This window comes from Mytilus trossulus, chromosome 13 (assembly GCF_036588685.1).
Source record: "Mytilus trossulus isolate FHL-02 chromosome 13, PNRI_Mtr1.1.1.hap1, whole genome shotgun sequence".
NCBI lineage: Eukaryota > Metazoa > Mollusca > Bivalvia > Mytilida > Mytilidae > Mytilus > Mytilus trossulus.
The window spans coordinates 43881299-43953387 of record NC_086385.1 but is presented as its reverse complement, the minus strand read 5'-3'; the positions used below and the strand labels follow the sequence as shown (position 1 = coordinate 43953387).

Here is a 72089-nt window from a genome sequence, read left to right as displayed (position 1 = left end):
TAATTAAGCGTGTTATTCTTACTCTTAGTTGATATCGGATATGTTCCTTACGTCGTTACTACAATTCCCTGTCCTTTTCATGAATGTGACCTACCGAATTAGTCTAAGTAACGGAATTGTAATAACATGAGCAACAGGACGGGTGCCACATTTAAACAACTGTTTACCACTCCGGAGCACATGAGATCACCCAAAGTTTTCGGTAGGGTTCGTGTTGCTTAGTTTTTAGTTTCTGTGTTGTCATGTGTACTGGGGACACGAAATATGGGTACTTGGTCCTCTGCCGACCGGCAGTAAAACGCTTGCCAAAGTGGGGCGTCCGTTTGGCTGTGCGGGATGTATTACGTTCGCAGTCACGTCCGGTCAGAATGGGGACGTTAAATCCGATGTCTCGTGTAAAGAGAGTGTCACGCTCTTTGCACGTTAAGAACATTGCAACAACTTTTCGAGGGCCCGTAGGTGGCCTGTTGCAAGGCAAAATTTCTGTACCTATCCAATATACCCTTATTTTCCAGTGGCAGTCCAAATTTCCCCGACCATCATCCCAAATGTCCTCTATAATGACAAGACCTACCTATTGTATTTTTTGTGAATTTGTTCTCGTCCTGAATATGCATGAAATATTTGCCACTGGACGATAAGCAACCAACAATCAATAAATCATGTGTACTATTATTTGTCGGTTGTCTATTTTCATTTTTGCTATGGCGTTGTCACTTTATTTTTTAAGTTGGTTTCCCGTTAAAAGTATGACAAAAGCCTTGGACAACCTTAAATGAATTAGCTAAGCATATTTACGCAGTATGATCCATTAATAAATCCAAAGTGAAATAAAGGAGTAAAAAGTAAACTACAATCAGCTTATAATGTTCAAGGATTTGTCTCACTGTATCGTATACAAATACAGGTAGATGACATTTTAGCGAAACATTTTGAACTTCAAGGGGACATTATAGTGAAGACATTAAAACCATGTTAACGCTCGGTTAATTCGTTCAACTGTAGTTTTAATTTACCCGGTTGAATAATACCTATCATATTAAAACCACGAAAAGTAATGTATGTGACATCCAATCTCCTTTGTTGTACCATGGTTGATCTGAGCCGGGTCATCCCTTCAAGATCACATTTGAGTTTATTTGTTGATGAAGCGTAAATGTTTATTCAACTTATCTAGAAAAGCTGGGATGTAAAATAGTTATCCCATTCGGACTTGGTGTGTCAGTCCAAGATCACCCTCTGGCATCCAGTCATCGGGATGATCTTACACTGACACGTCACGTCCTCAGTGGATGACTATTATTGAACATATCAGACACATCAGTACAAGGGACATATACTTACACAATAAGTAATCTTATAATATTAGTTTGTAGCCACAAGGTTAACATAGTTAAAAGCAATGAGTTAAAGGTATGACCTTACAGATTGTGGTTCGAATCCATGTATTCCCTTTGTGGTCGTCCTTTTGTTTGTCGTCTCCATGACACATTCTTCATTTCCATTCTCAATTACATTAGAAATAGGTTCGAAAATGTCTTTTTTTCCAAAACCGATGATATTTAAATGCCTAATATTATACAGATCTATAAAAGCAGACGTATTGGATTATATCTCTATATGTTTATCTAAATAATTGTGATTTCAGATGTATTAATGCATAGTATGACAATATTTCACAGTGTACATGGTTATTTAAACGATCTTAATATACCTTCTAATAAAGAAAAGGCTTTGAATTTGAAAAGGAAAGTGGCATACAAATGTAAGTCATAGATAAAACAGATAAGCGTTGATTCATGAAAAATAAGCAATTTGACATCCGGGCTAAGGGTTTCTTTCTTTTTTAAATCAACTCTTATCTATTTTATCTATATAACTTTAAGCTCGCATACTGGTTTGCATTTGCAGTTTAATTAATCATAGATAGTACGTTATATAACGTTCATCAAATTGAAAACAACATTTATCAAAATAAGAAGTGTAGATCAATGTGCAAAATAAAGATTGCATGGGAACATTTCCTAATCAAATGTTATGAATAGTATTGTACAGTGACCTTCCGATGGTTAACCGGTTATTCGGTAAACGTTTACAACACAACTAGAAACTAAATACCAGTTAACTGAGTATGTACAATTACAACCTGCAGTCTGAAGACTCATCAGTGACACTCGAATAAAAAAATATTTAAAGGGCCAAATATAGTACGAAGTTGAAGAGCATTGAGGACAAAAAACTCCTAAAAGTTTTGCCAAATAGGTAAACTACTCAAAAAGACTGTTTATTATTATCTATATTTGCTATGGAAATAATAAGATATGACATAATTGCCAATGAAAAATTTCCATCGGATAAGTTGCCCTCAGCAATTACTGGTCACTGTACAACCATCAACAATGAACACTATCCATACCACATATCAATTTAAAAGAGGGCCTGACAAGAAAAATTTAAAACATTTCAAAATAGAAAGTAACAGGATTAGCAAACAACAAATTTCATTTACAGTTAGCCATTGAAATGACAAAATATAAGGATCTAACGTATAGGCACATTCAGAATGCCAGCTTGTCAGTGCTAAATCATCCAGTTGTGTGTCAGCACAACATCACATCAAATCATATATTTCTGTTAACAAAGTTTACTTCATTAGAATGACACAAAGCCTGTTGTTTGTCTTTTGGTAGTTTTAATTTGTTATCTTGTTTTTTCAGTTTGTTTTCGACTTATGAGTATTACCTTACCTTCTATGATATCCTCTGCCCTCGTTCATGTGCTAACATACTTTAAAAATTGTAAAGTTGGTGATATCTCACATATCAAGCACATATAATACAATATTGTCTTATAGCATGATTCGCATTTTCACTTTGGAATTAAATACAAAACAAATGTACTATTAATTTTTAATGTGGTTTTTTATGCGACCCGTTATTTCCTTGACAATAAACATGAATAAAACCCTAATTATAAACAAAGTTTCAGCAAATTTCCACTAATACCCTATTTTATTTTATAGTCAGAATGAATCAACTGATATGGACCATTCTTCTAACTACCGTGTCATTAACGTGGGTGGTCGATTGCCAGCTATCAGGTTTGTTAATTTCATTTGACACTCGTTTTTCCTTACACTATTATAAGTACACGTCTACATAACAATAACTATTGTAGTGAATTATGATAAAGAAATTGACAACGATTTGTTTGATCAATCATATCCATGATACCCATGACTAAATGGATATATACTGACGAACTTAAAAAACACAACTTACATATTTGAAGATGGTTTTAACCAAGGCATGATCGATTTTCAAATAACTACTTTTTATACTTCTTTTTGTTAAAAAGTTCAATATTTGACATACCTGATAATTGATACGCACCGATTTTGGTTTTAAGGTTTATTTCTTCTCAAACAATTCCTTCAAAAATTGCATATTGAATTGCAATCAAAACGGACAATAAAGCGTTGCCTTTCAAAATTCGGTCCGTATATATCAAGGGATTAATCCAATTTAATTATCTTCTGAATATTTTACAGATGAACATTTTCTGATATGTTTGTTTTGTTGTGTTTTTTCTTTGTGTATTTCAGAACATTTGTTTAAGTGATTTTTGTAATAAAAATGTTAAATCATGTTTCTATAATTTACATTTGTATTTAGTGTGTTTATTCATGACCTTATCTCACTTTTGGCCTAACTATCTTTAGGTGATTTACGTATACTTTCGACAAGTCAAACGAATAAAGGACGATTGGAAATCTATCATGAAGGTGAATGGGGAACAGTTTGTGATAATCAGTTTGAAAATGTTGATGCAGAGGTGGCTTGTAGACAGCTCGGATATTGGTGTGTATAACGTTTATAGCAGATACAAAATGTATAGATCAATTTGAATAAGTTCAATTTTCACAATCCATGAAGGGTCATCTAAGGTTTTAAATTCAAAATAAGAAATATAAGAAAAAGCTCATAAAGATATGAAAGCCGTCTATTATTCCACCATTCTTTTTATTTTGTTGTTCCATTCCTGTTCCATTGTCTCATCCTTCATTCGGCCAATCATTACGTTATGTATTAGTCTTCAATACCTCATTCTGATATTCCATCAATATGCCACTCCATTCTTATGTCATTATGTAATTCAGTTATTCTGATGGTTCGTCTTCCTATCATGTTAGAACAGAAATATGTATGCAGTCAAACGAAAAACTTTGCGTTTCGGAACGGTTATCGTCATTTTGCGAAATAAAAGTTCTTGGATATTATAAAATTTATAAACAAACAGCTGATATTCACCCAAAATACCATGACAAATGTAAGCCAACGTTCTGTCGTGCTTTTGAAAAAAAATGTTTAAAGCACGTTCATTTAAATACTGGTACAATAATATGTCAATAACCAGTATAACCTAAACCCTAAGACATTGTTTTTTTTTTGAACTGCATATTAACACTGCTAATTGTTTTTTTTCCTTATCAGTCCAAAAAATTATATTTCGGTACTCTTATCCCGGAATATATTATGAATGGAAAACTTGTGATGCAGCGACAAGCGTGCTGTAACTGCGATGCTTTCGGATGTCTTCACCTATTTTCAAAATATCATGCTTGTATGTATATATTCATATAGGTTGTACTTTAATAGATACTTATCTTTGAAAAAAATCGATTACAATATGTCGGTACCCTTATCCCGGAAATATGTAAAAAGATAAAATATGCACATGTATATGCTCCGGGTCTTTTTTAGTTTTTGCTCTGCGTTCAAGGCCCCACTGTGACTTTGAGATGATGCAAACTAAAATCTTACTCCTTTGCATTTTTGTTTTGCTTTGCACATGCTGATTTTGTGTCTTTGGAAGATATCACACATTCTTATACATTTATATCAGGATAGTATCTCCGATGTCTAAGTTGTTTTCTAATAATCATATTCTTTTCCAGGTGCTCAAATCATACATTTTTGAATATTTGTACGTTCTAAACGGACATTCGAGCAAACATAATATTTTATCATTTGCCTCAAACTGTGTTTGCAATATATAGTTAAACGAAGTAGCAACTAAACAGTGTTATTATACCTCAGTTCATTTTTTCTATAAAAAAAATAATTAAATAGTTGTGCTATTTCATTCCACAGACTATTTGCCAGTCAATAGTTTCAAAGACTATTACCCCGGTTAATAGTTTAATAATCATCGTTCCCGTACTTTTTCATGCTTATATTTCATTGGACAATAAGGATTTCATTGACTATTTTGCTTGGCAACGGCACACTCTAATATTGTAAACGGTAATATTTGTTTGTGTCGGTTTTACATGTAATTCCACTTACAAGAAGCAATTATATAAGAGAGAGAATCTTCGCGCGCATTTTTTAAGCGCGCATTTTTTAAAGATCTAAAATATAGTACCTTATTCATAACATGGGTTCGGTCGTGGTATTCTAAAAGTAAAGCGTTTGGCGTACTTTAGCTTAAATTTATCATATGCATGGAAAATTTGACACTGGTATTTCTAGCCTTGATTGCAATTTATGAAATATTTACAAATACAAGAAGAACTATAAAAAAAAAACACGTATAGTTCATCTTGTGCATGTCAAGTTGTGTGACATTTTTTTCTTTTCTTTCAGATGATATATATACATTTTTAGAAAATTTGTTTATTTGGTATACAACAACATTTAATGACTGTGTTGTTCAATATAATGAAACACCTAATGACTGGTTGTGGGGGTTATAGCAAGTTTATTGTCACTTCGCATACCAATTATTGCTCTCGGCTTTGCCTCGACCAATAGTTGGTATCTCAGGGACAACACACTTGCTATAACCCTCACACCCAGTCAATAGATGTATATTATTTTTCTTTAATTTTACCATTTTCCATATCAGTCTCAAAAATTTAGCCTGTAATTTTATATCATACTAGAACACACCCATGGTATCACGTGTTCGTGACTGAATTAAAGTATATAACTATGCGCAAGCCTTATTTTGGTATTATTATTGTCATCTGATAACGTCATGCCGATTATAAGATACACAGTTTTCTCTGCTTTCAAATCTTTCTGTTTGAACCCGTCGAACTGGAACTTATCAATTATTGGTAATATTTATTATTTGGAAAACAATAGGTCCTGGAATGGAGTTAACAGCATTGTCCTATATAAGTTATAAATAAAGTTGAATTCTTTGATTCGCTGTTTTAAGTCATGCCCACTAAAATATTGAAAACTGTACCTATACTACACCTTATTTTTAGTCAAGATTTTTAGTCCAGATTTTTAGTATTCGTATTGTTATCTTAGAAAGTCTTACTGATTAAAATACTACAATAGGTAACAATTTGACAATTTAGTAGTGCCAACCCTGTGATTATGACCCGTATATATAGCGGCATATTAATCCTGAATACACCGTTTGGTGGTGCGCCTGTCAGATGCGGAACGTACAGATAAGGGTGCAATCAACAGTTTTTTTCTATGACGTCACATTTTTAGGGACCATGCATAAGTGACCCTTAGTGGTGGACTGATTAATAAAGATACTTGTATAAAACTTGATATCACTGGAATCAGAATGTTCTCTAGTTTATAATGAAATAAAAATAATGTGTACTTTTAATATATTAAAAACATTCCATCCAATGAACATGGGGGATAAAAGCTCTAATTTTGACAGAAAAAAATTGAAACCAGGTCATGTGCACAGACATGAAGACATGATCCATGCACATTTTTCATAATCAAAACTGTATGAAATTTGTAGGTTTTTACCTGGCCTTTCAAAAAAATCTTGTTTCAGGGTACGGTTTCCTGCTCCGAAAAGAGCTACAGTGGCTGCAAATAAGTTTTCAATTTTCACTGCCAAAAAAACAGGATGTTTACAAAGTTGTCTCCCCTCAAAACATGTAAAGTTAATTTAATTTTTAAAAATATTTCAATCATTCAACCTGTTTTAATTGAAAGCTAATTAACTATTTTTTACAATCAAACACAAAAAACATGATACTTTTGCACCAATTGAGTTAATAAACAGGGGTTTCCCTCCATGGTTATTTTTAGTCAGGGAATAACCCCTAGTTTTTTATACGAAACTGTTTATAGCACCCTTAAGGCAAAACTTTATATTCAATATATTAACATTTCTTAGCTTTTCTGAATCTGTACACTATACCGATTAAAATGATGTCTTACTTTAAGGATTGTGACCACGAATAGTGATAATACAGCTCTTTTCTCATGTCGCGTAGTACTGACATATTGGCCAGTGGCAAACAGTTAAACCAGCTAATTCCAAACATTTCCTGTATCTCATTTTCATCAGTTTTACAAAGAAAATAATTCATAAAATAGGGTTTCTTTTGAATAAATAGAATAAAAACTATGAAATAAGCATGACTAAAGTTACTTGAAATATATTTTGTCCCTAGTATTATGTGAACTAAGTTATAGCTGAGTTGAGAAAAATATGGAAAAAGCTTTTTTCTTAGGAATGGCACATGTACCTTTAAGACTATAAAAAGTACCAAATATATAATATAATGAATTAAGATTTATGTCACACTGATCAGTAGTAAAGGTAAAAGTAGAAAATATCTACACTTTAAATGTGCAACCTATGGTTTCAAATATATGAGAGATTAAATAAAATATCATGACGTCGCAAAAAGATGCAAAAAACTTCAATATTCGCGCAGAGTCTGGTTTTCTTATTTCTGGTTGCTATGTACAAATCTGTAATATTTGCATTAAATATACCAAACTGATGCTTTTAAATTAAAGTATACATGCCGTACAATATTTTTCAGAATTATTTTACTCCATTCGCATGCACTTTTCTATGCTAAAACATCACTATAATATATATTTGTCCCTTTAAGGCAAAACTTTATATTCAATATATTAACATTTCTTAGCTTTTCTGAATCTGTACACTATACCGATTAAAATGATGTCTTACTTTAAGGATTGTGACCACGAATAGTGATAATACAGCTCTTTTCTCATGTCGCGTAGTACTGACATATTGGCCAGTGGCAAACAGTTAAACCAGCTAATTCCAAACATTTCCTGTATCTCATTTTCATCAGTTTTACAAAGAAAATAATTCATAAAATAGGGTTTCTTTTGAATAAATAGAATAAAAACTATGAAATAAGCATGACTAAAGTTACTTGAAATATATTTTGTCCCTAGTATTATGTGAACTAAGTTATAGCTGAGTTGAGAAAAATATGGAAAAAGCTTTTTTCTTAGGAATGGCACATGTACCTTTAAGACTATAAAAAGTACCAAATATATAATATAATGAATTAAGATTTATGTCACACTGATCAGTAGTAAAGGTAAAAGTAGAAAATATCTACACTTTAAATGTGCAACCTATGGTTTCAAATATATGAGAGATTAAATAAAATATCATGACGTCGCAAAAAGATGCAAAAAACTTCAATATTCGCGCAGAGTCTGGTTTTCTTATTTCTGGTTGCTATGTACAAATCTGTAATATTTGCATTAAATATACCAAACTGATGCTTTTAAATTAAAGTATACATGCCGTACAATATTTTTCAGAATTATTTTACTCCATTCGCATGCACTTTTCTATGCTAAAACATCACTATAATATATATTTGTCCCTTTAAGGGTGCAATCAACAGTTTTTTTCTATGACGTCACATTTTTAGGGACCATGCATAAGTGACCCTTAGTGGTGGACTGATTAATAAAGATACTTGTATAAAACTTGATATCACTGGAATCAGAATGTTCTCTAGTTTATAATGAAATAAAAATAATGTGTACTTTTAATATATTAAAAACATTCCATCCAATGAACATGGGGGATAAAAGCTCTAATTTTGACAGAAAAAAATTGAAACCAGGTCATGTGCACAGACATGAAGACATGATCCATGCACATTTTTCATAATCAAAACTGTATGAAATTTGTAGGTTTTTACCTGGCCTTTCAAAAAAATCTTGTTTCAGGGTACGGTTTCCTGCTCCGAAAAGAGCTACAGTGGCTGCAAATAAGTTTTCAATTTTCACTGCCAAAAAAACAGGATGTTTACAAAGTTGTCTCCCCTCAAAACATGTAAAGTTAATTTAATTTTTAAAAATATTTCAATCATTCAACCTGTTTTAATTGAAAGCTAATTAACTATTTTTTACAATCAAACACAAAAAACATGATACTTTTGCACCAATTGAGTTAATAAACAGGGGTTTCCCTCCATGGTTATTTTTAGTCAGGGAATAACCCCTAGTTTTTTATACGAAACTGTTTATAGCACCCTAAGGTAATACGTAACAGGTGAATATAATATTGGTATTGGTATCGGACTCGACCCGGAACTTCTTAATTATTGGCAATATTAATTACATGAAAAACAAAAGGGCCTGGAGTGGTGTAATTTTTAATCTACACCTCTGTACTATATTAGTTATATATAAAGTTGAATTCTGTGATTCGTCGTTTTTACGTGATGACGGCTGACAAATTGGACCTCGTAAGTTTAGTATTATAGATGTTGGAACTCTTATCCCGGAAATATGAACATGAAGGGAAATATGAAATACAGGGAAAAGTGACTAGTAACAGCAATGCTTTAATGTCATTGTAACATGTTTCCGGGATAAGAGTACTGACATATAATATAAAACTACGGGCTTAATTTCGCAAACAGTATATTTTCTATATAAAACTCATTTCACTTTCAAGTCATATATATAAAGCGACGATGTGTATACTTATATCTAAATAAAAATCATACAATTCTACATTTTTTTAAAAGATTATATCTATATAGAAAGGCATACATTTTACTATATATGTCGATACCCTTATCCCGGAAATATGTAAAAAAAAAGAATGTATTAATATACTCCTGCATACTATTCAAAACGTGCCTACTCTGTTTTGTTTATAGTTTCTCTCCTGAATAATTAGGTAGCACTCCACAGTTATAAAATTATATTAAAAATGAGCTACAAAATGTTTTATCATCTCTTATTCCTGGATTTTTAATACATTTACATAAATGATTTGTTTATGCGTACACATTTTTGCACCTCATGTTTGCGGAGCATCATCTTTTCGCAGGTTAATTTTTTTCTGTTTGGTAATACAGTAATAAAAAGCTCCATTTTGTTATACACCTTCTTTGTGATCTGTTTTTTTTTTTTTTGGCAATCGCCTAAATGGCAGTCAGTGCTGTTTTAGAAAAAACCGTTGTTCAACTTGCTAGTCAAATTCATTTTGTTAAAATATATTTTTTTTTATCTTTTGGAAAATGTTTGTGCTGTATTTAGACCACTCTACCAAGAAATTTGTTTTACATGCACACGTATAAAAATTGGGGTTTTTATCAAACGCAATCATAGGTTTGAACGTTGTCATCAATTTATACTGGTTTATATCGTTTATATTCCGACCGACAGTAAGACGCTTATCAAAGTTGGGCGTCCGTCTGGCTGTGTGGGATGTACAAGTTTGCAGTCACGTTCGGTCAGAAAGGGGACGTTATATTCAATGCCTAGTGTAAACGGAGTGCCACTCTCTTTGCACGTTAAGAACCGATGCAACAACTCTTTGACGATTCCGAAGGTGGTATGTTGTAAGGCAAAATTTCTGTCCCTATCCAATATATCTCCATATTTAGTGGCAGTCCAAATTCCCTTGTCAATCCTCCCGGGTGGCTTCTTTTACAAGATCTATCTATTGCACTTGTAGTTAACTTGTTCTCATCCTGAACACGCATGAAATATTTGCCACTGGACTTTATTTGTTAAAGCACTGTGTTACGAGGCTAGAAAAGTAAAAAACTGGCGAGGAAAGGTAACACCCGGCCATCAAAGCCGTATTATTATAGATCCTAGTTGGTAGAGTGGTTTAGCGCATCGGCCATAGTGCAAGGCGATTTAGTGCCACGATATTCCAGTAGCATGAGTTGGAATCGTGGGCAGGGAAAAACAAAGAATGCTACCACAAATTTACAGATCTAACATTATTGGGCTGATATTATGACAAATTATTTATATAATACAGATAATGGCTGTCGTAAAGTAAATTGGCTCATTTACAGAAATGCGTATTTAACACTGCGATGTCAATATAGTATTTAAGATTATATAAGTACACATAATTTAAACTTGACACCTGTTAGATTTTTTCATGAACGCATAGTGTACTTAGTTTTTTTCGTATGATAACCTTTTGAAGAAAGTTAAAATGTTTGAAACACGATACTAGATTACAAGGTCGTTAATGGCTCTCCATTCACTTTATTTATTTGAAGGCTACTTAGTAATGACTGGTTGTTGACAGATTTATTAATTTTGTAATGGTAGGTTCAGTTGCATATACTGCTTATTTCGATACATTAAAACAAACAAAGGGGGTTTAGAGCGATGGTACCTTTATAGTTTAGCTCAAATTTTTTTGTAAACACTGTTAGTGTATAAGATGTACTTTTAAATTACTTAATTTTATTCCGGGAAAATACGAAAGTCCATATAAATTCACATTTAAATGAGAAAACACGTTTTTAAGTTTAAGTAAAAAAAATCCGTCGTTTTTGTAAACTTAAATTGTTGAGTTATTGAGAAGGGAAGAAATAAATAATATACTAGTATGAGCTTACCAGGAGTTCATTTTTAAATACGAGCACGCTCAAACCAATCGATCTGCTATTTTTTTCTTTTATGCATGTTATGTATACACGGTGTACCCTCTAAATAATATTATAAAATCACAAAATAAAAATAAAAATAGTGATAATGTTTATGTTGCTGTACAGGATTTGAGGCTGTATTCTCCGATTGGTTAATTGCTACAACTGTTTAATCGCCGGCAAAATTGAAATATTGAGTTGAAAGTATTGTATCCATTCCTATTCTCTTATCCACAAAAAATAAAGTTTCAAGTTACACATATTTCATTGAATGGGTTATTAGGTTTAGAACACTTCCATATCTAAACCTAAGATAGTTTACCACTTTTTCTTCCTCGACAAACCATAAAGTTTTTTTCTTGGACCCTTACAATATATTTTTGGTATTTGAGAACATGTCAATATAATCAAATAGTATAAGTTGGGTAATGGTTGGAGCGTTATAAGTTACAAAAATGTATCTTGTTTATCTCTAATCATTTGGATTGAATTATTTTGACACGAGTGAATTTTATTTGTCAAAACGATTTCGGCATATTACTTGCACTATGATGATTAATAGATCTGAATTGTGTTTGCAAGGTTTTTATCAGAAGAAATAATCAAAAGTTAAACAGCATCAATATTGTTGAAAACTTCATCTTGATATTACAGAGTTCGGAAATAGCAAACTAAAGCTGGTTCCTATTTCAAGTTTTCTAAGGGGGCAACTGATACACGGGAGACATTATTTAAGATGTCGGCAGCTATGATTCCTATTTCGGTATTATTTAAATTAATTTGTAAAAATATTAATAGAAAATGCATAAAAAATACAATTCATCAGTATAACTAACGATCTCAAATAATAGAACCGCCTGTTGATACTTTAAGTATATTTATTTCAATAAAATGAAATTTCCAGAATAAGAGTATTTCGTAAGAGTAAATAATCGGGCTAAAAGTACCTCCTGGATAAGTGTATAACATAAAGATAACAAAATAATTATAATTGTAAACGTTATAATCACATGGTACTAAACATTACTAAAATCAATCTAATTGGTTCGAAAAGAAATATTCGTCACATAAATCATCTTTGCTAGCCAAGGGTTACAATCCGCTCTCCTGCTTTTCCCTTGTCCGATTGAGAAGGAATTATAGAGACTCGATGTAATGATTTTTACTGGTCGCAGTTGTAAAATGTATTTATCCAATCAGAAAGCGCATATAACATGATCACGTGTAAATGTAGAAATGTAGGTAAACAATTGCCACGTTCTGATTGTGCAACAAGTCTTTACCCCGAAAAACATACGACAATATTTAGTAGCAATTCAAATGATCTTAATCAACATGAATTACTATTAGAAGTTTCTGTGTATATTTCTTGCATAAATGTTGGAATGTCAACGTATATTTAAATTTCCTGCTTCAAAAAGTTTGTAGTCACTAGACGCTTCCGTGTTTTTATCTCCCATTTAAGAGAGTTAAAGTGCTTCCATTCGCCAAGAATAATGTATGCGTGATAGGAGTGACTTTAATCAAAAGGTTATCACAAATGTTGAAACAATCTGCCAAGGGCGAAGAACAGGGAAGTAGATCATGAACCTTAGCTAGCAAATAAGCAGATGAATATACAAAGTTTGAAATATACATTCAACTAATAAAGCATCTTCTTCTTATGATTGATTTTTTTGCAGGTCATTTGCGTTTTATAACGAGTTCTGTTGAAAATATAGGACGACTGGAAATTAATTATAAAGGTGAATGGGGAACAATATGTTCTACTGGGTTTCATCATGTCGATGCAGCAGTAGCTTGTAGACAGCTCGGATATTGGTGTGTATTACATTTAAAGCAGAATCACAAATGTATCAATGAATTAGTTTTGTAAATCAGTTGATTTATCCTATTATATTCCAAAGTCATGATATAGTTTCGATTGTTTACAATTCGATGTTCGTAATATATCCCATGATTAGTAGATTTGATTCGACAGCAAATTTTGAAATATGGACTTTTCATTAAATATGATACGAACAGTTTTGAAAACTAATATAAAAAGACATCAGTCAAATTTGAGTTTATGAATACTAGTATATTCATACCGCAGTAAAAATAGAAGCCATTAAATTGTTAAAGAAAAAATTCACAATAACTTTAGAAATATTAAAGAGCATAGTACTTAAAATTTAAAGTGCTTAACATAATTTGAATTTCGTAATGACAAGTAGTGAATAACAAATAACCCATGTATCTTTCATTTACTTATAGTTCCGGACAGATGATTCCCCATCAATATATAGATGATGGCAATGGAACCATTTGGTTAGATAGAATAGATTGCTCGGGTTCAGAACATAAATTGATCAATTGCACATACACAATCGATACTTCACAATGTATTCACTCGTACGATGCAGGCGTCAAATGTTATCTCAGCTGTCCAGCAGAAGAAGATGAAGGTAGGATGTGATTTAAATCAAAAGTTCGAATGAATCGTATTTATATGCACATGGTGGCTATTGTATATAAATAAAGAAAACACAGTATCGTTTATTCGGTATTTGAATTTACATCAATGATAATATAATTTTCAATGTTGCCTCTTATGTTCTGTCATTTGTATGTTTTCCCTGTGCTTTTTTGGCCATGGCGTTGTCAGCTTATTATAGATCTATGAGTGTGACTGTTCATTTTGTATCTTTCGTCCCTCCTTGCAACTAGTTGATTTCCATCGTATTAGATATTTTAAAAATATAGGTGCACTAGTGATTTCTATGTAATTTGGAGATGTTGTTTAACAACATTTATTCAAATTATACCATCATTGTGAAAAGTTATTGTATGAATTATCGAAAATTGAATACTATTGAACCAATTGAAATTTCATACAAGCATACAATCGAAATTGATAACAAGCTTAAGTAAACAAGTATCTAAAAAAAAAAATACGAAAACAGCAGTTTTGAATATTCAATTTGATTTTTTTTATATAATTTCGATATATTGCATCCGGATAACAGGATAATTATGATTGTCAACGTAATTATCATTTAGTGCTTCAGGAAAACCAACTTAACTTTAATTCACCTATCGTAAACAAGTATCTAAAAAAGTATACGAAAACAGCAGTTTTGAATATTTAATTTGATTTTTTTTTATATAATTTCGATATACTGCATCCGGATAACAGTACAATAATGATTGTCAACGTAATTATCATTTAGTGCTTCAGGAAAACCAACTTTACTTGAATTCCCCTATCAAAATACTAGTAGTTCAGAAAAGTAATTTGTGTCGTATGAATATAAAAAGTTTAATAAACCGTTGAAATTTATAACCCTCTGCTTTGATTAAATGTTCGTTGTAGGTCGTTTGCGTGTAATAGCAGGTTCCTCTCAGAATAGGGGACGACTGGAAATTAATTATAGAGGTGAATGGGGAACAATATGTCATACTGGTTTTGGTCATGATGATGCAGCAGTAGCATGTAGACAGCTCGGATATTGGTGTGTATTATGATCAAAGCAGAATCACAAACATGAAAATGTATACATGACATTAAATCGTTTAAATCAACCTATTTAAAACAAAACTGATTAGGGGTTAAACAGGTTTGATATAGTTCTTTGAAAATTAAAGACTGCTTTTGCTCGGAAAAAACAGATAACATTGGGATTGAGAACTGTTAATAATAAAATATTAAAATAGTTTGACCCGCTTTATTGATTATTAGAAGGGAATGCCACCGTTGATTAACGAATAATCGTATGTTTAAAAATTAATTTCTACATCACTTGAATTTTTACATCACCCGAAACCATTTTTATTAATAGCTTCAAGCATAAATAACTGCACATGTCCCTCCTATCGCAAAAATTGTCTTATTACAGAATCAAGTTTGCTTATTAGTTGAACATTTGATAGCTGTTTGGAATGAAACAAAATTTAAAGATAAGGTTAACATGATTGGAATACTAGGTTCTTAATGCACGAAGTGTTGGATGTTAGGGGCATTTAAATATACAAAAAAAATGTTTTTGTTTTATCTGACCGTTGTATTATAATTAGGTTCCTCGAGACTTATATGTACCCAGTTACACTGGCACACACAAATTGAACTATTTCATATTCATATTCTCTGATTTTCCCTCATAATGTTAATCTTGGTATTTTTATAGATATGGAATTACTTAACACTACACTGATGTAGTTTTGAATTGATTAACTTGAAATAAAAAAGTAACTCTCTAAATAGTTTTTTTTAAAGAACCATTATTAAACATTTCTTCAAGTATTCAACTGAAAAAAGAAAGAACTGAATAAAAAAAAAATATTGGAACCAAAACTATTTAACCCTTGTATCTTTCGTTTTTCATTAGTTCCGGAGAGGCAATTCCCAGAAATTTGGTGGATGATGGCAATGGAATTATTTGGTTAGATAGAATAGATTGCTCTGGTTCAGAACATAAATTAATCAATTGCACATACTCTATCGATACTTCACACTGTGGTCACTGGCACGATGTCGGCATCGATTGTTTAAACTGTGCAACAGAAGATGAAGGTATGGTTATATAAGAAACAAACGTTAAAAGCCATTTTGTTTTGAAAATTTACATAGCTTTTTTTATAAGCACAGTACAAAGTGACTTGGTCTACTTCGGTGCTGTACCTGTAACAACAACATTTATTTAAACTACTGTGATTATAAATTATTTTCGTGGGTACCAATTTTCGTAGATTGAGGAAAACTTGCACTTTCGTGAATACTTTAATTTGTGGTTTTCTAAATGTCTGCATATAATTAAACAAAATCATTGCAATTCGTTAAACATTACAATTCGTTGTTTGCCTTTGTAAGATATCAAATACAACAATCTTGTGGCGTTAGTATTGTTATTAGTTACTGGTAGTTTAAAAAAAACATTAAGCAGTCACACATGCCTGTTTTAATAATACCACATTGATATTGTTTGAACTTTATTGCGCACGATGTAGATAACATTATCACGATAATTGATACCTGAACAGAAAGATTATTCGATACTACTATCTGAATGTACTGAGGATTTTGAATATCTATTCAGACCGACTTTATGCCACAAATCTCACCGGAGTGTGTGTACCTTTACATGATTAACCTCGAAAGGTGATAGAGAATTCGTAACTTATTTCATTTGTAAAAATATTGATGAGTACTGAGTTTTTCAATGTTTGAAGTCTGTATTGTTTAAATAAATGTTAGCTGATAGCTGATATATTTATTTTTATCTGTAAGCTTCGTTTGATATTTTTCAATTTATTTTAAGACGGACCAACTTTGGATTGACGAAATCATCAGTCCCTAAAATCCATATATTTTTGTTGTGCGAAAATAAACCTTATTTGTAACACAATTTTTTTTTTTTACCACATTATTTGACAGCTGACATTGATAACGATGGATTCAATTAAGCATCATTATGCTGTAATAAAACCAATCCATATGAGTTAGCCTGAATAAAACGTGGGAATTGGGGTTATCGTATACAATAAGATGTTACGAAATAGCCGCTTTGATGAATCCTAAACCGTCACTTGAGTTGAAGTTACGCATGTGCAATATATTTTATATAGCAAAAGTGTTTTATTAGTCGCGAAATTTTATTATTCATTAAATGAAAATAAAAACCTTTATGAAAAAGGAAGTCAGTACAATGTATTTATGTATATTATAATTTGTCTAATACATTTTAATATTTTGACAATATGATTATGGATAATTTACCTAATTGCTAATGTATGCTTATACACTCCTTAAAAATGTATTTTGTATAGACTACATCTTGATAGAATGGAAAAATAGCATCTACTTGTGTTTCATATAATCATCATACACATTTAAATATCTAATTTGCTTTTCGTTGACTATGCTATCTTAACGCTCGCTTATTTTGTTAAATCGGTCTACGTTTATTATAGCATGCTTATTTTTTTTATGTTATAACAAATTTCAAATTGAGAGAGAGAGAGAGAGCGAGAGAGAGAAATTTTGTATTATGTTATTATTCTAGATGTTTTAATTTTAATCATATATTTTTTGTATGATCTTAGTAAGGTTTGAAAAAGCAGGTTCCTTGTCTTAAATTTGAGATTACAAGTAAAAGCTATCACTTTGTATAAAGCTATACATTTGGAAAAGAGAAAGAAAAAACATTTTTATTAAAACTGTTAAATACTTATACTCGACATAAAGAAATCTACAATTGAACTTTGATTTTTGCATGTCTCACAAAAAACGTATACATTATTTTTATTTTTCCTTCACAAAACCCTAAATAAATGATGCGGCATGAGTTTTGTTGTTCGGAATCTCGGAATCAGCAAAAGGCTTGCAGTACAATGGAACACTTTCTTCTGCTAATACTTGAAAGAGGAACCCACGCACCATCTTGACCGAATTTCTTGGTAGATGTTAAAAACTTTCCATCTGTGCACTGAAGAACATATCTACTTGGTGATATATGGTGACTATATCAGGTAATATAACATGTATAAGCAACACATCTGTGACAATCAGACCTGGGGTAAATAAAAATGTAATTGTAATTAGCTGTAATTAATTGCAATTTTGAAAGTAATTCAATGGTATGTGTAATTGAGCACATTTACATTGCCTTTTTTCGTGTACTTGTAAATTACTTTTCAATTACATTGAATTACATATTTGTTGAGAATTTTTAATTACTTTAAACATTTTTTGGCTTTCCTGATGCAACTTACAATATTTTTTTCTAAATTTAGTATACACTTGCTACTTCTATTTTGTCAAATACTGTTTAAACAGTCATCCTGACATTCTTTGCTATTTCATAAATAACTTTATTTGTATTTAATTCATCATTTTGTTTAACATGATTACATAAAAAATCCAATAAATTAAGAATGACAATATCAATTTATTTATTTACATACAATATGTGTTGTTTTAACAGTTAACAATAATCTTAGTCTCAGGTTATTCCTTTCACTAAACTAATTATGAAGTATAAGTTTGTCCCTTGATTAGTATGTCAAAGGCAATTTTTATTTTAAAACATCCTATTTATTTAGCAAAATATGTGCAGATGAATAATATCTGAATAAGAGTGGAGTCCAATATACTTGATAGTCTGGGCAATGCTACATGTACCATCAACGTTCTGTTATAAAAGGACGCTTTAAAGGTTTTTTTAAATTACACTTGTATACATCAGACAACCTTTTTATATCTAAATTATATTGTTTAGTAGAAATTTGCATTTATTTTTTTTAAATAAAATCAAGGTGGTTCAGGGGTAAAGAAAAAAATGGCAGAATTGTCTTATACTTTGCAAAAATAAAAATATCACTATGCTTTAAAAAATATACATATATATATATATATATATATATGTATATTTTTTAAAGCATAGTGATATTTTTATTTTTGCAAAGTAAAATATATATATATATAAAGTATGGGTCACCGCGCTATTCTTCAAGGAACGAGTCGATCAAAATAGCCAAAATTTGCAAAGACTGTTTATAAAAGAAAAAAAACATGTTTGTGCATACACAAAAATCTTTTGAGACAGAATCTTGAAATAAAATATGAGAAGAAAGGTTTTATAATATATTTTAATGAACTACATTAAAATTAAAAAATATTTACATACGGATATATAAACATATTATATAAATTTGTTCCCATCATAATAAGAACTTCAATAAAAAGAAACAACTGAAGGAAAATCCAACTTGTGTTATATGTAACAATGACGTTAAATATTGGAAAACTTAAACAAACCTTCTTCAAATTTTTAAATGTTAAAAAGGATATCTTTATAAAAGTTTTTTTTATATTCTATCCTTTTTTCATTTTAACGGTTTTAGGCAAAATGATGTCACTACAAAAAAAAAGTCTGAAATAGCATATAAATGTACTTGAATATACTGGTTTTAACTCGACCAGTCTGAATTGGTCTGAAATTTACTTAATAATACTAGACTTTTGTCTAAACCATACAGTCTGAACTTGTACTTGACCAGTACGAAACCATGTTATACGAATCTGAACTATCCTCGACCTAGTCTGAACCATATTTTACCTGGTCTGTACTATACTCGACCTAGAATGAAACATAATCGACCAACACTTAACCAACCTAGACATATTTTTTGTATCTTCCAACTGAATTTTATCAATTTAGATTTTTTTTAATGAAATTTAAACAACTTAAAATTAAAAATGTATTCAATATAATATTGAAATTAAAATTTCCCAATAATCAATGATCATAATATAACTTCTTCACAATATTCATCAACACTTTCATAATTATATACTTGTATATCAACTTAAAATTATAAATAAAACAAGCTGATCAAATAATCTCAAAAATGAATTGTGACTACTATTTTTAATGTTTTTCAAAGAATTTTGAATGTTTCTATGTATATATATATATATATATATATAAAATGACTGAATAAATAGTCAACGATCAATCTTACAGGACGATGGATCATGTAATATGATTCTGTACACTACAAAATATAATATCTGAATAGTCAAAAAGGGTACAACATCACCATTAAATAACTATAAATATACAAATATTAGATATTTCGGATATCAGAGATCCGAAGAAGGATATAAGGTAACACATGGCCAGCGAAAGCTCTTTTTTTAGAGCCCAGGTGGTCGTGTGGTCTAGCGGGACGGCTGCAGTGCAGGCGATTTAGTGTCACGATATCACAGTAGCATGGGTTCGAATCCCTGCGAGGAAAGAACCAAAAAATTGCCAAAGCAAAATTACAGATCTAACATTGTTGGGTTGATGTTTAGACGAGTTGTATAAACATTATGTACACAGCCATGTATCACCATCATTGATGGCGATCCGATGGATACATCTGTTGTAGGGTTGTCACTGACTCAGACGTACTTATGAATATAATTATTTTCTGTGACTGTATCTTACATTAATTTGTAGGATCCTTTACTATAGATAATTTAGCTGATCTGTAACAATAACATCTTCATGCCTTATATATCATGTACTTGTAGTACGCCGCTAGATTTAAACTGACGTGGAAAGGTAACATATGGCCACCGAAAGCTCTTTTTTTGAGAGCCCAGGTGGTGGTGTGGTCTAGTGGGACGGCTGCAGTGCAGGCGATTTGGTGTCACGATATCACAGTAGCATGGGTTCGAATCCCGGCGAGGGAAGAACCAAAAATTTGCGAAAGCAAATTTATAGATCTAACATTGTTGGGTTGATGTTTAGACGAGTTGTATAACATCGTAGCCACAAGTTAACAATTTTTTTTCTTTCTGTGACGTATTAAATTTATATTCAGATCCATTTTGTTACATCTTGTGATCAATTTTATTTGGCAATCGTCAATGGCAGTCAGCAGGGTTAAAGAACATCAGTTGTTCGACCTGTTAGTCAAATGCGTTTTGTTGAAATATACTTTTTCACTTTTTTGGTCTTTTGGAAAATGTTGTTTGTGCTGTTTTTAGACCCTTCTACAACGAAATTTGTTTGACATGCACACGTATAAAAATTGCGGTTTTTATCCAACGCAATCATAGGTTTGAACGTAGTTTTCAATTTAGACTCGTTTATATATATATATATTTTATAAAGAAAATATTTCCCGATCCGATGAAAACATTTAAAGATGGCAGAATATTTCATGTGAACGCCAATATGACTTGTAAGACAACAAACCTTATTTATTGCGTCACATGTCCTGGTTGTCATGAAAATTATATTGGACAGACCGGTAATAGCCTCTGTGAACGGGTACGAGTTCATAAAGAACAAATAAAACACCCACAATACAGAAACTCGCCAATTAGCGCCCATCTAGACACTTGTGGTAAGAAACGTTTTCAAATAATACCCATTTCTAAATATAGATGGGATGAAGCCTATCGAAAGGAGATGGAACGTTATTTTATCGCAACGTTCCGATCAAATTAAATCCAGAAAACTTTTAATAACGAACAATGACGGAACGTCACAAACCTCCTTAACGACGTCGCCCATAACGACGCCATATCAGTTATCCTGAAGAGTCCCAATGGAAGGATGAAATCGATTGAATGGAACTGTTAACTTTTTAACTTATTTTTCTATTTTATTTAATGAATATATACATCTGCACATGTGAAATTTATTTTTACGCCTATATATATATATATATATATATATATATACAACTCGTCTAAAAATCAACCTAATAATATTAGATCTGTAAATTTTTTGTTCTTCCCTCGCCGGGATTCGAACCCATGCTACTGCAATATCGTGACACTAAATCACTTGCACTGCAGCCCTCCTGCTAGACCACACAACCACCTGGGCTCTGTATATATATAGAAGAGTATAGAAAGCAACTTAATTAATTTTAAATGTTCCAAAGAAACAGTAGAACGTTATTTCAATTAAATTTAAGTATTTATGTCAAATAAAAGACATGGCATACAAAATGCACTATACTATGGTTCAATTACCTCAGCACATGTGTGTTTTACAGGTAAAAATAAAGCAGGTTGTTGCAATTTTAAGATAAATACTTATTTGACTCTGGTCAGGTGTCATCTTATTAATGAGTTTACCCCCAAGCAGAGGTAATAATCTATACGTCTCTACTAATCAGAAGAACAATTTTATTAATTTCTTTAATTTTATTCCTTTTTATGAATTATATATAATAATATAAAAAATTGCCCCAAATTATAATAGTGCATGTAGATATATTTGTAAAATAAGGTTAAAATGGGGACTAACTGTGCACCACTTATTGCGGACATGTTTTTGTATTGCTATGGGTTACAATTTATGACAAAAATAAGCAAAGACCCATCGAAACAACATCTGATAAACAAATTCAATAATACTTTTAGATATTTGGATGATATTATGGTTCTCAATAATGACGATTTCAGCATGTATCTAAAAGAAATTTATCCTGTTGAACTTATATAATAAAGCTAATACTAACAATAACCACTGTCCTTTCCTCGATCTTGTTATCTATATCACGAACAGAAAGTTGACTACTAAAATTTATGATAAAAGAGATGATTTTCATTTCCTATCGTTAATTATCCATTTTTAGATGGTGATGTTCCCTTGTCACCATCTTACGGTGTTTATATATCCCAACTTGTACGATTCGCTCGTGTATGTAATAATGTTTTAGATTTTGACGAGACAAATTTATGTATTACTGAAAAATTATTACCCCAGGGTTTTCGATATCACAAACTAGTCAAAACATTTACTAAATTGTATCATCGGTATAAGGACATCATTCGTAAATATAAGTCAACATGCATACTTCTTATACGTTCAGGTATTTCACATCCATTTTTATGGAAATATTCTTTATAAAGCACAAAGGTGTCAGTATTCATCTCATAAACTAGCAAAACCTTTGAATAGACTTATTAAGAAAGGATATATTTTGCGATACTGTTGTTAGGTCATTAAAGATTGCATATTTTGGCGTTAATATTGATTCACTTATAGGGTCTTTGCATCGGAATTAAACACATGTATTCAAAAACCAGTTGTTTGCATGACACGGGTAATGTTCTTCTCATACATGTTATGATGGTATGATACTAAACCCCTAACGGGAAGGATTGTGACTGATGTTCTTATGATGAAATCATAATCTTTCAATCAGTTTAATTGGAGTCTGGAGCTGGCATGTCAGTTAACTGCTAGTAGTCTGTTGTTATTTATGTATTATTGTCATTTTGTTTATTTTATTTATTTACATCTTCTGAAATCAGACTCGGACTTCTCTTGAACTGAATTTCAATGTGCGTATTGTTATGCGTTTACTTTTCTACATTGGCTAGAGGTATAGGGGGAGGGTTGACATCTCACAAACATGTTTAACCTCGCCGCATTAATATATATTTGTGCGCCTGTCCCAAGTCAGGAGCCTCTGGCCTTGGTTAGTCTTGTATTATTTTAATTTTGGTTTCTTGTGTACATTTGGTAAATTAGTATAGCGTTCATTAGCACTGAACTAGTATATATTTGTTTCGGGGCCAGCTGAAGAACGCATCCGGGTGCGGGAATTTCTCGCTACATTGAAGACCTGTTGGTGACTTTCTGCTGTTGTTTTTTTCTATTGTCGGGTTGTTGTCTCTTTGACATATTCCCCATTTCCGTTCTCAATATTATTTAACAATTCATGGATTTTATTGACTGTTGTTCTATGTCAGTTAAAAAGAAATTATTTTAACAGTTAAAAAAAGTAGAGGTTATTTGGTCCAGTGTGGTTCAGACTGGTCGAGTATTGTTCAGACTTTTGGTTAAATATGGTTTACACTGGAATAATACGTCGACTACAGATCCATAATGGGTTAAGACTGTGTCAGACTGGTCGAGTTATAGTTCTGACTATTTGCAATGGTAAAGATAAGGGTCAAGTACAATTCAGTACAGTCGAGTATGGTTCTGACTGGGGTCGAGTTATGTCAAGTAAAAGTCAGACTAATTCAGACTGGTCGAGTAAAAATCAATGAAGTCGAGTTCAGTTATAGGCCATTTCAGACATTTACTGGTTTCAAGCGTATAGCTCTTACATGCATTTGGACAAAAGTAGTTGAGATGCAATTAATAACATTGGCACTGTAATTGTAATGTAATTATTTACATTTAAAAATGGATGACATTTTGATGGAATGAATTATATTCAAAAATCAATGTAATTGAAATGTAATTAATTACTTTTGCATGTAATTGACCCTAGGTCTTGTGACAGTACTATTATTTGTAATCCCAATGCACTTAGAAGGAAACTAAAAATTTAATTACAATAAAGAATTTACACTCTCTATTTTTCTAAAGATTTGTTAATTCTTCTAAAAACTTAGATGCATAGAAGCATTAAACCATTTTTCTTTCAAATAATTGTTTGCCTATTGTTATTAATTCAAGATATCTGACAGAAGAGTGTTCTTACAGAAAGCTTGATGTGTTAAATGTAATATGCAAAAGGATTGCATGACCATACGTAAACAATTATATTTGTATAGTGAATGAGCAATAGTTTGGAACATGATTAACATACATGAACTATTATACACATATCATTAATAATAGGCATTCCCCATTTTCATTCTCAATTTTACTATAACGCTCAATGCACATAAACTTAAATTATGCTTCAAATTGAAAATTTAACTTTTGATTATCTTTCTTTGTTTCAGGTTGCAGTGTACTAGACTATCAACAATGTTGCTGGTAGCAGTCCCCACGATTGGTCTTCTGGAATGGCTATCATCAAATGGTACATAGTAAGGGCTAATGAACGAAAGGTACATTTGTAAATGCATAAACTGTTTGTGAGCAAACATCTGGATGGATTTAAGTACCCCAGTAAATCCTGTCTGAGATGAACTCAAAGTCTTGGTAAAATAAAAATGTTCGATACTTTTAATTATACAATACATAATAAACTAAAACCATACGGTTGCAGTATAGTAGTATTTTAAATGGGCTAATTCCTTGGTTTATAGTAGAAGTAGTATCTGTGACTAATATCAGCGAAACATCTTTTGATTTGAAATTCAGAGTCTAACAGTGTTTGTAACATAAAAATCATCAAATGAAAACAATTTAACAAAGCTTTGCCAAAGTAAGTTACAAAATGAAATCCGTTAAAAAATAAACAATTACTCTAAAACATGCCATGTATACTAGAGTAATAAAACTGTTCCAAGTGACTTTAATTTTGAATAAGTTGTGTGTATAAAAAAAGAACTTGTGGTATGATTTCCAATGAGACAACTCTCCACAAGAGACCAAAATGCCACAGAAATTAACAAATGTAGGTCACCGTACGGCCTTCAACAATGAGCAACGCCCATACCGCATCGTCACTATGAAATACCCCGAAAAGACAATGTTAAATAATTAAAACGAGAAAACGGCCGAATTTATGTACAAAAAAATGAACGAAAAACAAATATGTAACACATAAACAAATTAAAACCACTGAATTACAGGCTCCTGACTTGGGACAAATACATTCATACATAATTTAGCGGTGTTAAACATGTCAACGGGAAACAACCCTCCCTCTAATTTGGGACAGTTGTATAACAGTAGTATATTGGTTTAAATGAAGCAACCTTCTATAGAATGTTTTATGATAGTATTAAATTCAAGACTATTGACCTGTGCTAGATAAAAGTGGTATTAACAGTGATTCTCTCTTAACTAGACCCAAAACACAGACAAACTATTACGGTTTTCATGTAAGATACAAAGCCAGTGTAAAATAAACACATTTCGGCACGTCATGTTTATGTTAGCATAACAACAAAATAGTCTAAACAAAATACAAAATAAAAAAGCTACATTGTCAATGGAAGATTTGATATAATTTCCAACACAGAACTTCAAACCATAGATAAAACAAAATGTGAACATTGTCAACTTTTGGTCGCCTTACGCCTTCAATTATGAGCAAAAATGATACGTAAAGTAAGATATACAAAGCATGACAAAATACTAAACAAATCAAAAGAGAAAACTTATAGCCGGATTAATGAACAAACCAATCGCTGAAAAACGTATTTGACGGATGGAAACTTACGACAACCACTTAATTGCACTTCCTAACTTTGGATAGGCACATTCAGATTGTGGCTTGTATAAACATTTTTGCGAGCCACCAACGATTCCTTTACCTTTAACCTTAGTTTGACAGCGCACAAAATAAATACACTTTTAAAATATACATTCATTTATATATCGCTGGTCTATTTGGTTGTCATGATTCAATGTAGTATACTATTGTATGATATCTTGTATTTCATCATCGTAAATCTTCGTAACACTCGCAGTTGTTACGATTTTAGCTATTCTAACCTGTTTTTTTTTAGTCCTAACGATTAGGGCACTACATACAATAAATTTGAATAGAATTATTAGGTCTATTTTTTTTTTCTTCCGCCTAATTTTGTTCTTGCGATAAACATTTGTTTCGCAATATGTCGCTTAGATATTTGGTATATGATATCGAACAGTTTATGCGCTTTTGAAATTTACCCTGCGTAAACGAATACTTTTCTTTGTAGGAGTTATCTCCCCAAACACTGTTTTCCTTGTTATCGCATCTCCTTCGCAACCGTTAAAGATTATGACAAATTAATTTTACAAAATTGCTCGTTATATCCTTCGCATGATTTGTCCTATTTTGACCGAAGCGATATGACCGCTCCATATGAGAGTTTTTTCCCCTTATGCATCTGATATAAGTGATATGAATTTCTATCTTATAAACCATAAGTGATAGAGACCTAGGATCTTTTGATTTGAGGTCCTTGGTCCCAAAAATTGAAAATTAGGTCAAGGTCAAAGGTGAAGGTCATATTCTAATATTTGAATTTGGCTTATTTTTTTACTTATATCCAAAGACTGTTTAAGATATCAACAAATTATTTTTACAAAATTGTTAGTTGCGACATGTCGTAAGATGTAAATTTTGATTGCAAGCGTACGTTGAATGTAAAAGGGAGTTTTCTCCCCTCTTGTATTTAAAGATACGCGTTTGGTGATATAACTCATTAACTAAATATAATTAAGACCTATGATCTTTTGATTTGAGGTCCTTGGTTTATGACCTTGAAATTGGTCTCAAGGTCATAGCTCAATTTGACGTTCTAGATTTTGACCTTTGCTTTTATTCTATATGTATACATGATAAAGATATACAACTTTTAGAAAAAGGTATCAAACCATTTAACCTTGAAAAAAACAACCGGAAGTGACTTTTTGTAAACCGGAAGTAGCTATTTTTTGTAATTTATTTATATAAAAGTATATAGAACCAGATATTTTTGGAATCAGTGTCAAGTAAATATTCAAATGTAATCGGAAGTAACATTTTCAAACCGGAAGTAACAAATTACCTCCCTTATTTAAATAAAAATGTATGGAAACAATATATTTTTGGAATCAGCTTACTAGAAGCTATCATTTGACGATTGAAATGACATTTTAAACTTAGTTTCACAACTTTTCATATCAAAATACATTGTTTTGATGGAAAGACCTTCAATTGTTCTCTGAACAATTGGTTTTTAATTTGTAAAGTGTTATGTTCTTTCTGCATACTATAAAAATGTAGGCAATGTATATTCAGTTCTTCTAAAACTAGCAATCATTAAACAGTATACGAAAGTATTGCTTCTTTTTTACTATAATATGTTCCAATTCATTGTAAAGCTAATACTATTCAATGTTCCTGTTATTGCAATTTTGACGCAAGAAATAAGTTGTCAACAATCTCTGTAAACACCAACTCTGTCTAATATATGTTTATATAATTCTGATGTATACATTTGTAATATTTCAAAAAGAATATAATTATGTTTTTTCGTTAATTGCGAGTATATTACCTCAAATGAACGTTGTCTTTGATATTGCATGCTTTGTTTGTATGCATTGCATAATCATATAATTACATTAGATGTATGTTTCATTATAATACGTTATTCTGATTGGCTAATTGCACATCACATGTTATTCCGTAAGCAGTTGCATGAGACAATAACATTTCATTCGTGATGACACGAGGTCCCACAATAAAGTGCACAGGTGAATTTAAAAATTTAACTTCATGAAAATCGTGTTTTTATAATCCTAGCTAAAAAATGTAATTATAAGTATTGAATGCTTCTTTTTGTAACTTTATAGGGTTGTAAAAGCGTTGACCGTGCGAACATTTTTAGAATGAAGCGCTTCCGCGCTTCATACAAAATGTACTTCGGTCAACGCTTTTACACCCCAATAAATTTACAAAAAGAAGCATTCAATTCTTAAATATTTACACGTTTACCATTGTTTTTTTTAGATTGTTTTACCTATTGTCATATGTAAAGTATTGCAAAGTTTGATAATTCTACCTTAAACAAAACGGTGGTTCCAATTTGCACTCACGAAAAGTGCAGACTAATCCGTGGACATGTTAATTATATATGTCATATCCTTTTTAAGAATTGTCTGTACGTCCGTTTGTGTTTTTATCCAATGCTGACCTCGCTATTCTTAGAAACTGTAAATCAGAGCTTCCTGATATTTGAATAAAGCTTCGTGTGAGAATGATTTTTCGTTAGACAAAAATTAGAGAAACACATTTGATCACAAACATGCAGGCGTAGTTGAAATTACAGAAGGTAGAAATTTTGCCCAACTCCCTGTAAAATGTGTATTAAAAAAATTGACTCCAAAGATTATTACACGAACACTTTTCTCTCGATTCTTGAAATAATACTTGGGTATTTCAAATACAAAATGTCAATTATGTAACTAGTTAAGTCGAGTCTTAGACAAAGGTGAATACCGTGGTAACACACCATCATCTGATGTATGACTTATTACAAGATGACTTTCACCATGGTCATAGGAAATCTTAATAACACTAGAACACATCCGCGATATCTCGGGTCCGTGACTGAATTAAAGTATATAACTGTGTGTATGCCTTATTTTAGTATTGGTATTGTCATCTTATAAAGTCATGCCGATTAAAAGATGCACAGTTTTCTCTGCTTTGAAAATCTTTCTGTTGGATCTTTCTAGCATTGATAATAGTCCTATGTGTATGCAACAGTAAACGTTCAAAAAATAAATCATTAACCGATGATGATTAGACAGGTCAGAATATAATAGAACTATCAAATTAACTGAGATGTTATTTGCAGCTGGTAAAAATTTGAATTTCAGGTAATCGGTGTTTTTCTCAAAGATTCCAACCAATAATTATTTAGTCCAAATCATCATATTGTGTAAAACAGGTTACCATTTTAATCATATGCAGATATTTATAAACTCTTCACAGATACCAGGACTAAATTAGGTATATACGTCAGACGCGCGTTTCGTCTACAAAAGACTCATTAGTGACGCTAAAATACAAAAAAAGTTAAAAAGGTATACAGAGTAAACAATAGCTAAACTTATCAAAGCTAACACCTTTTAGTGAATATTAATTAGAATCATTTTATGTAACTTTTATATTCTGTTTATTTAAGAATTGTATTGGAAATTATGCTGATTAAAATAATAAGAAAGTAATTGATGTATAACATATTTGAAAAAAAAATCAGCAGGTTCATGCACATTGTGATACCCAGGGTACTTCAATTTAAATTAATTCTCTGAACTGTATTTTTTAATAGGATTTAAGTAAATTAAAATGCCAAGTTTTTTAAGGAAGCAAATATATTTTAAACCTTCGTCGGTTTGATCTCCAAATTGTACAGTTAATAGTTTCAATACTTGCCTGTCTCCAATAAATTAGTCATTTGAACATATTTTAATATGCATATTTCATCTATTTTTTATCAGAACAATGCCAGCTCATGAGGGATTTTTTGCTGGTACTATGCCTGGTCGATTCAACAGCTGGAATTGCCCTAGAAGTAGTGCATTCTATGGTTATGGGAATGATTGGTCTGTAGAGTCAGAAAGAGGAGCATATGATAATGAGATGTTTCGTGGAAAAGATCTGTATGGGTCTTCATCGTATAAAGAGGCCAGAAACAGATACAAAAACTAACCGATTTTTTTCGGTAAGTTTTTTTTATTTATAAAGACTTAAGTCATTAATAATCCAATCATATTTGAAAGGCAAAATTTGGTTGTAAATTGAAAATGTGAAATTAAGAATGGAAGTAGGGAATATGCAAAAGAGACATCAACCCGACCAAGAGAAGACAACAGCCGAAGGCCATCAATAGGTATTCCACACAGCAAACAATTCTCCGCCCTGACATGGTCCTAAATAACTTGTGTACTAGTTGAACTTACATTTACTAAGTGAAAAGTAAAATCACAAAAATACTGAACCCAGAGGAAAATCTAATCGGAAAGATCACAATCACACGGCAAAATAAAATAACAAATCACATCAAAACGAAATGATGACATTCCCGACTTGGTACAGGCAGGTGTAAATAATGGTGGATTAAACCTGGTTTTATGGCGCTAACTTTTTCACTTTGATAACGGTCTCACCAAATTCCGTGATATTTACAATGATGCGTGAACTAAACAGCCATAATAAATAAAATAGTCAAAATATGGGTACAGCAGTCATCGACGTGAAACAATTTTAAAGGGAACAATTTAGCGGAACACAAAAACATCTATCTATTAACACATTTACTGATTCGCGTGTCTGACGTCTGAAAATTTTATACACATATATTTGTCGTTTATTGTACATGATGTATATACAAACAATTTTTAAAATTTCACATATGCAATGTTAGCATCCAGGGTTAAAGAATCAAAAGTATGTAGAAATTGTAAGAAATAATTTTATAAATAGAGCGAGATTTAAAATAGTCCAAAAATTATATAGAATTTATAAGAATCTACAAATAGTTCATTCCACTACGCGATAGAATTATTTTGACGTTTGCGGTTTAACGTATTTTGTAATGCATAATAGAAATATACTATAATGACATAGAATAGAATAATATCATACTGATGGGATCTTTTAAAGTACATAGTCACGTTACAAGAATAAAAGAAATACAAAAAGTCGCATATACAAAACACACAAGCTAAAAATGAAAATGAACGTCACACTTAACTCCAAATATATAAATGAACTTAAATTAAAAAAAAACAAATACAAGACTTAAATAGGCCAGAGACTCATGGGACAAGTGCACAAATGCAGCGGGGTTAAACATCTTTTGTTAGATATGAACCCTCTCTCTATGCATATTAGTTCATGTCTGAATATGCAAATGTTACTTAATTGATACTTAAAATCGATTTTATGTTAGAATTATAAACGACAGTTAAATTATGTTCAAATGTTACACATTGATTAAAAGAATTCAAAATCCAGGCAACAAAAGAAAAACCTTAGGGAATAGTTTCTCCCACTATGAATACATCAACAGTCAAAACAAAAATCTCCACGGCGTTCCAGCTCCGATCCGCATACAGGTCCGCATATTACTCCACACTGATGGAGTAAAGGAGAATAGTTCTGGAATGGGGGGTGGGGGGGGAGTAAAAACACAAAAAATACTGAACTCTGAGGAAAATTCAAAAGCAAAGTCTCTAATCAAATCGCAAATTCAAAGGTTCAAACACATCAAACGAATGGATAGCAACTGTCATATTCCTGACTTGGTACAGGCATTTTACAGAAACATTGGTACAGAAACGATCACTGTACGGAGTTTGTCATAACAACTCAAATTCAGTCTAGATGTGACAACGGGGAATATGCTTTATTTGGTCAAAACAGATCAAAGCCCAAAAAACTTTTAATTAGTAACTTGTAACTCAGAAAGATATAAGTCAACCATGTAATTTATGATCATGGTGATAGTTAAAATTTTGGAAGCATTTTTTTTGGTAAAAGTAGCAAATCCCTGTTAATAAATTGTGTATCTTGTGATCATGCATAAGTGCAATTTGCCAATTAAGATATATAAATACCATCAAAATAAGGCATATTGTATTGTCCTGCTAACAGATTGGAAGTTGACGATTGGAAAACTAGAAGAACAATAAATAAAAATCCAGCCTGCAAGTATTTCTGACATGGAACAATAATAATTGCATAACGTCTGGAACTATTATAAATGATGATATTTTTTTGCAGTTTCAAGGAAAATTTTGTTATTATCAATAATACATTATTTGGTGAGCTGATATATACATGTTTGATTGACTAAATGAATAAATTTTCACTGAAGACGTGTTGTATTTTGTTCTTGTGTATGATAGTTTGCCAATAAATGTAATTCATTTAATGAAATAAATCTCGAAAAGATGCAGAACAATAAAATGTTGCTTTAAAGTTTATTTGCTTTATTTTGTATATTTTTATTTCAGAATATAGTTGGATGTCCAACAACTAATGCATACTAGATGATTTTGGATAGTTATAGTGTTCATATAAGAGGCCTTTCGTCTGATCATGTGACAATTTTAAAGATATTCTTCATATGATGGAATAGAGACATAAACACATTGACATTATAAATTATGTATCTATCATATTGTAAATATATATTCCGATGTCAAAATTATGTTAAAAGTGATTTGTGAAAAAAAAATGAATGTCATATAGTTAGAAATAATAATCTTTATACTTGACTACCGCTCAATTATAATTATTTTACACTTATTTTATAATATCATAATATTAAAACTGCTGTCTTATAAAAAAAATATAATGGAAAAATGAAAATGTTATCACACAGCAACATGAGCAATACCGGTGTATTCTGATGAACAGAAACAACGCAGCCATGTTGATGAAAATTAATTTGCGCATATTTATCCAGGGTTTTATAATATAAAACTGTAGGTATGATATATGGAAAATATGAATAGATATTATATCAGACTGATTCCTTTAAATTGCAATTCATGTATTAAAGAATAAATGTGATTTTGAGAAATAGGGAATTTGTTTTTTTTCACTGTTTTAACTTATTCATCACACATGATATCATCATTCTTAGTGTTACATCACATATTGATCATAATTTTAAGTCTGTTTTTTATGATATACATTTGACGTGACCCTGTACTAATATCCCGTCATACTTTGAACCACACAATTATTTAACTTATTATTATTACTTAAACTGTTAATGCTTTTATTTGTTATATCTACTTAACGTGACTCTGCATTTATGTATGCCGTCATACTTTGAACGACAAAATTATTTTATGTCTACCTGTGCGAATTTCCAACGCGCAATTTTTCACCAGTACTGAACACCTTCCATCCTTTACGGGTAGACTTTACATAGATAAATAATATCGTATAAGAAAAGCAAAATGAGGATGTAAAATTTGATGTATGTCATTTTGTGCTTCGTCGTTACATTTGTTGTTTTTATAGTGATTAAGATGTTAACAAAATGTTGACTGCTGTACCCCTATTTTTGCAATTTTTGCTCTTTGAGTATGTTTGTTTTGTTCACGCATCGTTGTCAATGTGATGGAATTTGATGCGACTGTCATATAAGTGAGAGGTTTAGCTATCTTTAAAACTAGGTTCAATCCACTATTTTCTACATTACAAAATGCATGTACCAAGTCAGGAATATGACAGTTGATCCATTCGTTTGATGTGTTTGGACTTTTGATTTTGCCTTTCGATTTTTGATTTTCCTTTTTGAATTTTCCTCGGAGTTCAGTATTTTTGTGTTTTTACTTTTAAGCAGGTTTTTTTCTGACTTTTTCTCATTTTATGAGAAATATCATTACCTTCCATTGAATATTTAGTGTAATCACTTTAAAAGATTTTTTTTTATTTTAAATTGGAAACAAACAATACTTCTTTTGCAGTAATGGCCAAAACACGTTTATATATACAGAAATTGATGTTTTCATACTTATTTATTGAACATTGCATTAAAAATACTCTAAAGTGTGATTGTTTTAAACGGCCAGTTTGGGGTTTTAAATCAAAATTAACATTATGAATTGTCATTGCAGAATCTTGTTATTGATATGATGTTTTTTCTTCAATATTGCAATTGTCAAAGAATATTTCCAATTTTGAAGATATTTGTTGGATATATGAACCTGGTGTGTCATATAGTTACATTAAACATCAAATTTTCTTCCCTGATACTTCAAAAAAGTGTTTTTAATTTTGTTCATTACGGAATCTATATGTTTACTCATTCCAGCTGTTAAAAGAAGTCAGTTTGAAAACAAATAAATATGTGAAAAATATAAAACAAAAATCATACGTATAGGACATGTAGAAACAGTGATGAGTCTGATGACACTCACCTTTTATAATTCTTTATAAGCTTTACTTTTAATCATTGAATCAACTGCAGTTCTTATTGAAAGTCAACACTTATTTAATCATATATGGAATAGTTATTTAGTTATTTAATGGGGTATAGTTGTCTCTCGCTAACCGAGAACCTAAGGTATAGATTTTCCTTAAAATTAGCACAATTTAATAAGAAAAGTAGATTATTAATCTGACTTATCATTTAAATGAATACATTTTTTATGTTTAACTTATAAATATAAATATTTTTACAACCGTAGATTATGTTTGCTTGAATTGTTTTTATGTTATGATATTACCATTTTCAGGGGAGATAATTTCGAAGAAGTGCATTTCTGAAGGAATCAACATTAATATATCCTATTTCATACTTAAGCCGGAAAAAAAACGCATGCTAACGCTATATTTTCTTTTGTTCTTATGATATTCTCAAAGCATTCACTACAAGCTATCTTCTCGTATTTAATTTTAATATTACATCATTTAGTTAAGCTTCTAATCACATTATGATATTTTTTCAGTAAAATCAATAAAATGTAGACCCCTTATGTTATGATTACTATCAAATACATATCAATTTACTTGTTCATCCTCATATACTGTAAAGTAACTTTGTGATGATATTTTTGTTTTTCGTTGAAATCGCCTTTTTACTTGTCCTTAGACATATAAGATGTGATTGTCATTTACTTAAAAGGAAATTGTATTTTTTTATATAAAACACTGTATTATATCCTTTTTTTCAAATATGGTAGAATAATAAATAGCTGACAATTTGAAATAAAAAATAATGGAAAACAACACGTTTTATAATATATTGCGTCCGAAGCGCTTTTCTGGATTTACCTTCATCAGGAACGCTCAAAGCCAAACATTTGAAATCCGAAGATGTATAAGTAGCGAAAATCGTTGAAGAGCTATATGTCCAAAATACCAAAAATAAATAGCCAAATTAGTCTAAAGTCTAAAGAAATAAATGTAAGCAGTTTATTACGCCATAGTTAATTTATTATCTTTTATTTATTTTCTTATGTATATGAAGTTAGATATGTCCCATAATTACCTGTTTTGTCTTTGAATAGTATTATTATTAATCAACTTTATCTTATGCTATATAAATCAAAATTTATTTATACATATACTTTCAAATATAAAAATAAAAATATGTGTATAATAGGGTGTTTTGTTGTCTTAATACTAACCTCGTGTAATGTTCAGGTATATGACTTATTGATTGACATTTTATATGATTACTCTGTCTTAAATGCTTTACAAAGAAGAAGAAAATAAAAAAAATATGTGACCATTTAAAATCATTGTAAAACAAATAACATCTTGTACAAAGTATGAAAGCTGGTATCTTATGAACTTGTATTTGTATACTGGTACTTTAAAAAAAATGCAGAATTGTTAAAAGCCTCTTCAAAAACTATGATTGTTATGTTATGATTAAACGGTTCTTACAGTCATTCGAATATACTTCATCAGAGTTTAGAATGCTGAAAAAAAACAAGATGTAATAGCACGTCTGAATAAAATATTGAACATTCTCAAAACGGAAGAGACACAATTTATCCCTAAAACAAAGTCTATAATTCATTTACACTTTCTTGACATATTTGATTCAAGGGCAACGATTTCAGGGAATTATAAGGCTGAGACAACGGTGCAACAGCACAACATAAAAACAAACCATATTGCAACATCACAACATAAGAATAATATATATTGCAATAGCAAAACATAAAAACAAACTGGATTACAAGATCACAACAATAAGCACAAACTATATTGCAATAGAAAAACATAAGACCAAACTGTATTGCAACATCACAACATGAGAACAAACTATATTGCAATATTACAACATAGAACAAACTATATTGCAACAGCATAACATAAGAACAAATTACATAAATCAGTTGAAAAGACTGAACTAATCGAATCGATACAAAGGGATAAAACACAGACTCTACGTGCTAGTGTATTTATCAATCCCTCATGCCTAACAACTATATACAATGTATACACTAAGTACAGATCAGAGCGCATTCGCAGTTTCTGTCATCTAGTGTTTATTCAATAGCTACAAATAAAAAAATCATGCATCTAAAATATGAATCAATACACACCTAACAAACAATAAATTTAGTGTTTAGACGTCATTAACAGTCAGTGTAAACATGATCTCAAAATAAGTGTAGTACTATGAAATAACATAATATGTGTATGGGCATGATATTTATTAATTTACTGATAACACAACCAATATGTATACCAAAAAAAAAATATTCAACGATTTAGTTCAGTGTTAAATTGGTAACCTTACAGAATAGGTTTATATGGATATTATCTCAATTTCAGGGCTCTTTTAACACATGATATAAATAAAGGCAACAGTAGAATACTGGTGTTCAAAAGTTATAAATCGATATAGAAAAAACAAATCCTGGTTAAAAACCAAAACCGAGGGAATAAATCAATTATAAGAGAAAAACAAAGAATCAATAGCTACACCAAAGTGCAATTCATTTTAAGATACAGCGAAACCTGTCGAAACTGAAAACCTGTCTAAACCGAAAACCCCTCTAAAATGAAAAAAATATCTTAACTGAAAACCATAAAACATACGTCCAGTCATATCAAATTTAATCTTTTGGGAGAATAAATTAACCTTATAAAAAATAACCAAAGCACAAAATTGTATTTGTAAAAGAAACTTACAATACAGCTGCATATCAAATATTATTGACTTAACATAAGCGATTTCTCTTAAACGGATATTATCACAATTTAAACATGTCAACTATGCAAATCATTTAAAATCAGTATATCATGACTGTGTGAGCAGAGTCAATTATTTTCCTTGAAAATTAGCTGTACCAATGCTAATTCATCTACAAACCTAACATATTTGACCTTTCACATGTGGTTCAACTTGAACTATCAGGAACTAATACATCTATTAAATGTAAGCAAAAGTTTCAAAGTCAGAGATAATGATTAAGGATGCAGGGTTGAATTATCTGTTACAGAATTGAAAGATGTTACTGTTGATGCAACTGCATACTAAATAGCATTGACATTCTAAGAGTTGTTCTCAATAAACTGGCCTGCCACGGTGTAGTGGCAAGCGCAGCGGACTACAAACCAAAAAATTCCTAGTTTGAATTCAGGAACTAAATTTTTGACTCTTCCTTTACACCATTTGCAAGTATGGTCTTGAGAAACGTTGATAGTCAGTCGGAAGGAAACGATAAATGACCAGTGTTAAGAGAGAGCAATACCATTTGCACGTTTTAGACTCCCTTGTAGTTGTCGACATAGAGCAGGCTAATGTCATTACAAGGCAGCACTCGCACCCGCAAAGTGGAGAGGGATTAATAGAAGTTATAGCAATTTCTTTCCAGTAAATATGTTTAAACTAAAAACTGACCTTATAAAAAAATAATATATCGACGTTTCCGACGCCGCTGACGCCATCGTCATTTGAGATTCCATAAGGGCGAGATAAAAAAAAATCTATATATCATAATCTTCAGTCTATATAATCTTTACTCTATCTAAACAAGGAAAAATATATTTCTAATCTTAACTTTACACTTCTTATTGTGGATTTTACAATTTACATAGCAATAATTTAGTGAGTTCTTAAAATCACTTAAAATTTCAGGGAATTTTCAAAATCACTAATCATTAGTGTATTTGTAATTATAAGACTTTTGTAAAAAATAAAAATATACATCTATATATCATTATCTTCATTCTGTATAATCTTTTGTCTGTCTATATAAGGAAAAACACATTTATAATATTAAACTTGTAATTATGGATTTTACAAATTCTATAGCAATATTTTGGTAAATTAATAAAATTAATTGAAATTTCAGGGACTTTTTGTGAAATCTCATAATTACAAATACACTCATACATAAAATGAATGTTATAAAACTTTATTAATATAGCAATACACGACTTAATCTTTCTTCCATGTGAACTCAATAAACCAGGAGTTTCATGTGTATCACAGCAACAAACATTAGTTAAGTGTAACATGACTTTTTAAAGCTACATTCATGCATACGCGTTGATTTCCTGACAAAAAAAACATCAGTCCTGGTGTAAATGTAAACAGGCCGACAACACGCAATAATTTAAGTCGTTCTTATTGAATCCAATTCACTAACAATATGTATTTCCTTTTTTAGGCTTTTTAGTGAAAATGTATAAAAGGTGCTTGCTCTTATTTCCAAATTGCACTACCCGCAACAGGATTTAATGAGCCTGAATTAAACGAGTTGTACAGTAAACATTGCCATCCGTTGAATACAAACACAGCACAGACATGGTCCGTTAAACAATGGTCTGCGCAACGAATTTTGCTTTGGCTTATTGTCACGTGGTATGGTTGTTTTTGAGGTTCAACATCTAAGCCATTTAATAGAAAATTTCTCTGAGTTATGTCCCCTGAAAAAAATTAAATTAACATATATAATGAGGACGAGGTTATCAATTACAGCAGAAAAATAATAAATCTATTTATAGGTGCAATTTATGGCGAAGAAAAAAAAATAAAGTTAACCTTTTTAAATTATTTGCTGTTATGCAATATATAGTTGACATAAGCGGTCGTGGTGTAAACTTTAAGTTTATGAATTATCAGAACTTTGTTTTCATTTTTGCATTATTTAATTACCGAAAAATGTCATGGAAATAATAAGGAAGTCATTTTTTTTTTATCCTAGGTAACATCAGCTTCAGATTTTTTTGTATACGCCTTTGGCAAATCAAGTAACCCGAATCCGATTTTTTACGAAAATATATTTATTTTGAACATGAACGCTGCAGTGGGATATAGTTACGACAATTGAATAATTAGAAAACTAGGGTAACCATTATCCAAACAAAACCCGGAGGCTTTCGGGTGCTCCGAATAAGATTCATATATGCACTGAACTAGTACGTATATTTTTTTAGGGGCCAGCTGAAGGACGCCTACAGGTGCGGGAATTTGTCGCTGCAATGAAGACCGGTTGGCGATCCATTGTTGTTGTCTGTTCTATGGTCGGGTTGTTGTTTCTTTGACACATTCCCCATTTCCATTCTCAATTTTATCTCTGTTCCTAGTGACACCAAACCATTATCATCACCATTATAAAGAAAAAACAGTGTTTCAAAATTTCATGACAAAGATTGCAATGGTCAAACGTCACACATATATTGAATCGTCATGAATTTTGTGATCGTAACTTTCTAATGTTAGTTGTTATACCTACGTTAACACGCGATGTCGATATAGGTGGATAGGTTGCACTAATTGTAGTTGATGTATCTGGATAAGTTGCACCAATACTTGTCGTTGTGCTGTCACCAATCTGATCAATATCGTTTGAAATCGGGAATCTATTGTTTGTTGGATCTATTAAAAGAATTATCGGAATCATATCGAAAGTTGCTGTCATAGTTTAAGAAAAAAAAATAAAGAGTAAAATCGCAACATTCTTGCAAATTACGCAAAATTTTGTAGTTTATTTGAGTCGCATCAAAATATTTGTATTTTCAGATGACTTAATATTTGAGTTGATCTTTAATGGCGTATCGACTACCAATTTGACAAAAAAAAACACGATGACATGAATAAACTCAACGAAGTACATTTGTAAAACCAATAGAAAAAGGTTCTTCCATTTGTAAATGCTATATAAATAATAAAAAAAATGTAATTTATCTATAGCAAGATAGTGATTTGATTTGTTTTATTTTTGCTTTTATGGAGTTTTGCTTTCTTAAAGTATAAGAATAAAAACAGACTATATAATGTATGGACTTCTTTATACTGTGAAAGACTGTATTTCTATTTAACATTTTTGGTTGCTGTCACATTTAGCGTATAATTCACATCGTCTTTTATTAAAATGCACACGTTTGTAATGTATTGCGAAACTCCGAAACAGTGGTGACGTTGCTTCGCTATCAACGTAGCGTCTGCCACTACTCGGCCGATTTCGTACCGTAGAATGAGAGTAGCGGATACACCAGAGGATTGCCGATTCCGTAGCAAGGAGAACCTAACCACTGTTTCGGAGTTTGATTTAATGCACGTGATATCTTACATTGACAGATAACATTTTCGTCTGTAGTGCAGTTTGCACTGTTCCATTTGAACTCTTTTCCGACTATAATTACACACTGCGCTATGTCCAATCTATCTGGTTCATTTAGACTCCAGTCCGTAAACAGTGCTGGTGTTCCATCGCTCCAGGTATAATTGGTTCCGTTCAGTGTTAATCCGATCCAAAACGTTTCTGACACAGTGCTTCAAGATACATGTACGTTAAAAACATCAGTTAATGTTTGTGTTGTGTAACACAAATTACGTATTATTTGTTTGATTTGATTCGGTAACATATGTTTTAATAAAATTGATAAACTATTTACACACATGTATCGCCCTTTTTTAATTTTAAAGTAAAATAAAAATGTTAAAATTAAGATTCTTGAACGTGAAATATAAGCATTTGAAGTAAAACATCAATCATGCATGGTATTACCATGATTACTTACTTTTGTGTATTAAGCGCATTTTTTACGATAATGGCTTCCTCTTGAGTTCTCAAAAGAGCCGGAAGTAATGCATACTTTAAACACTCAGCTTCTGCGTCTGCGTATGGCATACCTAACATTATTGGCAGATAGTTTACTTAAAAAAAAAGAAATTAAAGTTAATATTTTGGGCAACGAACATGCATCTTCAGGAGGGGTATGCAATTTTGAAAACATTGTTGGGTTCTTACTTGAAAGAAACAAAATAATTCAAAATAAGATGAAGCGTTGTCTCCATCGAAAAAAGGTAAATACAAATTATATGAAAACGATACGATCTTAAAAAAAATACTTTGTATATTGTTTTTTTTTCAAGTGTTGATAAACGTTGAAAAGATATGTAACCTCTAGATTTCTCCTGGAGATTCGGATCCCTTCGCAATATTTCGGATCTGCATATCATTTATTTTGTTATCTTTTGTCGGGTTGTTATGTCTTTGCTTTTCCATTCTCATTTTTATATAATATATAATTGCATAAGGTTCAACCATAACTATAATAGCAAACCTTGACATAAAGCATGGCCTGTTCGATCTGTCATCTGTCGTCCTCGTCATGTTAAGTTTGATTGAGTCATTACAACTGCTACCCCAGTATAAGTTTGCGGTACAACTGCAGTCCCATTATCAGTTTGTGGTGCAGTGGTATTCCAGTTGGCGTAAGACACTTCTTCAGCCATGTTTTGCCAGACAAAGTTGGTTCCGTTACCATATAATCCAATCCATATGTCGTTTGTTATAGTCCTAATATATAATGAAAATGATCGATTTACTAAGTTTATTTACCTCGAGTTGTTTTTGGTCGTCAACTCATATGCAATAATCGTATTCAGCGATAATTTAGAAGCAATGATTCCTAATATGTACATTTTGTTAGGGAACTTTCATTTGATTTATAGGGAAGAGGGGTCGCTTGAATGTAAAAAACAAGTATTCTGCATTGTTTTTAAGTTGTTATCTCTGTGATATCTTTTTTATTTTTACTATATTCAATCCAGCATTATTTCTTTTAGTCTATCCTGATTTTATTTTTTTATAAACTGTCATCCTGCCTTTTTTTGACAACGTATCCCATCCTGCCTTTTTTTTTACTTCAAAACTCCTGTCCTACCTTTTTCTAAATTCATGATCCTAGCCACTCCCATTAAAATTAAATTGTAGCCCCTAAGACAACTGAATAAGGTCAAAAGTTGGGAAGCCTGTCCCAAGTCCGGATATTATGACCATTGTTAGTCTTATATGTTTTTAATTACGGTTAATGAGTTTGTTTGAAGTCAACTGTAGCCCCGTTGGGTTAAGGGGAACAACCATTTAACTTCAAATAAGGTGAGGGGGCTATGTTTTGTTTCGCTTCAAAAATATTCTAATTCCCAAATTGATAAAAAAAAAACAATTCTGTTCAGGTGGAGAACAAAAATAATATTCGGAATCGAGAATTTGATTGATAGCGTTGAAAAACTAAATAAAATACCATAACCCCCAGCCCCTTGAAATTAAATGGTTTGTCCCTTAGAGCAAAACACAAACGGTGTAAATTGTAGCTGTGTTATAATGCATACAACATCTGTACTCTTTTTATATTATGTATTAATTAAGGAACAAGAAATTTTGGCCTGAATTTATGTTCGTCAAATATTTTGTCTTGTCGAGATCAAACTGTATTAATAAAAAAAAAAATGATAATTCTTGTTCAGCCATAAAGTAACAAAAAATTAGTTCTCTACACTCTTTACTAGGATTATATATGTGTTGAACTAAAATAATTCGCCAAAGGTTGTGTATGTCGGAGTCAAACATTAGTGTAAAGACCGATCGAAATGCAACAGACGTACAGAGAAATTTGATTTATTACGTCAGTTACACGCAAGGGGAGCGCTGAGTAATCGCCGGTCGCGCGTTGCATAAGTTTGAAATTCGTCGAAATATACGGGTGTACGGTCGATGAAAACTGAAATTCCAAGAAATTCATATGCATCATAAACATTTTTATTTAGCTCTAGCGTTTATCTAGCGTGTACCTGTTTGCTACACGCACGTAATACATACGTTACGAGCGCGTTGAAAAATAATACAGATAAGTTTAAGACACGTTTCGGGCACGTTGAATACCCCTCAAGATCGTTCGACTTTTACTTGGGTATTTACTTGGATGTAAGAGGGTGTGTTTGTAGCATACGCCTTAGGTAGTTTCAGCGCTCCGTGAACGTATAAAACGCTCCCGTGGCGTATCAAAACCGTATGTTTACATTCATATATAGCAACCTGCTCCGAAATTTATAGTGGCATATGTCCGTATATTTACAAGGGCAGGAGAATCTATAAGTTATACAAACTCCCCATAATTACATGTTCAAGACACGCTGCAAGCACGGATACTCGTCCTAGTTACAAAAATGTACAACCGGGTGGCGTCTCAAAAACATCCAAGGGACGTGTTTCCTTTGTAGTGTGCATTCCATCTACGTCGGACAAACGCCAGACAAAAAGCCAACATACGATACTAAAATACTTGAATGCCAGATAAACGCTGATGTACTTTTCTCGTATGCCCTGAACCCGCCTAATGAGTAGTTGATACGATATACAGATATGATTTACAAAATGAATGTGCTCAAAACTAGCATATTGGCAGCGTAGATGTTTCTTTTTGGGCCACACAGGGCGTACGTTTGTGCTATACGTTGATGTGTAACGCCACTATTACTTTGCAATATTTAGCACCAGAAAGAAGTAAAAAAATCTGTTGATATATATATATATATATATACTATAATTATCATCACTTACATGTCATAAAGCTCACCCATAATACGGTTCATTGCCACAGGATTGTTTAACACTGCTAGTTGTCCTCCTATGGCCTGACATTCTCTTGAGGCTTCATAGAAGTTGTATAATCCGGGGAGAAGGCTAAATGAAGGCTGAGCGGGAGCTATAAAACAAGACTTTACCATACATATTAATGATACAAATAATTTAGTTCGGTCGTTGTCGTTTGTTAAAGGGGTTCATAAATAACAATGGTCCTTTGTGGAACTCTTTATAGCTTTGCTGTTCGGTGTTAACCAAGGCTCCCTGTTGAGGACCTTGCAATTGCTTTGACCTATAGTGGTTTACTAGTACTTTCACAAAATTGTGACTTTAATGGAGAGTTGTATCATTGGCAGTAATATATTACCACATCTTTTTTTATCTTAGTAATATTCGTCAAATAACTCTAATATCTGACCAAATCTTCCATAATAATATTTTCATCTGTCGGCAACTGTCCATTAAATAGTTCATCAAACCATGGTTTACTAATCATATGCCCATTTTTCCTCACATTCCCTCGGCATTTAGAAAAACTTGATATTTACGTATCATTTTGAGATAGTTACGACATGAAATATATAACTTTACCACTATTCACATCCTGTTTTTTCTGTCTCCAAATGAACCAAACATGTCAATTTAAAAAAATAATGCTAGTACTCCTCTGGTCTGATATCTTGTAGTTGTTCAAACGACCAGCTATGAAAAAGTACTTATATCTATATTAACCCCGAGGGCATGAAACTAACCTTGACTTCCGGCTAGTATTGGCCAAATGCATGCAAAAACGAACATATAAGTGCAAAATGTATGATAAGTATAGTTTATACCATGCCCTTTTACAATTGGTAATGATGTCATCCCCGAGACTCCCACATCGGCCCCTAGGCGTTATACTGTGTGAAAATATAATGTATTACCTATGCATAACGAAATGTAGTTATCTAAGCACTTTCTTGTTCGCCAAGTAAAGGCAGATGATTCGTCGATTACAACACATTCATATATCGGTTCATAAGCGTCTACCCAATTTGTCCAATCAAGTATTTCGCCATTACCCCATTCGCATGGAAGAACTTTACATGTTAATGACATCCATACTTTTTCAGTTATTTGCCTGAAAGATTTCATGTAAAAATACAAGACATGTTTACATTGACATGACAATGGACACCACTGTCCCAGGTAAGGGGATTGTTGGGATCCCTCTAAAATGTTTAGCCCCGCCAAATTTCGTATTTATGTGTCTGCCCAAGTCAAGAGCCTGTTATTCAGTAGTTGTCGTTTGTTGATGTGTTACATATTTGTTTTTCGTTAATTTTTTGTACTTAAATAAGGCCTTTAATTTTCTCGTTTTGAATTGATTAACATTGTCGTTTCAGGGCATTTTATAGCTTACTATATGTGGTATGGGCTTTGTTCATTGTTAAAGGCCGTACGGTGACCTATAGTTTTTAATGTATGTGTCATTTGGTATCGTGTGAAGAGGTTTTTTTTTATAGACAATCATACCACATCTTCTTTTTTATATTCATTTACAATATAATGCTTTTAAAATATTTTGCACAAGAAAAATAATAAAATGCTTTCCAAACACCCGAACGGAATATGACTTTATATATTTAAAACTTTTGCAAGAATTTGGTCTTCAAACAGTTTACACTCTCAGGAGCACATGTGTGCCTTTTAGGGTTGATTATGTACTGGCTTTGAAAGGTTGACCGAACTATAAAGTCGCAGTTTGAGTTTAAATTCCTGTATGCTAAACAATCTTCAATTATCATTACATTGCTGCTGCATATAGTTAAATTATATTCTATTTGATTTTGTCAATTCAATTCAATTCAAATCTTTATTGCCATTACACTACATATTTCTAGCACAACAACACAACCAAATGAAAATGAACTATAATAACAAGATCAATAATATACATTATAAAGTAAATATTTCAAGAGTCCCCTGTCCTCAGTTCAATGGACTGTTTTAAAAAGGATCTTAGCTTATTTACCTCAATGTGTAATCTTGGGTTGAGTATTCTGTATAATTATGCAATTTTATCTGTGTAGTGTAAATTTCTAAAGTGTATTTTATCTTTTATCAAATAATCAAAATAACATTGTTCTAATAAACTTATTACTATTACTATTGCAATATAAAAAGAAATGAGTTTCATCTTCAATTTGTTTGCAGTTTTTCTATAATCTTTCTTCTCTTGGCATTTTAAGATATCTTCCCCTTTCTATTGTATCAAAGAGCAGTTAACGAACACACATCTTTCAAGAACGATAGCATTTTTCATTTTTCTTCGGGACAAACATTTATTTTTTATTTCAAATCAACTTCAATAATATATCTGAAGATCTTTTGTTTTTAATTAATCGGATACTGTTTATAAATAAGGTCAATAAAAACAAACTTATTATCCACTGCATTTTTTTAACAAGCTAATTATTTAAAGAAATTTAAATAAACACCCATTTTTAAACATATATTTTTTTAATTTGAAATCCATTGACACCTTTAATTGTACAATGTGTAACACGAGATCAATAAAAGAATATTAATATTGAAAAAAGATTATGTTTTAACTGTACTGATGACGTTGAAGATGAAAAACATGTTTTTTCAAAGTGTCCTGTATATTCAGATATTCGTAATGCTATTTTTAACCATGCTAGTATTGTTGATGAGAACTTTTTACATATGTCTGATAATGAGAAAGTTATATTTCTTTTTACAAATGAAAATGTGGTATTTTATACTGCCAAAATCTGCTATGACATTTTAAAAAAAGCGTAAATATATTTTATATTCATGATAGTTGACTTAAGTTGTAATTATATTATAATTTAAGAAAAATTGTTTTATAGTCTCTTATACTCTTTATAGAGTGGCTCTTTTTGTTAATTTGAATTATAAAAAGCTGTATGTTTTATGTGTAACAAGTGGTGAGACTTTAATAAAGTATTTGTCTTGTCCTGTCTTGTCTATGAGTAATTTAACCTAATATGTATATATAATATTATAAACAAGACATAGAAAAACATAGTTTTTTGGGCGACAAATAACTTGAATAAATGTAGCTAGTAAGAACAAAAAAAACATATGTTTGTAGAAAATATTGATTCTGACTGTTTACTCAAGTGAAATGATAAAAGAATATTTGTAACATCAATACTATAACTCATATAGATGTTGGTTTTTAATATTTGTATTTAGCTAATAGTCATCAAAATAGAATATAAAGACATCCTTTGTAATTCAAAAGACTCAATTGACTTTTTATTAGATATGTTTATTATCTTTTTGTTAAATGTCTTTTCAAAGAGAATTTTTAGAAATTAGCAAACTTTCATTTGTTAGGAATTACATACTAATAACTGATGCATTTATTCAAACATCAACACTGATCAATACATACGTATATTTAGAACACCTCCCCTAGATATAAAGAAGTCACATTGTCGGTGCTTTTGAACTAGTTATGAATTATAAGATACATTTATATTTTCAAAACAATTATTATTTCAGGTAAACCTGAACTTTAAATCTATTTTTGCACGATATGTTTCTTTCTAAAAAAATTTTCACTTCGCATGACCATTGGTATCTTACTGTCTTAAGGAATAGTAGTTATGCTGGCTAGTTTTTAACTCATGTATGCAGGTATGAACGTTTCAACATCTAAGATAATTCATCCTTGCCGATTCATCACCCTATGAAGATATATTTCGACGATGAACTGTTTTCACTACGGCATAACAAACTTGTTTTAAAAAATAAGTTCCACTACATATGTGTTTTGTTTTTATTTACTGAAAAAAAAATCTTCAGGTACATGTACATGCAATATTGTATATTCCTTCTGTTTTCATTATTTCCTCGAAAATGACCTTACAATATTATTGATGTTCATAAGGATCATTGAAACGTCGAATCGACTGCACTTCAAATCGCACATATGTTTAGAGAGGAATATACTGTTATGTTAAGTGTTCAATAGAATAAGAAGTTGTGGTATGAGTGTTAATGAGACAACACTCCATCCAAGTAATAATTCATAAAAGTAAACCATTTAAGGTAAAAGTACGGTCGTCAACACGGAGCCTTGGCTCACACCGAACAACAAGCTATAAAGGGCCTCAAAGTTTACTAGACAATGTGAAACCATTCAAACGTGAAAACCAACGGTCTCATCTATAAAAAAAAATCAGAAAAAACGAGAACCACTTATGAACCACATCAACAAACGGCAACCACTGAACATCAAGTTCCTGACTTAAGACATGTGCAAACAAATGCAGCGAGTTTAAACGTTTTAATATGTACCAACCTTCACCCTTACCTAAAACAATAGTGTTACAGCATAGAACATAGAAAGAATGTCTACTTACAAATATCCTCAACAAGCACACCAACATATTGAGTTCAAGATTTACTGGATGATGAGATATTGTTCCGCGGATTTTCATAACGTCACAATAGTAAAAAGCAAGACCATTTGACGTTATAATCGAATTTTGACCAAAGAAAAACTGATATCATTTTTAAAATACTTACTGGCTGATGAGATATTGTTCTGCTGAATTTTGCAGTCCTATATTATCTATCTTAGCCAATTCCATACCAATACTTTTACAATAGTCAGTCGCACCATCATAATTCATCCTTACGTAATTGATATGAAAATATGCTCCAAATCCTAAAACATATACGGATTATAAACGCTTACTTCATTAAAGATATTTTTGATAATTATATATAACCCACAAAAAAAAGGAAAATAAAAAAAAGTCAGATCCGTTAAGTTATATCAATTACGTCAATAAAACATACAGTTTCGCTGACATTTTACACTGTCCACTCAAAATTAAAAATGCTTGATTTTACCCTAAATATTTCATTTAGAACAGTTATAAGAGTTGCAGTACATAAATAATAACCATACACTGTCTCAAGATATACATTTTATCTGTAATCGGCTTGCAACAGGTAGAAATGCTCGTTAGAGCCTCGTTTTCTTCATGTTTCTAAGTCTCGTATGAATAACATTTATATTTCGAGACGTATGGTTATTCTATATATAAATCGGAAGATAAGATATGACTTCCATTGAGGTAACTCCCCATCCATATCACAATGTTTAAAAAGTACGACATTCATTACGGAGCCTTGGCTCACACAGAACAGCAAGATATAAATGCTCAAAATGTCAAGTGCTAAACGTGATTAATACTTTAAACAAACAAAAAACAACGATCTCATCTTTATGCAAACGAGGAACGAGAAATATATGATCTTAACCAAAAGAACGACAACCACTGAACAACAGGCTACTGAATATGTATGAAATTATGTGTGCAGTTTATTTTATTAGAATAACGTCCAAGTATCATTATAACCATGCCTGTACCACATATACAGGTTGAACTTGGCGCAATAGCTTTGCATCAAATTGATCTGAAGATCAATTATTTGGTGAGCTCGCTATTTAGGTACTATATTAGTATGTGTTGGGCACTTTATAGCTTGCTGTTCGATGAGAGACATGACTCCTGGTCCATGTCGTTGAGGACCATACTTCAGCTATAATAGTTTACTTTTAGTAATTGTGACTTGGATGGAGAGCTGCCATTGGCATTCATACCATATCTTCCTCATTTATAACACATTATTTGATTGAAAATTTCTAGAGAAAACAAACATTAAATATGATTCCTTTCAAAATCAGGGATACACAAATTTCTTGTTCTTGTTAGTAATTGTAAAAGTAGTTTTTTGAACATTAAGATCGCAAAAATATAATGTTTGTTCTCCCTCTACCATGCCGTTTCACCACTATTCTCTCACTCACTGGAGACGAATTTTCGGTGCCATAAGTCATGCTTGCCTGATGTTCTGGGCAAACGTCAACCTCTCGTCAGAGTTTAATTCTATGAAATTCACTTACCATTTATCATGACAATCGGCATCAACAAAATCCATATTCTCAATAGTTTTATTGCATCCATTACTGGAATTGAAAGTTTTTAGTTTGAAATGGACACAAAATACATATGTGGCGAGAATTATTTAAAAACAATGCAAACACTGCACAAATGTTAGACAGCAAGGGTCATTAGCGTTGATTTAATACGTCTTTACGTCTGTTGAAAGCGATACTATAATGTCAATATTTATTTCTGTAATTGTCTTTTTTTTTATCAAACTATTTTAAATTTATTGTAATAAGATTTGTGACAAATTTGTTCTACGTGTAATAATATAGAATTTTCTTTAGGGCTCATGTTTACAGAAAATAAATGTATTCATTTATTTGATGTTTTTGAGCTTTTGATTTTGTCATTTGATAAGGAACTTTCCTTTTTGAATTTTCCCAACAGATCAGTAATTTTGTATTTTTACTTATCATAGTGTTTCATTATCCAACCTTCTTCATAATTTTCTCTGTTTTTTTTTTTATTTGTTTTTGTAATTTCAACCAATGTTAGCCTAGCCGTTCAATTCTTGAATTCTTTTGAAATACGAAAGAAAATGTATCTCATTTTCCATTGTATTACAGTACTTAATTTAAACACTTTTTCACAATCCATTTGTAAAGACTTTATATTTGATTGAAATAAAATTGAATTCTAATAAACATACATTAAATTATTCAACTAGTTTTGAAGGTGCGGTGCGTCAAGAGGGTCAGATCAATATCAATATACTCTGTTATAACATATCAAAAAGTGAAACAATAAACCAAACACCAATAAAGGGGGAGGCCATAAAACTGACAAAACCAAATGAACTTATTGAAGCAATGCAATAGGTTAAAAACACGATCATAGTGGAATGCATAGATACCCTGTCACTTCAAAATTCATACGAATAAAATAATCATAATAACACGAAAAAAAACTAAAAGAAGACTGTACAGTAAATAAAAAGATAAACACCTTTAGCATTGAATATAACACAAGGTCTCATGTTTATGTAATTCAAATATCACGAACACCGCAATTTGTTAAGACAAACTAAGAAAAAACGCACCTACAGCTGACAGCTTTTGATACCTCGTGTTATACAATAAACAATTGAAATTATAAGGCGGATAACCATATTACTGGCATGAAATGACGAATATCGCGTTATCAAAAAAACGGGGGGTCATTTGAAGAAGGAATGGTTTCCCATATAATACTTTGCGGTTAAATAGGATGACTGATTGTTTAATATAAGTTTTTGATTTACAATATTTTGGTTTCGAGCATCATTGAAGAGACATACATTGTCTAAAAAAGTGCGAACCGGGTACAGTAACATTGGTACCGTTTGTATTACTACAGCATAACGATAAAAAATTATTATCACCTTTATGAGCATTTTTTTATCATAACATAACTTCAATAGTCAAAGATATATTTAATTAAGATACAACACAAACATATCTTTTTAATTTCTAATTTTGTTTAAAATACATTGAGAAGAATTTGATACAGGTTTAGTCTATTTGAAAAAAGTATGCCATATATGATATACGACGACATGTGATTTATATGCGAAATAAAAAAAAGACATATTTTGAAAAAAATAAAAAATATATTTTTTAAATATTCTTACCTGATATTAACAATAATTGGTTCACTTTCGACAATCTAAAATAAATATTTGCCTGTTGTACTTGCTATGTAAAGTTATATTGACGTAAAAAATTAAGACTGACAATATGATATAAGAAAGTCGATAAATCTTTTCTGATCAGCACAGAGTAAACATCACACGTGACTCTCGCAAATACTGTATGAGTAATTTCATAATTCCTTTCTTACTTTACTGATGAATTTTGAGTTGAACGTAGTAAACTCAGTTCTTGCAACACAATTATTTCCAATACAATATTTAAACCCCGTATACACTATATTAAATTAACGTCAGCAAATGGGATTTGTGTATTCAGCTATGTTAAAAGACCTGCATATTGACAAATGACAAGAATACAAACTGTTGGGGGGGGGGGGGTTGGCGGGGAATCGGTGCAATTTGAATAAAATGACGTTTTCTTAGATAATACGAACAGGTGGTTGGTGTAAACTTCCGTAAAAAAGGTGGCATATACAAAGCACACCAGGAAAAAATGAAAAACAATGCAAACACATTGAAGGGATGTTTAAGTACCGAGTCACGTTTAATGGATATCACGTACAACAGTCCAGCAGTAAATTAATATCACTAATAGAACAAAGACAAATTAAAGAACAATAACACACGTTGTTCAGATGATAAACAACATCAGTACGCAGAATCTATAAATCAAGACCATCATGTATCATTTGTGAAGTTGATACGGAATATTTATCAACAATGTGTTGGTACCTTCCGATGAACCTTTTTAGAAAAAGGAAGAGACGTTCTTTGACATACCCGTGGATCATTAACTTTCTACTCACACACTGATGACGTTTTAAAAAGTCTGCGTAGGAGCTGCAAGCTCTTGAATATCGGATAATTTGGGAAATATATATCCCATATGCAGGCGAAGTTGGTATATTGCTACTAAGATAGTGGAAATTTATAATTTCAAAATTTAAATCGTCTCGTTTGTCATACATTCTGGTACTGAGATGACTGTGCAAGTCAAATTCGAGATATAAGTCTACAAATGAGGCGGGGGAAGCCGTGTCTGTTGTTTCTTTAATATCTTGTTCTGGGGGATATATATTAATGGAACCCAATCAGGAAAGTTCGGATTGTTTATGGAAAGAATATCATCAATATATCTGAAAGTGAAATTAAATAAAATGGCTTATCGGATCCTTTTGTTTCCCTTAGAAATGCCGATAATTTGTTAGAAAAGTCTACCTCCAAACTCAATATGTTGTCGATAAGAAACTCCAGCATACTGACCACTTGTTCTTCTGTGTAGCATATTTTAACTTTTTGTTTGTCACAATCAACGAAATATGCTTTATGAAATCCCAAAGTAATAACTTTATAGCGTATGCTACCATTTTTATGTTGAAAGGCATTGTGGATTATTTCTTTTAGGCGATTTTATAATTTCACATGGGGAATGGTGGTATACAATGTTTAAAAATCAATAGGCTTTTTTTGGACATTTTGCTCTTTTCTTACACTCTTGTAACTTAAGATATAGTATTTTATAAAAAATATATTACCTGATGAAAGCTGTATCATTAGAAGATCAAACTTAGTTTCCATACTATATACCGTGTTTACCTGTAAAAACTACTCAACGATAATAAACTAATGATAAACACACCTGACCTTTCGACCATAAAAAATTATTCAGAGTACTGAACTTGTACTCAAAATATTTAATCCAGTATTTTAATAGGTTAATTACTGAGTCTATGTGCCAAATATGTGCTCAATGATAAGGGATGACGTCCGTAAAAGTCATGATTTTGAATTCAAACGTACTTTAACTTCAGAATCTTTTGATAAAGAATCACCAATACAGAAACGTTGGTCTTTTTCGTTAAGTGTTATAGTTGTGACGTCATTTTCAAAGTAAACACAAAATCGATATCATAGGGTAACATTTTTTTTACCATATCAATCAATTATCGAAATAAATTGGTATAATTTATATTCTGTTAGCATTTGACATTAATTGCCTGTTTCATTTTTGGTGAGATAATAATTATTAACACGATTTAAAATATATAGAAGACACATATAGTGCATATAACTACAGGTAGTATACAGCTCAACAATTATTCAAAGTGCATTTAATTACAGGTAGTAAACAGCTCAGAATTGTTCAAATTGTAAGACATGCATTTGTACATCTAGGCTTATTCTCTTAACTGTGGCTCTATCTTTTCCATAGATCAGTTGATCACGCCATAACAGAGGTTGGCTTTTAAATATAGAACAAGCTAACACGATTTCAATAAATCAATATATTCCGTCTACTATATTTTATTTTAAGGCATTCACTAGCTGGTCCCAGAAAACGGTATCTCCATATTCATCATTTGGATATTCTATATAAGACTTAGATTGAATCATCTCAAGCACATTCAATGGAAGGTCCCGAGGAGACATTTGTTCATAAAACATTAAGAAAACAACATTTTCGTCTCGTCGTTCGTATACGTTTTCCATTCGAGCCATATTATATTCGAACATGCACCAGTATGATTTTAAAAAGTTATGAGACATTATCACTAAAGTTTTGCAACTGTTATGAATTGCAGATGCGATATTTGTAGCAATGTCATTTCCGGGCAGGAAATTTCTCTTGTGTAAGCATAATTGAATTCCGTTTTCAACTTCCAATTTTTGCAGAAGAGTATTGTGAACAAATATTCGATCTTCATCAGCATAAGATACGAATGCTCCATACATGTAAGAATATTCTTCCTCAGTTTCCGAATGTAAGCTGCTATACTTTACTTTTACAATATAATATAAGTAACGAAGTTTCCACCGGAATCTGTAAACGACTGCTCCCACAATAATTATAAGGAATAGTAAAATTCCAAAACCTAAGGCTAATTCTAAATTTTCATATGATGCGCAATGTTTCTTTAATACATTGTAAGTTTCCATTGGATTATGAAGTGCAACGATTGTTCGATTCCATAACATGCACTTATACTTTTTTATATTCTTGAAACGGACATTTGTGGTTGTCATCCATTTAATGAACTTAATCGATATACAATTACACTCTAACAAGTTGTCATTTAAATCGACAGAAAAGTTTTGTTTTCTGGCTAAAGAATCCAGTTGTAATGTAAAAGGGTCACTGATAATTGTTATTCTGTTTCCGCTCAAATCTAATTCCTTTAAATGTGTCATGTTTGATACACGAAAAGTTATATCTGTAAGAATATTGTCACTTAAATCAAGTTTTTGCAGATTTCTTTGGGATTTGAATATGTTCTCCGGTAGATTTGGAATTCTATTTTTAGATAGCACGAGATCAGTAACCGATTTCAAATTATTAAATATTTTACCCTCGTTATCATCAGGAAGAACATAACCAAGTAAATTATTTTGAAAGTTTAAACGTTCTAATTTTTTAAAATCAGTGCTAAAGAAGAAATTTGAAATATTGCTGCAGAAGTTGTTAGCCACGTTTAATGTTTTTAGACTCGTCAAATTGAAGATAGGACCAATTAATGAATGTAGTATGTTATTACTTATATCAACGGATTCTAATTTATTTCTTGAAAACATTAACTTAGGTATATCCATTACAAGACTGCCAGAGCTGTAATTTATATGTTTCAAATTTGTTGGAATCGGTATTTCAATTAGACTAAATATATCTGGAATATCCCCTGTTGTAATCTTGTCTTTGACATACCGTGATAAGATTCGACTTTGGTCCATATAACTAGGTTCATTGACATAGTCTTCCTTGCATGTGCATATTGAATCAAAAAAACATTTTTCGGGATAAAAGTTTGTTTTATGACGGTAAAGGTCTGAAATGTCTGCAGTTTCTAAATTTGATAGATGAAGTACATCCTCTAAATAGTAACCAAACTTAAAAGGATTTTGTCTAACTGATAACAACTTAAGTGATTTTGGAAGATAAGTCAATGCGTTTTTCTCTATAGTTTGTATACGATTACCGTCGAAATACACATTTTGAAGGGAGGTGTTATGTAAACCCTTGATATGAGACGTTTTTAAGACTGTAGTCAGATCTGCCATTTTGTGAAGATAGCTAACCTTAAGAATGTTTATGTTTGAGAATTTTAAATCACTTGTAATGTTTTCAAATCCTTCGAATTTAATGCACGTATTATTCGAAACGTCCAAAAACGTCATAATTTTCAAAGCAGTTAATGTCCCTTTATGAATTTGTTGAATCTTGCATGTTGATATATCTAAATGTTTGACCTGAGGGATAAACTGAAAGGATTCATTATTCAAAATTGGTAGTGAACATTTTCCAGATGACCCAGAAAGATCGAGAATTGCAAGATTCTTCAGTTTACTATATTGTTTGCTCAGAAAAAAAATTCCATTGGATATGAAGTCAATATGTAGACTTTCAAGTGATACAAGTTGTGAAATATCTGGTTGGTAGTGTTTGACGAAATTATTTTTTAAATTTAAATACTTCAATTTTTTCAAATGTGTAAACGTTTTAGCACCGAACGAAATATTTCCTTTTGACAGATCATTGTTTTGCAAGCTTAAATTAAGTAAATTTTGAAGACCTTTGAACGACATTTCTGTTAGTGTATGAATCCTGTTATCAGACAAGTCTAATTCTGTAAGGATTGTATTGTTAGAAAAGATACCATTTGGTATTTCATCAATGAGGTTATGTTTCATGATCAACTTTATAACATAACTTGGAACGGATGGACTCCTTTTCAACTGTACATGTGAGCAGTCGACTTCAACAAAATTTGTGTGGTGTTCTAAGCGGCATCTACATCTTGGAAGAAAGCTGCATGGACGGTGCTGTGTATTCCCGCATATTGTTATCAATGAATTTAAACAAATAATAACATACAGTATGCGTTTGTTTGTCATTTTATATCTACAATGAAAATAGAACTCATAGTATTGTATATTCAAAATCTATTGCGTGTATTTATTACTGTGATTTCCACAAAGCAAACATAAATGTGAAAATACAAAGAAAAGTGAACACTGATGAATTCCGACGGGCATTTTTATAAACATAAACATAGATAGCGATCTCTATCAATCTGAATCTTTGTCTGTTTACGGATTAAGTGAGGTCGAATTATTCACTTGTAAGTGAATAATTAATTAAAGATGTTTCTTTGCTAAATTTTATAGTAACTGAACTAAACTGGATGTTTAATGCACTAGATCATATCACTATATGACTATTTAACTTTCATTAATGAATAAACAAGCAAAAATCTAATTTCCTTTTTCTCTATCTTGTAGCTGATGCCCTTTCAAACATCCATGTTTTCAAATATTCAGCTTTAATCGTTCAAACTGAAGGTAAATTATGACAAGCGTTTATGACGCATTGAATTAATGACGTGTTGTTTTCATTTCTTACAGCACGCGGGCGATATCTCTGCTGGTTGGCTATCAGTATCCGAGTGTATTTTAATCTCTGTAGTCAGTGCTTCGGTTATGACATGATTTATACATTGTTATAAAAAAAACCTTCGAAGACTGTCCGTTTATAAATTTTTAAATTTTAAAGAAACTAAGGTTTTAACTCACTAGAGCAAAGTTGACTTCAATTATTTTAGCCAGTTTATGGGGAACTTTTTGGTCATAAAGGTCTTCACCTGTTTCTGTTCTTATACACACTCGGCTTTTAACTATTCGGCTTGGGGCTTCCATGATGAAGGTATATCAAGAAAAGATGTCCGTCCGAAAGAAATTAATAACGTGTTGTTTTCATTTTTTACAATAAAAATAGGGCAACATGATATACCAATTAAATTTATCGTCATTTTTACATAAAATCCTTAAATGATATTGTTCTTATTTTAAATGAAGCTCTATCGTATAAACCAGGAAACGGCATTTCTTCACTCCCCGAAGACAACTTTTAAGATATTATCGCGAAAATTGTTTCAAAAGCTTTTCCCCCAACAAATGAACATTAGAGACGAATAAAGATAATAAAAGAAACAATTCAAAGACGCACGTGAACACATATATCAGAATCAATTAATGCAAAGTTACAGTAAAAAGGGTTTTGGCACAGATTTTCTTTAAACTTAGCACTCACCTTTCGGTCGTTAGACTGTATCTGAAAATCGAAAATATAATGCATTTATCCCTATTTTTCTGAAATAATATTTATTGAATTCTTTCAAAATATGTGCGCATTTGTATAAAAAGCACATAAAAACGACGAACATTTTTTTATATTCGCTTGATTTCTAATTTTTACTCCATAGATTATTCCTTAAAAACTATATGATCTTGGTTCAAAACGTATACCAAAATCTGTAACAGAGTCAGTCTACTGCTCCTTGACCTCAAGGGGAATAAAAGATTTAAACAAAGATTATTTAAACAAATTATTGCTTCTGGTCGTAAAGAATGATAGGGTACACTTATCCTAAGACGTTACAATCGATATAGAGTTCATTCTCAACCCATAAAATTCTTTAAAGGGTTATATTTTAATGGAACAGGTACTATTAACACAACATTATATAGTAAATATATTCCATTTTCTTATCTTGACATGCATACCTTGATACTTAAACAGAAAATAACCCAAATATAATTTCCCAGGCCGTCCAAGGTAAAAATGATAAAATGATCTTTTCCTACATAAAAAAGAAATTACTGAATACTACTTTATTGTGCACACTCATTGAAAGCATGTACGTGTTATTTACTATTGAGTGTGAATGATAATCATGAATTTACATCTTGCATCAGATCTTACAAAACTAATAGTTATAAAAGGTACAAAGATTATAACTTAATACATATAAATAAATCTTCACTAAAGTAACACCACATTGAAATAACCGTTATTTGTTCGTAGAATGCTGGTCACAAGGAAAATATTACTGTTTTTTGCCCTCCCAACATTAAACAACAGAGTGTGTACATTCCACACCATTCCATTAAGATTTCATCATCTGACAGAGTTCTTTCTAATATTTATGATGTATTTGGCACTCATTTGGTTGAGCGTCTACTGCTTGAAGTTATAATGATGATCAATAATCAATCCTCATGGTTGATAAAAACTTTTTATTTATTTTTTATTCGAGCGTCACTGAGGATTTTTTTTTGTAGGTTATGTAACTATAAAAGTTTATATCTGTATATATCGTCTTTCTTTTTGTCTTTAAATTGTCCTCATGATGTAATCAATTGGAAAACAAATATATATAGTTATCATGCTTACCTGTCGATCAACTGCTCCCCAATAAAAACAAAGTTTTGAAATCACTTTAAATCGTTAATCTTGACATTTCAAATTTAATCTATCACCATAACACAGGGCATGATTTGTGGTAGATATAAATCATAGATGCATTGATATCGATTGGAATATAAAACAAATCTTTTGGAGTAGGGTAAACAAAGTACAACTTATATACCAAATACAAGAGGTTCTCCATGGGGTGTTATCTATAACAAGGACAATTTTATAAAACAAACATTCCATTATCCAGCAGGTACCAACAACATAGATATTTACTTTATTTGCAAGATTTGTTAAAGGTTAAAGCTCATAGTGTAAATATTCTTTTAATTATGAATACGAATCTGCGTTTATCATATTTTCATTATTGTACATGTCATGCAAAATGGTCCTGAAAAATATTTGAAAAAATTATTTTCCATGACTATGACAGTCGACATGATGACATGCATAATGTGGTATTTGATTTCTGGTGAGAAAATAATTCATTTTTTTTAACATAATTTAAAATTTATAACAGTAACATATAGTGCATAGTATTACAGGTAGTATACGGCTCAGCAATGATTCGAATCGTTAGACACATCATCTAGGCTTATCTTTGGCTGTAGCCTTTCCATAGATACTTATATAGGCCGGTGACCATAGTCGGATTTACAAAATTTTAATCGTCAAAAATGGTACACGGCTATATCATATATCCTTGGATTCGGAAATATGTGTACTTTGAGATTCTTCTGGTCGTCAAATGAAAATATGGTGCAGTTTTTTCAGAAATCTTAATCAAAGGTCATATGTTGTTTTCAAGAAAAAATAAAATTGGATATCTAACTCCAATTTAAATACCCTTTTTACTTAAGAACGATTAAAAACTTAGATCTATTTTCTTCCTTATTCAATTTTTCATCCAAAAAGTGGAAATCCATCATTACATGAGATTTCCAACACACGTATGCGACTGTACAAAAAGGGGGGTAGTTCAGTTTTAAACGATGTAATTTTTTTCAAATAATAAGAACAACGTCTGTCAAAACTTAACACAATTTATAGAAAATTATGAAAAAATATGTATTTATTCATATAACCATTTAGTATGCATCAATGAAAGTGAAAACTTTTAAGTTATAGCCATATACGTCGAATGCGCTACATGCAAAACAGACAACACAAATTATCAAAACATACTAGTAGTTGAGTTTTCACAATGTCATGACGATTTCTATGAAATGAATTTGTATAAATAGGAAAATAAATCATATTAAGATAAACTTAAAACTTTAAAAAGTTATGTTTTACAAAAGAATAGCCTTTTATTCGTTTAATAATGCAGAACGTTTCGGTTATTTAGTCCCAAAATAAGTGACGCAAGATCATATTTGTTTATGCGAAATATATTGACATAGCACTAAATATACCTAACTTTAATCAGTAATTCAGACCTCAAGTGGTCAACTGTTTGTGTAACACATATAGCAAGCTTTTACCCATCACCATTGGACATCATCGTCATTACAACATACACTTTTGCCATGTCAATCTATTTTATGGGGGACATAAAACAACTGCAACATCAGTGCACCTCCAGGACAAATGTCAAAAGAACCATTTATTGGAAGAAACGTCTTGTCCTGCTGCTTGAAACTCAAAACAAAAGCCAAGAAAAAAACAACATCTGTGATCCGCATCGACAATATACACTAGCCAATATTGCCCACGATCACATGACTGTAGTATGTGCAATGTTTCCGATTGCCATGGTCGTTATGCACTACATTCTGGTCTGTATAAGTCATTTGATATCTGGACTACGGATAGAATTTATATCACACTGCTGATGGTAAAAAAACAAACTTTCTTCTGTGAATGTTCTTTTTATTTAGAATACAACAGTTTGAATCCAAGTGTAGGTTTATAGTGGCTATATCGCAAATAAGCATTAAACAGCCTTTACTTAAATGATCTGTTTTAGATAATGAAATTCTTCGTCTTGGTTGTAGTTTTCTTTACAATAGATGCGAGCATGTGAAAGAGAGACGACAGATACCTAAGGGACATTACAAGTCATAAGTAGAAAAAAAGCTGACAACGCCATGGTCAAAAAATGAGAAAAAGAAAACAAACCCACAGACAACCAATAGAACATCTAGCACAACCTTTGATAGCCGTGATTTCGGTTTCTTGACTTGAGCTGGCTGCCATTTTGTGTGTATGTCTCAAAGAAACATTACAGACAACAATACGTAAGTTCCCGATGGTTATGTTTTAAACAAAGCTAGGAGAATTCCAGGAAACACAACAAAAAGTTCAGTTTGGTTTTGTCAACCAGATGTTATCCGTGTCATGCGAATCAAAAGTATCTATATATTACAAACAGGAATGGAACACGAATTAATTGCAAATTTTCAGATCTGATCTGACACTTAGTACATGTATCTAAAAATTTTAAACCGCAAAAAGACGTGCTAGTGAGTTGGGCCACGACAGAGCTTAAAGGTATCATTATTCGTGATACTAATATAAAAACCTATTCTGTGTCTATTTCAGTCGCAAGTTCTTCATAATTAAGTACATGCCACCAAAATTAAATTTTCAAGTTCGACACTCAGGTGTTACAATTGAAACTGAATCTTTTAAAACTTTCGGTTGCACACGAGATAACCCCGTGTTTTCAGTATGTTTCGTTTTTACCTTTGGTGGTCTATGTAGAGTTTTGCAGAATTTTGTTTGTCATTTACGTCGTTCTTCTACTTTTACCATGCCGTTTTGATATTATCGACGACTAATATGTTTGGATATCCCTTAAAATTCTGCGGCCTGTTTTAAGTAGTCAGGGGTATACCCCTGTCCAAGAAGACTGTATTGACTCAACAAGCACCAGCATAAGATATCATTTCAGATATGTGCACATTATTCGATGGCGGAGAGGAGTGTAGTACATTGAGACCTAGCTGGGGAATTGATATTTGGAAAGTTAAAATCGCCCTCAAAAGTTTGTCATAGATTTTTGTTTGTAGCCGGCAATTCGTTTCAATACAAAGAAAAAGGTCCTCATTTCCATTCTCAATTTTACAAGATATGCAGCGAACATTCTAATTTCTTTAGTATCCTTTATCACAAGCTAACTGGGAAATATAAGTACTGACTAACTAAAATGTAGGTAAAAAAGAGAAAGGTAATCTTCAATTTATCTGAGTTTTGAAATCAATGAACTAAGTAAAAAGGTTTACTTTAGGTCTTTAAAAGGTTCTGCATTTCAAATTGCAGTGCATTTTTATTATAATAAATTTTCAAGCGAATAGAATGAACCCGATGATAGATGTACAATTATATGCGCAATCTTGGGTATATTTCATCATTACACCAATCAACTGTGTCAAAATACCTCAATTTACTGTACGTTTGTAAAAATAAATAAATGATTCTACTTCTGCATTTAATAAAATAACACCGTTTAAGGGATTACAATGAATGTTTGCTTCTTTGAAATGAAAACGCAAAGTTTCAACAGACTTTCTAGTTTTGTTATGTTTTTTGGATTTTGTCGGATCCCTATTTCTTAAACAAACCATTGAAAAACTTATTTCGCCTTTTACATAAATAAAGTCAAAATAACACAACCTTAAAAAAGAATTACGGACACCAAAATAATTCAACGAAACAATAAATCATCAACAAAAACAAGTAATATCAAGTCCAAATATTACAGGAAAACTATGTTCCAGCCCCATCATAGACGGGACACAACTGTTATGAATGTTTTTAAGTATACTAAATGATTGATTAGAAGAGATTTTTTAAATCGAAGAAAATATCGTGTTAAACAATATGATCTCATAAAAACATGTGTAAATGAAAAGAAAAAGTGCAGTTTTATTACTTTATAGTAGATACGATATAATTCATTCATCATCGCTTTGTTGTATGATGTTGGAATCGGGTAAAACACAAATTTTGCCCGTTAACAGTAGTTTTTACCTGCATAATTTGTCATCAAAAGGCTTTGAGAATTACCCTTTTTGCCTCATGCATAAAACATTATGTAAGTAAGTAAGTAAGTAAATTATTTATTATAGTGACATGTGTAAATTATGTTTCACGTTTAAATAAAACAAAAAAAGAAAGATATGCAATGACAGCTTTTAAATAAAAAGCCAAATTGCATGCCACTTATGATTTGTATTTGAAGTCAAATTTGCTGATTAAAAGCTGAAATAAAAAAAAAATGCACCATACGACTTTTTGACGACCAATCGTTAATTCAAGTAAAATCATTTTTCTAGGACTGTGCCAACTTTTAGCCGTGTACCATGCAGTGAAATTAAACTCCTTTAATAATCGACTTTTTCCTATTCTGTCACTGCACTATAATTACTGAACCTGCTTAAAGAAATTTCACATTCTGTAAAAAAAAATCCTTTATAAAACGTTTGTTTTAACTTTTTTCACTATATTATTTTTTGTAAACTCCCGAGAGAGCCGAAAATGTGTTTTCTGGTGGATGTCGCTTTGGTGCTTTCGTTTTCAAATTTGGGGTCTCGATTCGTTCTATTTAAGAAGTGTCGAGTTTGTTTTAAGGATTACAATAGTTATATAGGTTGCTTAAGGTAGCAAATGTGTGTCATTGGAGAGATGATTCAGGTGGGAACATGTTTATCCGGGTCACAAAGTGGGTGAGGGTCTTGGAAGGGATTTACAACAATGATTTGAAGCATTGTCGCAGGTTGGCTTCCTCCCTTGTGTTTTTTAGGGGTTCGTTCGGATAGTGAACCCGGCAATTGTAACAAGCCCCTGTGGTTTACCCGAGTAGTTTAGATATATCATTCTAAAATACAGCAGGTTTCAAATAAGTTAACAGTTACACTTTTATTATGATTTAAAACATCACGAAAATTATGATCAACTTACCTTTTAAATTAGACAAACTGTCTAAGTATTGTGAATTAAATTTATCCAAATCACAAAGATGATGATGGCAAAACGATGCACATTTATCTAATATTAAAAAAACACTATCGGACGGAAGTGAAATTCTCCGGTAAACATGAAATCATTTAAAATATTGTAATATTGTAATGTAACATCAATTTACTTTTATTAGATATTCTCCCTGGATACCTAATAACTAATATATCAGGGATACTTAGTGCAATGCTGTACACTAAGTAAATTGTTAACAGCAATAGAGTGCAATAAAGTATATTATCCACGTTAAAAAAACAAAAAAACAAAAAACTTTTTTCACTATATTTAAAATTGTATATATCATGTAGATGGAGGTATTTTATTTTGATCGATAAATTGATTTAAAACAGAACTAAATAAAACCCAAAAGAGCTACACATAGGTCTTGTCACGTCAGAAATACTAATTTCTTAGTCGTTGTCACTTTCTATTTTAAAAAAGAATAAGTTTTGACTGTCCCTTGGTATATTTTTTATCTTTTATCTAAAGATTATAAGATACATCAATATATTCCGTTTATTTTAAGGCATTTACTAACTGGTCCCAAAAAACTGTATCCCCATATTCATCATTCGGATATTCTATATAAGACTTAGATTGAATCATCTCAAGCACATTCAACGGAAGTTCCCTAGGAGACATTTGTTCATAAAACATCAAGAAAACCACGTTTTCGTCTCGTCGTTCGTATACGTTTTCCATTCTGGCCATGTTATATTCAAACATGCACCAGTATGATTTTAAAAAGTTAGGAGACATTATCACTAATGTTCTCCGACTGTTATGAATTGCGGAAGTGATATTAGTAGCGATGTCATTTCCGGGCAAGAAATTTCTCTTGTGTAAGCATAATTGAATTCCGTTTTCAATTTCCAGTTTTTGTAGAAGCGTATTGTGAACAAATATTCGATCTTCATCGGCATAAGATACAAATGCCCCATACATATAAGAATATTCTTCCTCAGTTTCCGAATGTGAACTGCTATACTTTACTTTCACTATATAATATAAGTAGCGAAGCTTCCAGCGGTATCTGTATATGAGTGAACCCATGATAAGTATTATGAAAAGTAATACTCCCAAAACTAAGGTTAATTCTAAATTTTCATATGATGCGCAATGTTTCGTTAATAAATTGTAAGCTTCTTTCGGATTGTGAAGAGCAATGATTGTTCGATTCCATAGCATGCACTTATACTCTTTTATATTCTTGAGACGTACATTTGTGGTTGTCATCCATTTAATAGACTTAAGCGATATACAATTGCATTCCAGCAAGTTGTCATTCAAATCGACAGAAAAAATGTGCTGTTTGGCTACATAATCCCATTGTAATGTAATAGGGTCACTGATAATTGATATTCTGTTTCCACTCAAATCTAATTCCTGTAAATGTGTCATGTGTGATAGACGAAATGTAATGTCTGTAAAAATATTTTCACTTAAATCAAGTTTTTGCAGATTTCTTTGTGATTTGAATATATTCTCCGGTAGATTTGGAATTCTGTTATTAGATAGCACGAGCTCAATAAGTGATTCCAAATTATGAAATATAGCACCATCGATATCATCAGGGAGTATAATTCCAAGCAGATTGTTATGAAAGTTTAAATGTTCTAAGTTTTTAAAATCAGAACTAAAGAAGAATTTTGAAATATTGCTGCAAAAATTGTTAGCAACGTTTAGAGTTTTTAGACTTTGTACATTGTAAATAGGACCAATCATAGAATGCAATATGTTATTACTAAAATCAACAGTCTCTAGTTTACCTCTGGAAAGTATCAATTTCGGTATGTCCATAATCAGACTGGCAGAGCTGTAATTTATATGTTTCAGATTTTTTGGAATCAGTATTGCAGCAAGACTAACGTTATCTGTAATATCTTTTTTCCTGATTTTGTCTTTGATATAAAGTGAGGAGATCCCACTTTGTTCTATATAACTGGGTTCATTCGGCGGGTTTTCGCTGCATGTGCATATTGAATCAACAATGCATTTTTCGGGATTAAGGTCTGATTTATGATGATAAAGATCTGAAACGTCTATACTTTCTAAATTGGTTAGCGAAAATACATATGATATATAGTGTCCAAATTTCAATGGATTTTGTCTAACGGATAAAAACTTCAGTGATTTTGGAAAATAAGTCAATGTGTATTTCTCTATAGATTGAACACGATTACCGTCGGCAAAAACATATTGAAGTGAGGTGTTTTGTAAACTCTTAATATGAGACGCCTTCAAAACCGTAGTGAGATCCGAAATTTTGTGAAGACAGTTAATCTTTAGAATGTTAATATTTGAGAATCGTAAATCACTTGTTATGTTTTTCAATCCTTCAAATTTAATGCACGTATTATATGAAACGTCCAGATACGTCATATTTTTCATAGCAGTTAATGTCCCTTTATGAATTTGTTGAATCTTGCAAGTTGATATATCTAAATGTTTTACCTGAGGGATAAACTGAAAGGATTCATTATTCAAAATTGGTAGTGAACATTTTCCAGATGACCCAGAAAGATCTAGCATTGCAAGATTTTTCAGTTTACTATATTGTTTGCTCATGAGGGAAATTCCATTTGACAAGAAGTCAATATGTAGACTTTCAAGTGATACTAGTTGTGAAAGATCTGGTTGGTAGTTTTTGACAAAATTATTTTTCAAGTTTAAATACTTCAATTTTTTCAAATATGAGAACGTTTTAGCACCGATCGAATTATTTCCTTTTGACAGATGATTGTGTTGCAAGTTTAACTTTAATAAATTCTGAAGACCGTTGAACGACATTTCTGTTAATGTATGAATCCTGTTATCAGACAAGTCTAATTCTGTAAGGATTGTATTGTTAGAAAAGATACCATTATGTATTTCATCAATGAGGTTATGTTTCATAATCAACTTTATAACATAACTTGGAACGGATGGAATCTTTTTGAGCTTTGTATGTCCGCAATCGACCTCTACAACGTTTTTGTGATGTTCCAAGCGGCATCTACATCTTGGAAGAAAGCTGCATGGATGGTGCAGTAAATTCCCGCATATTATTATTAAAGTATTGCAACAGATAATCACATACAGTAAGTGCTTGTTCCTCATTGTGTATCTGCAATGAAACAAAGAACTAACAGTACTGTAAAATCAGAAACTACAAAATGTAAATATAGGAAGATAGGGTGTGAATGCCAATGAGACAACACTCCATCCAAATAACAATTTATAAAAGTGTACCTTTATAGGTCACTGTACTGGCTTCCACACGGAGCCTTGGCTCACACCGAAAAAAAAGTCATAAAGGGCCCTAAATTACTAGTTTTAAGCAATTCAAATCTATATAAAAAGGAGAAACGAGATACACGTATACATTCCATAAACATATGACAACTTCTTTACATCAGATTCCTGATTTAGAACAGGTGCAAATATTAGCAGCGGGATTAAACATTTCAATGGTACCAAACCTTCTCCCATTTCTGAAACAATAGCATAACATCACAACATAGACAATCACACGATAAAATGTTAGTTGAAAGGCTTAACTCAATCAAAAAACGTAAGTTAACACACTATGAACGAATAAATTTGATATTTCTGCCTCGCATTTATTCTTGCGATTTTGAAATAACAAAAGAAAACGTAAGCATAATACCTACGGAATATATATATATATTTATATATATATGTTATATTTCTGAATTTTGGTTCTTGTATTGCGATAATTAGTCAGTTAGTTGGTTAATCATTTGCAAAAATAATAACCACGCAATCATTTCTGAGTTTTCAGTAATTAAAAAGGGAAACATAGGTACACCTCAATTTTGTTCATTTTGTTTCATTAAATCAGTGAATAATATTGTTAAAATTGAAGATCAGACAGCGTATTGTTATAACTTTCTGATAAATGAGGAAACGAAAATGCTTCTTAGAGACATCAAAACTCGACGAAGACAGTTTGTTTAATCTTATGGCGATAATGTGTTGCGAAGATTTGGTTACATTAAGCTTTATTGATATAAAGTTTCAATTTTTATGTTCAAATTGTTGCAATTCAGATAAAAATGTAGCAAACTAAAGATTAAACTGAAAAAAAACACAACGTGTAAACTGTTTTGAGTTAATTTAGCTGAATGATTGATACAAAGCTTATTTTAAGAGATGATTGATTCTTATCTAACATATTCATAACGAATGATAGAGAACACTTATCCTTACACATTAATTATTGATAAAAGCGTGATATTCAATCCATAATGTTCTTTGAAAAAACATACATTTAAATGTATACAGTACTATAAATATAACATTTCTTAGTTAATGTCTTCTTTTTGAAAATCAATATTGTGCATTGTGACGCGAATATTTTGAATTGTCTAATCAAATAGGAAATAAAACATTTATATTCTTCAGGGTCATTGGAACAGATAGAGATAAAATAAAAGATAAAAAGTAAAAACACAAAAATACTGAACTCCGAGGAAAATTCAAAAAGGAAAATCAAAAATCAAAAAGTCCAAACACATCAAACGAATGGATAACAACTGTCATAGTCCTGACTTAGTACAGGCATTTTCTAATGTAGAAAATGGTGGATTGAACCTGGTTGTATAGCTAGCTAAACCTCTCACTTGTATGACAGTCGCATCAAATTACATTACATTGTCAACGATGCATGAACAAAACAAACAACCAATGTAACGAAGAAGCACAAAAAGGCCTACATCAAATTTAACATTCTCATTTTGCTTTTCTTATACGACTAAATTTATCTATGTAAAGTCTACCCGTAAAGGATAGACGGTTTTCATTATTGGTGTAAATTGTGCGTTTGAAATTCGCACAGGTAGACATAAAAATAATTTTGTCGTATGACGGCATACATAAATGCAGAGTCACGTAAAGCAGATATAACAAAACACAGACCCAACAGCAGAAGCAATGATAACAAATAAAATAATGGTGTGGTTCAAAGCATGACGGGACACATAAGTACAGTTTTACGTCAAATGTTTATCACAAAAAACAGACTAAACAGAAAAAGCAGTATCATCGAATAAAATAGCTTTATCATTCACAGTATGTCAAGATCCATAAGTAAACGTAATATCAACAAATGAAACAACATTGCCGTTCAAAGTATGATGTTCTACAACAGAGTCACTTCAAACGAATATCTAAACTCAACAGCACAAGTTATATTAATAAAGACAGATAAAAGAATACTATAACACGTTATTAAGATGGTAACCAACGTCAGTATGCAAAATCTATACTTCAAGACCATCTTGTATTATTTGTGAAGTTGATACGGAATATTTATCAACAAGTTCTTGGGATCATCCGATGAACCTTCTTAGAAAAAGGAAGAGAAGTTCTTTGACATACACCTGGTTCGATCATCAATTTCTGTTCAGACACTGGTAACGTTTTACAAAGTCTGAATAGAAGCTGCAAGCTCTTGAATACCTAATAAGTTGGGAAATGTATATTCCATATGCAGGTGAAGTTGGTATATTACTACTAAGGTGGGGGAAATTGATAGTTTCAAAATTAAAATCGTCTCGTTTGTCATAGATTCTGGTACTGAGATGACTGTGTATGTCGAATTCGAGGTTTAAGTCTAAAAATGAGGCGGAGGAAGCCGTGTCATTTTATATCATCGTGAAAACATAAAAATATAATAATATGGAAAAGATAAGATAAAAAATCTGCAATTTCATTTATATCATTTTAAGTTTAAAGCAACTATATTCGGAGGATTGTTTTGTTAAAAACAGTTTTTGATCTCGAAGAAAAACTGATATGGTTAGAAAACACAGATAATAACACCATTACACACAATTTAATTTGATATTCTTGTCATGGTTAGAAATATACATATCCTAACACCACTTTGAACTCAATCCGAATATAATAGTCTTGTTTATATAAAATAAACGAGTCTATTTTATCTGAGAAATTAACCAGTGATTACATAAACTTTTTGTTGTGTTTTCATTTATGTGGCTCTCCGTTTCTATTTTGTTTTAGTCTGCTGTGGTATGCTGTCGAAAATTAATGGAATGTGTCCGTTTTTATATGCGTTTTACATGTTTTAATTAACCTTGTACCATCATATAATTTATTTCTGTATGCATATCATCTGTAGTCACTGTGACTGTGCATATCCTCATTTGTACTGTTTGCCTGTCATGTAGTTATAAAAAAGAGCATGTGGTATGATTGCCAGTGAGACAAGCCTCAACAAAAGACCAGCAGACACCTACATTAACATCTATAGATTACCACATGGCCTTTAAGAATGAGCAAACCCATACTGCATAGAAAGACTTTAACTTTCAATTGACTGTAAGCTTGAAGCAAGCTATCGGTGTTTGTAACTATAAAGGTATATCTGTGAATTTTCGTTGCTTTTCTTCAAATTGTTTCGTCGATACTATATAATCAATCTGAAAAGAAGAAAGAAATATATATAATATACCGGTAGTTACTACTCTTACCTGTGTCTCAGCTGCTGTTTAGTTATTTAAAACGTTTACCTTCAAATGTCTTATGTTATTTATCATTGGGTAGAATTTCTGTAATCTTGGATGAATCGACTTGAATATAAATAAATCTTTTAAAGTAAGATAAATGACTTATACAGGAAGCTCTTCTGATATCTATAACAGGGAAATTATGATTTAAACAAAACATTCTATTTTCCAGCATGCGTCAGTCACATGGCGTTTATTTTATTTGCAGAATTTGGCAAAGGTTAACGTTCAAGGTATGACTACAAAACTCTTAAATGCAAGAAAATGGTATTCAAATGTCATGATTTTATATTAAAATTACAGGGTAATGACCATGTGATATATCTTCTTCTTCATAGTAACACGAGTATGTGACATGAAATGCCTTTCAAAATGTTGACCGATATCTCATAACAATGTAGTAAGACAAATTTAGATTAGATAAAAAATAAATAACTAAGTTCATAGGTGTTTTTCGTTTATCGTGGTTTTTTTATAAAGATTAGAAGGTTGGTAATTATGTTTATTTATTTTTTTACACTACTCATCTTAGAGGACTTTATAGATTTCTGCTCGCTATGATCCAATGCTCCATGTTATATGTAGTAATTTAAGGATGTAATCTTCTGACTTTTCAGTCTCGTTCGGTCCCGTTGAAGTCTCGTTCTTGAATTATTTCCAAAACATGCGATAGAAGTGGAAAATATCACTGAATTTTAAAAATATTATTATCAAACTTGAATCTGTGAAACAATTGTGTATGTACAATGAATGGTTTTTAAGTAATCCAGTTTTCAAATTTTACGACCAATCAAGTCAATATTTTTAGCCAAAATTTTGAAAAAATGGGTGAGGGATACAACAAATAATTTTACAAGAATCATGTACATCCCATATCAATTTAGTCTTTCTAATTTCTTAGATATGTATCTTTTCAATAATTTATAAAAAAACAAGTTGAAATAATATGCATTTTGTTCTTAAAACTGAGAAAAACCACAAAAATACAAAATTGATAGCATGGTAAATTTTACACAAAAAAGCGTCAAAATATGATAAAACTTTCTTATATCAACACCTACCTATAGTTTTTGTAAGTAAAAAAATATTCAGATTGGTCCACTTCATCTTTATAGAAAGTATGAAAAAAAGTTTAATTGAGGAACTGTGATTTTTTTCACGATAATGGCCCAAAAATAGGTAAAAAATCGATGAAAAATGGGAAAATCATCAAAATTGAGCATTTTCAAAGGATCGTATTATAAACCCAAAAATCAGGTTAAGAAAAAAAGTTTAATTCTAGAAATTTTTGGCTCCTCAGAGGTGTAAATCCCTAACCTATAATTTTATTTTTTTATACATTTTGACTTGGTTGGAAATTTGGCACTTATACCACATCTTCTTATTTATATCAATATTAAAATCCCCTTATATCAAAATTCACACAATTTGTTGAACTCTATTTGCAACAAGTTATAAGTGAAAAGTCATCCTAAGATAACACAAATCGAATCTACTGAACAAACTTAATCTTTGCCATATAACTCACTGTCCATGTAAACAATATGAACGAATCATGATGTATATAGATAAATACATGGTAAAATCCGTATCGCATGCTGTATCACCACGAGAAACCAATATCAGTGACGAGGCCGAAGGTCCCGAGGACTGATATTGGTCGAGTGATGATACGGCATGCGATAAGGACTTTGCCATGTATTATTATGTTTATCATTTATATCAACAGAGTCAGATTCATGGAATATCCGGTGTTTTTTTTTTTAAAT

General features: G+C 31.3%; 2 protein-coding genes and 1 long non-coding RNA gene across 3 annotated transcripts; all 3 read right to left on the bottom strand.

Moving 5' to 3' along the window:
- Nucleotides 1–48549: 48549 nt before the first annotated feature.
- On the bottom strand, nt 48550–51602 carry LOC134694617 (uncharacterized). The gene is made up of 3 exons (XR_010102565.1): nt 51559–51602; nt 49904–49966; nt 48550–48655 (listed from the first exon to the last, which is right to left on the bottom strand). It is a non-coding gene; the product is annotated as an uncharacterized LOC134694617 (long non-coding RNA).
- Nucleotides 51603–53560: 1958 nt separating this feature from the next.
- Nucleotides 53561–56466, bottom strand: LOC134694615 (toll-like receptor 4). The gene has a single exon (XM_063555650.1). The coding sequence runs from the start codon at nt 56464–56466 to the stop codon at nt 53884–53886; it is 2583 nt and encodes an 860-aa protein (XP_063411720.1). The 3' UTR covers nt 53561–53883.
- Nucleotides 56467–64303: 7837 nt separating this feature from the next.
- LOC134694613 (toll-like receptor 4) lies at nt 64304–66886 on the bottom strand. The gene has a single exon (XM_063555646.1). The coding sequence runs from the start codon at nt 66884–66886 to the stop codon at nt 64304–64306; it is 2583 nt and encodes an 860-aa protein (XP_063411716.1).
- Between the last annotated feature and the right edge of the window lie 5203 nt (nt 66887–72089).

Bases quoted from the DNA above. Each gene is read 5' to 3' on its own strand.
- LOC134694615 (XM_063555650.1), bottom strand. From the start codon at position 56,466: ATGACAAACAAACGCATACTGTATGTTATTATTTGTTTAAATTCATTG.
- LOC134694613 (XM_063555646.1), bottom strand. From the start codon at position 66,886: ATGAGGAACAAGCACTTACTGTATGTGATTATCTGTTGCAATACTTTA.